The 70,918-nt window shown below is 50.8% G+C and overlaps 1 protein-coding gene across 1 annotated transcript; it reads right to left on the bottom strand.

Annotated features, from left to right (window-relative positions):
- Nucleotides 1-4,150: 4,150 nt before the first annotated feature.
- CASTOR2 (cytosolic arginine sensor for mTORC1 subunit 2) lies at nt 4,151-54,654 on the bottom strand. Its single transcript, XM_053554721.1, has 9 exons — nt 54,291-54,654; nt 21,440-21,510; nt 14,043-14,236; nt 13,748-13,880; nt 12,932-13,055; nt 12,219-12,329; nt 11,685-11,767; nt 9,758-9,852; nt 4,151-9,671 (listed from the first exon to the last, which is right to left on the bottom strand). The coding sequence occupies exons 1-9, from the start codon at nt 54,401-54,403 to the stop codon at nt 9,606-9,608; spliced, it is 990 nt and encodes a 329-aa protein (XP_053410696.1). The 5' UTR covers nt 54,404-54,654; the 3' UTR covers nt 4,151-9,605.
- Nucleotides 54,655-70,918: the final 16,264 nt, after the last annotated feature.

Raw genomic sequence — 70,918 nt, forward strand, 5'->3', positions numbered from 1 at the left:
TCTCAAAACAAACAAAACATAAACCATTCACCCAAATGGCAACCAAGATGCAGAGTGAATAATGATCTTGCCCTTGGACATAGCAACCTGTGTATAAGAAGGTGCATCTTGGATTTGTTTTGAAGCTCAGTTTCTTTCAGCTGGGCTTGGTCTGCCTGGATGGGCTGTTCAGCTATGCCCTCTCGGTCACAAGGGCTCCGGTGGAGCTTCCCTGCCTCAGGCCCTCTCCCCAGGGGTCATGTGTGCTCTCCTTGTCCCCCAACCCCTCCCAGCACTTGAGTGCTGTCAGCTTGGTTGCTGGGCTTTGACACTGTGCTCTTGGGGAAAGCAGTGTTTGCCCAATGCTGGTCTGCTCTCGCTTTAGTGGGCACGTGAATGGCACTTTAGATGCAGTGAGCCTCTTGCTAATTCTGGTGTGTCCTCTAGTCATTCACTGTTCTCACACCCAGACTCTGTTCCTTCATCTGTGTAGAAGTGCCAGGTGGAAGGTGGAGTGTGCCCAGATACCAGTCCCTGGGCTACCATCATCTCCTTGCCCCTGCCGGACGTGCTGCAGGCCACTATGCTGCAGTGATTTCTGGGGGCTTGGGAGGGCTCTCACTAGCATGAAAAACCTCAGTCAGCTAATAAAAGCATGTCATTCCTGTAAGGTTGTCAGCCTCAACAGAAGACTTGTCACGACTGTTCTTGTTTCTTGAGTATATGGTTGGCCCATAGTTTTCATTAATTCAGGAAATACTTACTGTGTTTCATGTGACAAAAGTTGAATCCTGAGAAATATGAAATAAAGAGAACACTCCGGCTTGGCACAGCAGGTTGCAGTCTGCCGAATGCCCACACTTCTCTAGCCGTCTGTCCCGTGCCAACCTGGGGGGGGGGGCCGGGCCCCCTCCTGAACAGCAGCAGGGGGTTGCTCAAACTGTTCTGAGGGCCGTTCTCTGCAGTCCGTGGCCTCAGTGCTCATCCATTGCCCCTGCGTAATCATTCAGCATGACAGGAAGATCCTTTGAATTGGCTTTGGGAACGGCACCCAGCACCGGCACAGCCTGAGGCAGCCACCTGTACCAGGCCTGTCCTGTCTGTGACTGTGAACTTATCCCTGCCCCTAAGGACCCCACACCTGCCTTTCTCCCTGAGATTCAGGCTGCCAACCTTGGCAGCCCCAAGTTAGCTTGAGCTGGAAACAATGTTTGGGATCTGTCAAGCTGTGCTTTTGTCAGATCTGGGGCTACACTGAGGTATGCCCTCAACAGTCAAATTTAAAAGGATAAACCCAGATACCGTTGTCGCTTCAAACCAGGACCGGCTGTCTTGCTTAGGAGACAAACATGAGGTGAAGCTGGGCTAGGTGGTGAAGACCCAGCATAACTGCTGTGGTAGTAGGTAGCAGCTGAGTGCCTAGAGGACAGAGTAGTAGGGCACTTGAAGCCAGGCGCATCAGAAAGGTGCCCCTTTCAAGTCCCTGCCTTGGGGACTAGAACTAAATGTGCTCAGTACACTGGCAGTGACTGGCTGCACAGCTGAGGTGGGACGTACTGAAGACGAAGGCTGGGACTGACGGGCCGCACGCTCCGAGTCCTGCCGTGTGGGTTCACTCAGGCTGCTGCCTCTGATTAGTGTGGCTTCAAAACGGGGAAATCAAGGTGAGGCCTCTGCCCTGCAAGGACACAGTGTTTGTGATAAGGACTTTGGGATTCCATTTGGGCAGAGTCTACCCCTTCACCCTGGGGTTCTCAGCTAATAGAATCATCTGGGGGCTTTAAAAAATATATACCACATTTTGTTTATTCATCAGGTGATGGGCATTTAGGTTGGTTCCACTTCTTGACTATTAATAAATGCTAAGCATTCATGTGTAAATTTTACTTTGGTCCAGCATTTTCTTTTTGGAACATTTGGTAAACGTTTTTGCATGAACATAAGTTTTGAATTGTCATGGCTATATACCTAGGTGTGGAATTGCTGGGTCTTTCATTTAAATTTTGACTTGCAGTGTTAAATCCCCCACACGTTCTGTATGTCAGTAATACAACTTGGGCTGTTCCCAACAGGCTTGTCAGAGGCTGGCTGCCTGAGCCTTTGCATTCCTGCCTCTACATAGGGCCCCCTGAGTGCCTGGTACTTATCAGAGCTAAGTGACTGTGTTCAGAGATGGGCCATGTGTTAGCTGATGGCCTGCTGGATGAGCTCAGGTAGATACCTCTTGGAAAAGCTTCCCAAATGTGATGTCCCACTACCAATTCCTGTGTCACCCTGGCTGTGTTTATGGAAACTTCAGTGGTAAAGAACTGTCAGAATCTGGAACTTACCCACTTGGCTATGTTTCACATGATAAAACCATATTGAAACCAAGAGCAGCTGATTCAGAGTCTTTGTGGAGTCCGGCTCCCCAGGGGTTTGAGAGCCATGCCAAATAGAAGCCAAAGCTGCACCCCGGGAGGAATTATACCCTGCCTGGGAGGGAGGCTCATGAGTGGTTCTGAGGGGCTGGCTGGCAGCCATCAGCTGTCCTCTTCAGCCAGCCTTGGCCCTGCCACTCTGGACTCTGCACTGGGAAGGCTCCAGGACACTGGTACTAGACATTCCATTTTCTAACTTTCAGCCATATTCAGGAACCCAAGATCCTTTATTCTGATGCCAGGCCTGGTCTCTCCTGGACAGAAGACTGAGCTTCAGTCTGTCCCCTCCCTGCCCCATCCCTTTCCTCCCTCCCCCATCTGCTTCATCCCAGCTTCAGTGCCCTCTGCGCCCTCTGAGCCAGTGCCATTCTATCTGCTTGGGTTCCTCTTGTCTCACAGAACTGAACTCATATCCTACTTCTCAGGTCTTCCCCCTCCTGCTGGGTAGCTGGGCAGTCCCTGGTCCGAGCACAGCGCCCCGTGCGGTCTGTCCTAGCACTGCTGCCCTGCGCTGGCTCAGGAAGCAGGTGCAGGGGCTGTGGCAGGTCCCCGGGACCCCAGAGCACGAGGATGTGAGGGAGCAGTGGAAACAAAGGCCAGGCTCTTGAGGGCCTTGTAATGGTTTTGAGTTTGTCCTCATGGCTCCAGTGGGATGTCTGCAGACCCCAGACAGAAAAGCCTTCTCAGCAGCCAGAAAGAACTCTTTGGGGCTCTGAATGGTGGGAAATTATTCAGCCCCATTTTCACTCCCTTCCATCTCTGGGGCCTCTTCCTGTGAGCAGGAGTGAGGTGGGTGGGGATGGAAGCTGGAGGGCTGAGTGCAGGAACAGGTCTTCAGCTCTGCTTACACCAGCCCTTCAACCCTCTGTGGACAAAAGAGCAGGGAGAAGTGTGTCTGAGATCCAGGGCCTGTCAAAGCCCATCTTTTTCGTACTTGGGCAGCCCTAGTGTCCCAACCTACCAAGAGGCCAGGAGCCACCAGCCATAGTGCTTATGGAGGGTTGAGGGCATGGTGCCCTCTCCTCCTCCCAGGATATCTTGTCTAAAGGTATCATCTCTGGGGCTTCTGGCACCTTCCTGCAGCTGTGATGGCCACAGCATGGCTCCAGGCTTGGTGTCTAGCCCGTCTTCCCCTGGCATCTGCAAGGCCCTGTCCAGCTCTGTAGGCCCCTACCTGCCATGCCTGCCTCTGCTGGAGCCTGGGGAAGATCTGGGCGTAGCAGCCAGCCTCCAAGATGGCGATTTTCGCCTCCTCATTTTCACCCCTTTGCGTGAAAAGAGTATGGTAGAGGTATGTTGGGCCCTTGAATTCTTTGCTTTGGGGGAAGCCAGAGGACACCCAAGTAGCCCTGTGAGAAGACCCATGTGGGGAAAGACTGCCAACACCTGGGTCCAACTTAGGAAGTAGCTTCCAGTCCTTGTGTGACTCTGAGCCAGGATTGCTCAACTAAATCACTCCCGAATTCTGCTCACCTCTTCCCAGATCATTCCTGAATGAAACGTGATGCTTAAAAAGTTATTTTAAGCCTCTTAAATTTGGGGGGGAACTTATGCAGCATCAGGTAACTAAAGCAGCCCCTCATGCTCTGGGGGCCATGGCTCAGATTCTGGGTATTGTCCTGCAAGAGCTGTTCTGCCCCCTCCACCCTGGCCTGTGTGCTCCTGACCACAGTGTGCAAGACAGACACAAAAGAGATGTAGCCCCGGATGGACCAGCAAAAACTCAGCCGTCAGCCAACAGCGTTTTTTTCTTCATTTTAATTAACACTTTACAAAGTACAAAATATACTGTCTTTTTTAGGGGGAACATTAGGTACTTTTTTCTTGCCATCATACAGTACGTGAATCTTGAGGGTTTGTGTTTTCAACAAGAAAATAAGCGTGAGGGCCCCAGGAGGTGGGGGCAGGATGGCCAGTTCTCCCCTTCACCCAGACCCTGGGACCAATGAGGTGCCACTGTGACTGCTGGTGACCGGGCCAGAGGGGGCTGTGGGCAGGAGTCCCCTGCCTCTCCAAAGGTGGGCTCTGGGCAGGGCAGAGGCCCTCACAGCCCCACTGTGCACCCACCATCCACTCAGCCCCGTCAGGATAACGGAAATGGTTTTGGCATACAGGGAGGGGAGGGTCTGGGGCTGTTTTGTTGTTTGCCCCCTACTGTGTTGGAGCCAACTCTGCTCACCTCTTCCCAGATCGTTTCTGAATATAGGGAAACTGAGTCAGTGGAAAAGAAAATTCACTGAGCTTGGCCTGTCTTGGGACCTGAATCTGGCCTGCTTTTCACCCCTTCAAACACAGTGGGTCTCCAACTTTGCTGGATGCCCTTCCAGAATGAGCCCTGGTAGGTATGGGGGCGCTGGCCCACACAGCCCCTCCCTGTGAATACTGTCTGTACAGTGGGCAGGCCCAGCCCTTTTGCACTGACTTATGGACTATCAGGCCCCTGCTGGGGATGCCTCTGCCCCTCCAGTCCATGGAGTGAGGCTGTCCTTCCAGGGTAACCCCGCCCTATGCCTGTGTTTGGGGCCTGCCCACCACTCACCTAACCCCCTCTGTATCCATGGCAAGATTGCTACCCCAGACTCAAAATACTGAAAGAGCCAGTCTCATAGCTAAGATTTGGGCTCTGCACATGTGTGCATGCCCACACTAATGTGTGTAACACACGCCCATGCTCACGCACACACACACAAATACGCACAGACCAGCATCCCGACTCCCAGGGCAGGGCTGCCCTGCACTTCCAACTCTCCCCTGCTTCACTTCCCTCATATCAAAAACCACCAATGCTTGCCACTAGACTGCCCATAGACACTAGGCCTAGGCCTCGGCTCTGCCCATGTTCCTGGCGCCCCCATGGTGTGAAGGCCTTGGGCTTTCTACTCCAGGCCACTGGTGCCATCAGCCCTCAGGACCACCGGCTGCCTTGGCCTTCACAGGAGGGCCTGAGGATCAAAGTTGGCCATAGCCTGCTCTGTGGCTTCTTCCCAGTCTGTGGAAAGGGGCACAAGGGACAATTAAGCTTGTCTTTTTGCTCCCTTTAATTTGAAAATGAAAACAAGCAAGCAAGCAAGCTGGGATAAGCTTCGAGATGCCAGAAAAGGTACCTAGCTATACCAGGGCCCAATTCCCCTCATGACAAGTCCTGGCCACTTTCCCCAAGTCTGCCTACCTGCGCCTATGCAGCTCCCCAGGGTTGGTGGCCTCTCTGGGAAGGCAACCCCCACCAGGCCCAACCGTACCATCTGCACCCAGAGCTGAGGTCTTGTTACACTGCTCAAAAGCCCTTACTTAGGGCCCATCAATGCCAACTCCTCTGCTCCTGGCCCTGCTCAAGGGACTGAAGGCCTGGAGGCGTCTTTTGCCCACCCACCCCAACTATTGCTTCACTGCAAAAAGAATCCCTCAGTACCACACCTGGAATGCTCTGTGGTCACCTGGGGGTGCCCCAGAAGTCCCCTCTCTTAGTCCCCACATCCAGATCTATAGGTGCAGAGGGGTGGCTTAGGGTAGCCTTGGGACTCCTAAGGGTCTCCCTGGGAAACATGGCTGGGGGGCTGGTAGTAGGCAGCCAGCTTCACTTCTGAAGATTATCAGGCGAATGGTGCCTTGGGCTTGAATGGGTTCTAGCCCTTCCCACAGCGTCTTCTTTCCTGACTGCCATGGCACCCTCTGTTGCTTGAGGGGACCAAGCATCCTTCTGTTGGACACCAAATTGGTCACTGCAGCCATGCTATCTGCTGGGGTGGCCACAATGGGGATCATTGGGTCAACCAGCTCCTTCCCTTTTCATGTGGGAACAGCCTGGGGCCTGAGGTGGGGAGAAGGCTGCTGGTGGTTTGGGAGGCTCTGGCCCCCTGGGTCTTTGGGGCAGGGGACTAGCAGGATCAAGGCTGCCTCATGCCTGGGCTGGGGATGCGCTGGACAGTGGCTCCCAGGGGCTTCAAAACCTTGTGGAGGAAGGAGGAACAGTCTTCGTGGGGACAGGACTGGGGCTGACAAAGTCGTTTCTTGAGGACTGGGGGGCCCTGTGCTTAGGCAGGGCTCCCATCAGTGGGGAGGGTCAATGGTCCCCCCAGTTCTCACCACTTTGCAGGGTACAGAGGGGAGGGGAGAAGATGTTCAGACTGAGCTTTTCTTACTGGGGAGCCACACAGAGGCAAGGGTACACTCAGAGCCCAGGCAGCATCTCTTGCCACAGCCCTGCCCATGTTCCTGGTGCCCCCACGGTGTGAAGAGCCTGGTTTCCCTCCCGAACATGCTCATCCTCCTCAGACTGCCTGAGGGGACACATGGCCCTAGCCAGGCAGGGAGCCCCATGCACCTGCTGGGATGTGGGCCCTGTGAGAAACACACACCTCTCCAAATGGAACCTGGGCCTGGAAAGATCCACAGCCAGCAGGCCAGAAAAAGGCGGGGGAAGGGACAGGGTAGATGGCCCTGGGAAAACCACTCACATCCCCCCTAAAAAATTGAGGAGACCAAACCAAGACTACGCTATGCACAGAACACCAAGAAAAGAGAAACCAAGCTGCTTCACACAAGCAGGAGGGAATGGGAGAAATAAAGAGCCTTCTGTGGCCAAGGAGTGGGGTCCCCAGGGGAGCGCTCCCACCATGGGGGCTAGAGCAGGGAACACACCTGTGGGGCAGGCCAGGGTGGGAGAGCAGTGCCCTCATCACAGCCTGCCCCTGCACGTGTGCTGTCCTTGTTTAGATGGGGCTGTCCCTGGGAGGAGACCTGGGCAAAGAACCTGAGATTTCTAAGCTTTCAGGTTAAAAAAAAAAAAAATCAGCCGCCTGCATAAAAACTACCACCCAAGGAGAGGGGACCCTGGGTGGGACACGGTGGGCCCGGGTCTTCAGGATGAGGATGCTGATGGGGGTGGGCATTCTTTTAAAAAGAAATTCCAACTACTCTTCCCTCTGAACCGACATCCCCCAAAATAAAACATGGGTGTCCAGGGGTCTTAGCCAGGGAGACAGAGAGCAGACGTCCCAGTACAATCCACACCTTGGCAGACCCTCACACTTGTCCCGGCTGTGTTGCAGGCTCTGTGGCTGCTGGTTTTGTTTTCTCTCCAGTCAGGTCTGAGGGATTCAATCGCCTTCTCTAATAATCGTATTGCCTATATACTTGAATTAAAAAATATATGGTGGCTCAAAACGTGCCTGTGTGCATGGCTGAGTGTTGGGCAGAGGACGCCACGCCCACGCATGTGCACACACAGTGGGGTCTGTGTCCACATACTGCGCACACAGTATATATTAACATATATATTGCTCAAGTATATATGCTATTTACAGTATATATCTCTATCAACATAAAACACAGGTATTTATAGGTGTATACAATAGATACGTCCTAGGTCAGGGAACACACGACTTGGGTCATGGGGCCGACACACTCGCAGGGCCGGGAGGAAAAGCAGAGAAGTGACACCATCAGGGAAGTAACAGAAAGGAAAATCAAGGCCTTCCAAGGACAGAAAGGGGACTCACGGCTTTAACCACTGCCCTTCTCACTTGGCCACCTCCCTTTTGGGACCAGCAAACGATTTACAAGTTTCGTTTTGGAGTTTTGTGCAAAATGAATTAAAAAAGAAAAGTGGGTTCCTAATTAGCATGGCAGGCCCTGAGCATCTGCAAAGATCTTGAAGAAAGCTCCTCCATCTGGTGAACTCTGAGGCTCAGAGGGTCCTCTCCAGCTGGAAAAAGTGGGGAGCCCTTCACTAGGATGAGGAAGCATCCCTCCTCCTCTGACCTTGGGGACAGTGACTCAGTTGCTGCCTGGGAAAGAACCTTAGGAGGCCTGGGTCCTGCTCGCTCTGACAGCACACCCCATGGCGGGGGCCACCAGCACTGAACCCATTTCCCTTGGACAAGACCACTTGGCTGGCCTGCTGCCCACTGTCCACCTCACTCCCTCTGACACCCAGACAGAGTCATGGCTGGTCAGGAGGTCTCATGCCGGGCCCCAAAGGGTTCCGGCATCTTACAACAGACCTCTCCTCCAGTTCCCACTCAGGGCAGGGCTGGGGCCCCTGCTGCAGCCTCCCATTCTCACGCCTGGCCCTGCAGCCATAGCGACACTGAGCCCCTGGGCCCCATAACAGAACTCAAATAGGCCCCATCCCCTGAAAACAGAAACCACTGCCAACAGCGGCCTGGGCGCAAAAACATTAAATAAAAAACTAAAACAAGGTACGATTTTCTCTATTAAGGCTCAGTTAAGCTGCCTCCCAGGTCAAGTACTCATGAATGCCACAGCCCCAGCCAAGGGGTGGGCGGGCAGGCAGGTGAGTGGGGGGCAGGGGAGGAGGAGGATGGCGGGGAGGCCTGTGCTGGTCTAGTCAATTGTTGGGGAGGAGGGGAAATCCCTAAGAGCCCCCAGGCCCAGAGTACTGGTGATGCCCCTGCTGGGGGAAACTGAGGCTGTGCCTGCCCAGGCAGGGTCCAGGGAAAGCAGAAGGGACAGGAGCCGGTGCTCCAGGCTGGTGGGTCTCCTGGGGCCCCTCCTCCCCCAAGGAGTGAGCACTCATCAGGGGGAGATCTGGACAGGGCCCCTCTTGGCAGTCGTGCTGGGCATCGGGCACAAGCCCTGTGGTTGGCAGGCGAGGTGCAAAGTGGCTCAGGTCCTTCCCAGCGCGGGGCTCCACCTGGGTTCTTGTCCGGGCCTCTCCAGCCACTATGACCTGCTGGCCTCCACTCTGAGGGAACCAGCCCTGAGCTGATGGGACCAGAGACCAGCGGCCACAGTACTCAGCCTCCACCCTCATATGGGCCTCTAGGGGCTCCACAAACTCAGCCCTGGTCTGCTAGCCCCCTGGGATGACATGAGGAATGGCATGTCAGGATCTCATAGGCGGGACCAGCTTCCTTTGGCATCTGCCCCGGCTGTAGGCGAGGACGGATGAGAAGATGGGTCAGCTCACATGGTCCCTGGGCCTCAGAAATCATCTTCTAGGGTGTGGTTGGGGGGGAGGAGGTGGGTCCTTCTCTGGAGGATCTGAGGGTTCTGGGAAGGCAGGAGGGCACGGGGAGGCCTTGGCTTGGGCCCCAGGCCTGGAGGGGTTGGCAATCAGGGGTCTCCCAGAGGCCTCTTCCTTGGGGGTCCTCAGGCCAATTTTCCAGTCTGTGGAGAAATACTGCAAGAACAAGCTTCAGGGTGGGGGCCGGGCCCAGGCCTGGCAGCGGCAGGGGCAACTCTCTAGTGTTCCTCTGCCTGACCGACCTTCAGGGCACTGATGACACCGCCGATGTTCTCTTCTGGTACCTGTGGGGGTGGCAAGGACACACCTGCCCATCAGCCCGGGCACTTGCTCCAACCCCGGCTCTGCCCTGGGGCTGGGAGACACTCACCAGTGCATGGTCGAACTTGAAAGTACTGATGTAGTAGGCGGGGATGTCCGCAGCAGCCAAGGGCTCGGAGATCTGGGCCACAATGCCACACTCATCTGGAAAAGGGGAACTGCGCTCAGCCCCGCGTGGCTGGAGTGCCTTCCCTCTGTGGGCAGCATCCACCCCACAATCTTCCCAGAGAATTTCTCCCTTCCTGATCCCAAAGGCTCAGCCTAAAAACCCCACCCCATCCCGGAGTCTCTGTCACTGGCCATCAACAGGTACTCCCTCCTCAGGGTGCCACAGACTTGGCTCTGCCCAACCTCAATCACCCTCTGCCCATTTCTGCACCTCATGTCCCTAATCCATCTTGTGAGTTCTCTGAAGACAGAGCAGGAGGTGGCGGGGATAACAGGATAATGGGTTAGGGCCCCTCTAAGTCTTGCTCTCTTTCCTACCAGATGATCACAGGCAGATCACCTCCTCTGAGCCTCAGGTTTCTCACCAGAGTCCCCACCAGATAACTGGTGTCCTGAAGGCATTCAGCTAGGGCTAGAAAGTGATGACCTTCTCCCTCCACACCTCCACGGCAGGGGTCTGGAAGGCCCTCCTACCCCTTCTTAACCTCAGCTGATTAGGCCACTTCGGGGTTGCCGGGGGCTAGTCTCCCCCATACTACCTGATTTGGAGGTACATTCAAGGCTTCCCCCTACAGGAAGACCTCCAGGATTTGCAGACCACCCTTCTCCCCTACACAATTTCCTGGGTTGTTTCCCTAAAAGCCAGTGTTCTGATTTTGGCAATGATGCATTTCCCAAAAAACCTTCCTTGACCAGGTGAGTAGATGCGGATCTGGCCACCAGCTCCCATAAGATTCTGAAGCCCGAGCTTGAGACTCACTCTGGGCTGTACTCTTCTGTGGGTCACTCCTGTTGTCACCAAGCCCAGCATCCCATCTGACTCCTTACCCACCTGGTTCTGGTCCTGTGCTCTCAGCCCACCCTGGACTTGGGCAGGAGTGGCCTGGCATGTCTCCCAAATTCCTGCTCCTATCTGTTGTGCTGGGGGCTCTGGCTGAACCCACAGGCCTCTGTGTTGGCTGTGCAAGCCTCTCCATTCTATGTGGTGAAGACTGGTTGTGTCCTAAGATCCCTTTAGCTGTGGACGCAACTAACTTCTATAAACACGGGTGTGTGTGTGTGTAGATAAAGGTATATGTAGCAAGGTACCTTTTAAATTGAGAGCTGTGACATCAGTTTAGAGGGCTGGTGATCAGCATTTGTAAAATGACCCAGAGCATGACGCTAAAGCAAGCATGGTCTTGTGACACTCCAGTCTGAGTTGTCTGTGAGTGTGTGTGCCTGCTGGGTCACCATATAAAATCTATTGACTCCAGACCAGGTCAAAAAACACGTGGCACCTGCCAGTCCAGAATCTTTCAGGTTCTCCATGAGTTATTTTTCTTGCAGGCACATTGACAGCTAAACACGCAGCTCTACAACCTTCCACCTCTTGCCTGCTAGTGCAACACTAGTGTTTCTCACACACTCATCTTTTCCGCTGCTGACTTACTGGGGGATGTTTGGTATCTACGTGGGCGTATGTGAAGGAAACAATAAAGTCACCAGTACTCATTACTTTGTGTTCCCCCCTCCACCCCCGTTTTTGTTACAGCCCAACTTTCTAACAATAAGCAATGCATTAGTTTTTGAGTAGGGTGGGGATAAGCATCGTGTGATTGAAGCCCACTCCTCCTGTCCCCTGGAGGTCTGTGTACACTTGTCATGTACTGGTCAAGGGATGGCACACAAGGGGGACCTCAGGCCCCCTAAGCCTGTCACCATCTATATCCCTGAGCAGGAGCAGAGTCACCCAGGATGACGTGTGTGCATGAGTTCGGTGATGCTAGCTCCAGCTGGGGTGGGTGTTGGACCCCACAGGGGCTCACCAAATCCCAGGGGCTGTCCTCCAATCCGCACCATCTTCCAGAGCTCTCCAGATGCACTTGTGAATAGCAAGTTACTAGGAAACCTTTGAAAGGGCAAGAGAAAAGTCCCGTAGGCTGATGTTAATTGTGTGACCTCTTACAGCCCTCGGCAGAACCTTCCCTGCCTGCCATTGGGGTGCTGTGGCACTGGCCAGAGTGAGGGGTGGGTGGGGCAGAGCTCAGGAACCCCAAGGACCATCCCCTCCTGACACCCTGGACCTCTTGCTCTGCAGCCTCATCTTGGAGGACAGGGCTAGGCTGGGGTTTGAAAGAACAGTGCCCCTTGCTAGGCTGTTCAGGAGGTGCGGGGCCTGAGGGACTAACAATGCCAGAAACTTGAACCCCCGCTTTGCTACCACATGCTGGGGAACCCAGACAAACCCTGGGCCTCTCTGAGCCGGGGGACTGGCTCGCCTTTGGTGAAGGGCTAAGCAGGGACAAAGTGGGTGATGTGCCCAACATGGGACACCTCCCGCCCCCCTGGGCCTGGCTCACCTCTGCTGGGTCTGAACGTCCATCACCAGGGAGATGTACCCCTCAATGAGGGAGAAGGAGAAGAAGCGGATGTGGCCGCAATCATCGCCAGCAGCCATTGGGTCCTTCACTCTGGGGGCCAGGAGCATCTGGTGAGGCCGGGGCCCCCACTGCACCCACCTGCCCATCCAGTCTGGCCTGGGGAAGCTGGGCCTAATGTAGTCTCTGACTCTGCCTTGCTGGGGGACCCTGAACCAACTGGCATCTGTCCCTCTATCTGCTCACCAATGGCACGGGGACGCCATATTCACAGAGGCGGGCGCTGCACTTCACAGTTCAGGAAGCCCACTCAGCCTCGATGCCAGCCCCTCCCTGTGTCTGCTTGCATCTCAGGGCACAGGCTGTGGCCACTGCCAGCTTGCTGGACCCTGCCCTCCCTCCCCCCCGCCAGTGTTGGCCTAAACATTACAGAATCTGCTGAGGAAAGACACAAACTGTCATCCATTAAATTAAAAAAACCCTGAGTTCTTGGTGCTTCTGTGGACTGGACCTGCCCTTGGAGCTCAGTGGACAGGGTGGGGGTGGGGGGTGTGTGTGCATTACATCTACACATATGGCTGGACCTCCCCCAAATTTTGGGGATCCCAGGGTAGAATGTGTCCCCACGCGGACTAGGGCTCCCAAGCAGTCATGCCACCCACCCTGTAGCCCCCCACACCGGATGGGGGTCCTACCCGTTGGAGTAGAACATGACATCCATGAGAAGTGTAGCAACAGCAGGCAGTGTGTCAGGGTCCAGGCTGGTGACACAGAACCTGTTGCTTGGACTGGACAGTGGGTGGATGACCGGCCTCTGGACTGCGAGAGCACAAAGACACCAGGCACTGAGGTGGGGACCTGAGCAGCAGTGTGGCTGGGTGCAAGGCCCAGGAGCAGGGCTCAGCGCAGGCCTCCTGAGATTTGGCCCCTATTGCTGCCCAGCCTCTGCCACCTCCTCCAGTGCTCCTGAGTCTCTGGCTTGCCTTCAGGCCCCTGGGCCTTTGCACCAGACAGCTGTACTGGCTGCCTAGAATGCCCTTCCTAGGTCACCACCAGGTTTAGCTGCCACTTGTACCCCAAGCTTTAGCTGGAAAATCCTTTTTCTGGGAGGCCTGCCTTGAGACCTCAGGTGGGATGGGGTGGGGTGACCTGGCCTCTGGCCATCACTGACTATGTGCATGTCCACTACCCTTGCTACACCACAGTAGCACGTCTGCTCAGCACGAGCACCATGTTATGCCTGGCACTTATTCTTATTCCTATTACTATTATTATTGAGACTAGGCTGTGGCATGGTCATAACTCCACTGCAGCCTCAAATTCCTAGGCTTGAGGGGTCCTCTGCTCTGCCTCCCAAAGTGCTAGGACCACAGGTGTGAGCCACTGTGCCCAGGGCCTGGTGCTCTGCTCATGCTCAGCGGACAGAGCTCATACTCTCTGCGAATGGGGCTGGTCTGGGGCAGGACTTCGTAACTTCTTGAGGTTTCCCGTCTAACCCCAGCCCAGCTCACCCATCTTGGGCTTCACGAAGCCATTGGTGATGCCAAGGTTCTCGGCTGCCACAGTCTCGCCATTGACAACCCGTAGGATGGTGAACTCTGATGACAAGGTGTGGGTGACAAAGGGCAGGTCTCTCTCACGCACCTGGAGATGACAAGGGGAGGTGTGAGTGCCAGGCAGTCCCTGGGGCACCAACCTCTGTTCTTGGCCCCCACAGCACAAGAGGGCACTGTGGGGGTGGCCTGTCACAGAGCAGGTATGAGCTTGGTGTGGGGCCATGACGTGGGGTGCGAAGCTGTGGCTCACCAGGATGAAGTCTGTCTGGTACGTGGACAGCATGAACACCGAGATGTTCTGGTCGGCCAGCGGGGCAATGACAGACTTGGCGATCTTGGTCACGCCAATGGGCTGGGAGCTGGAGAAGCCACCACCACCAGACACCACATTCAGGGCCAGCCAGGTGGCATCCGCCACGCTCAGGTGCTCAGAGGAGGGGAGCTCTGGAGGGGGACACAGAAAGCAGCCTCATGATTACTGGGGTCCCAAGTGTCCCCAGAGCAGGGCATACCAGAGAGGTGGAGACTGGGGGACCCCTGCCAGTCCTTCCCTGTTCCCAGCCTCAATTCCCTCATTTATCAACTGGATGGGATTTGCCTTCAAGGTCCCTTCCTGGGAGGACCGTGAAGGGAAGCCTTCAGATGACTATGTGCCATGAAGCTCCAGAGGGCAGGAGCCACATGGGCAAGAGGGTTATTTGTGCTGAGCCTCAGTTTCTTCAGCCATAAACCAATGGCACTGGAACTCAGAAATGTTTTTGCTATTTTTAGTTGTCATAACCCTCTGTGTGCCAGGTGCTGTCACCACCTCCACAGTACCATGTGTGACTGGCCTTCTGGTTTTCAGACCTGCAGAAAGGTAGCCAGGAGAAGATGGGGTGGGGGAAGGGGGGAGCTGGGGTCCCTCTCCCTGCTTCAGTCAGGTCAGTCCAACAGGTGGTCTGAGTTGAGTCTCATGGGATCGGTCTGCCTGCCCTACTTAGAGCCTCAGCCCTGGGCAGAACCCCCTGAGGTTCTTTACTGGCAGGCCTGAGCTGCGAACACAGTCAGCACTGGGGCAGACAGGACCCTTCCGCAGCTTCTAGAAGGGCAAGCTTTGCCAGAGCAGCGAAGCTGGGGCCCATGGTCCTGCTGCTTCTTGCTTAGGACCCCAAATACTGCCTGACACCCTGAGGTGAGGGGATGAAGCTTTGTTTGTGCCCCATCCCCACCTAAAGCCAAGCCTCAGGAGGCCTGGGGGCTGCTCTGGGGAGTGGGGACAAGCCACCAGGAGGCAGCAAGCTTGCCTGTCCCCAGAGGGAACGTGGACCATCGGAAGACGGAAGTGGCTTATCCCTCTCACTGCCCATGGCCCAGGGCCCTAAAAATAACTTCTTGACAGTGTCTTGCCACGTGGCAGGATCCCTGTAGCTCCCTGTGCGAGGTGGCTGCTCCTTTCTTGGGGTCAGGTAGGTGGCTGAATTCCAACTGTGTGACCATAGGCAAAGCCCCTGCCCCTCGGTTTCTAAGCTTTCGAACGTGATAAAATCAGGATAAAATGAGGACTGACTGCGGAAGGCACTTGGATTCGAAGAGACCATTCTCATCTGGTGCTCTGCTCAGGCCCGGGCACATGGCGATTTACACCGTCCTGGGCTGCAGCTTGTTTTGCTTTCAGAAAGGTGCACCTTCTGGCTGATCGCTGGGTAAAATGTATCAAGGGCTTTAAAAATGTGTAACTTCATTGTAAAGAAGTAATTACATGTGGGGCAAAGATTCACGAGCAAGAGCATTCAACACAAGAGATTCAAAATGAAGATCCAGGAGCTACCTGAAAGTCCAAGGATCGGACAGGTTAGAGCCAGGGGTCCTCAAACTGCGGCCCGCAGGCCACATGAGACGGTGTGATTGTATTTGTTCCCATTTTGTTTTTTTACTTCAAAATAAGATATGTGCAGTGTGCATAGGAATTTGTTTATAGTTCTTTTTTTAAACTATAGTCTGGCCCTTCAACGGTCTGAGGGACAGTAAACTGGCCCCCTGTTTAAAAAGTTTGAGGACCCCTAGTAGACAAAACCACACTTCAGCTATGCATAGCCTGATTACTAGGCTTTTGTTTAGAAAACGTTTTCTGGCAGTAAAGTGTATTTTTTGATAAACTCAGTGTGAATATAAAATTTGTTGGTGATGATGGACTCAATGCCTCACTTTGTGGGGGCAGTAAGCAGAGAGGCCCTCATGCCTAGCACACCCTGCTCAGGTATTCAGGGTGTCTCCGTTTCCAATGCTGTGATAAACAATAAATGTACACACAGTGGGAGAGAGGAAACAATTGTCCTCACAGGTTAACAGTCAGGGAGTCTAGTTCCGGGTGAAGGGTATACGGGTGTTCACTGCAGGAGGCTTAACTGTCCTGCAAGTTTGAAAACTGTCAAAACAAGAAGAGTATTGAGGAGCAGCATGCTTTTGAAGGCTACTTGGTATGGGGAAATGAGCATGAAATTATACTGGATGGAATAAAAAGATAACAAGCACGTCCACTACGGCCAGCACTGTACAGTATCCCACACACAGGGGTGAGCGTGCTGAGACCCCCTTGGGGGGACTTTGTTGCGAGACAGCTCTGGAGAGGCCAAGCGGGAGGTGGGTGGGCAGGGAGGAGCTAGGTGTCAGGCATGAGGGTCCTCAAAGCCTACCCCGCCCTTCTGCCTACTGCCCTCCGGCCTCTCCCCATCCTGAGAAATGGAACCCCAGCTATTACTCTGAACAGTGGGGCTGACCTTCCAAATGCAGGTGTGCAATGCCCCCAGTGGTACTCATGGGCAGGGCTGGCTTTAAGGGACAGCAAGCCCCAAGGTTGGGCCTTTAGTTTCAATGAGGACACAAGTTCCTTCTTCAGCCTGGACCTTACCGAGAGGGAACCCCTGCTGGGGGCACACTTTGCCCCCAGATAACTTACACAGCAAATTCCCAGCTCAGAGCCTGGAAGGGGTGTGGAACTCTGGTGTGCACTGCTGGTGGGTACACAAAGTGGACCTGGCTTCTCCTGGGGTGTACTGAGTATATGCACCTTGCGAAACTGAGAGGGACACACAGTGACCTAGGTTAGGGATGAAGATGAGGAGGCTGCGGGCTGCTGAGCAGTTTACCCAGAAGCACATGCAGTGAAGGCAGCAGGGTTTGGAATTGAACCTAGACCTTCCCATTTTAGCCCCAGGGTGAGGGCAAGAGTGACTTCCTCACAAGACCTGGTGGGTCCTGGTCTCTCACCATGCCCTGCCCCACACATGGCCCAGATCACAGTGGCAGGGTCCCTGCAGCTCCCTGTGTGAGGTGGTTGCTCCCTCCTGTGTCCCTGCTGTTCCTGATTTGCAGACACAGGCCCCTCCCCTCTAATTCCACACCTAAGATTCTACCCACTGCGCAAGGCTTCTTATATTATCCTGGGCCTTAAGAACAAATGCCTAATGTTGCATGCAGCCCTTATTAAATGTGTAAAATATCAAATCTGCCTATGCGCAGATCCTCCTGCCACACAGACACCTGCATCCGCCGGAGCCAAGAACCCCTTAGCAACCCTGTGTCAGACAAGGAACGCTGCTGGTTCGTGTTATTTACAATCTGCCCCCTGCCCTCTCAGGCAAGGAACAGTGTGTCATGTACCACTGAACCGTGGCCAGCTGCTGCTTCTCACCGTGAAAGCTGCCTGTGAGCAAGCACCCTGCTGATGTCAAGAGGGCCGAGGAGGCCCTGTGGTGGGAAGTGATGTCTGCAGAGCTGGAAGAAGGGGCGCCAGCTTCATTCTGCATGGCACGGACAGAAGCCTTCTTCCTGGGGGCAGCCTTGCATCGCAGCCCCCATGTCCACCCCACACTTGCATCCCGGTCCTCTGACAGCCTTCCTGGGTCTCACACCCACACTGCCCTCTTTTCTTGTACTGTGCCCTTATTTAGAAATGGCTGGAAGCAAGTTAATAACAGCTTTCTTGAATGTGAAAGGGGTCTTTACCTTTTACGCTTTAGGCCACTACAAGATCCCAAGGTCTCTTGGCAGGGGTGAGCAAAGGGAGACCTCATTGCCCCCTGCTGCAGCCCCAGAGGAAGAGTGCAGGAGACACTCATTACTTAGAAAAATGCACATAGTCTTTTCTTAGGCAGCAACAGATATCCGAGCAGCCTGGGTGCTGACCAGGAAACTCACCCTGGAGGGAGTCAGAGTTAAGGATAGTTAGTGGCTGGCCCCATCCTCTCAGCCCCTGCTCTCTCAGTCTCCTGCCTTCTCTAGACTGAAGCCTGAGCTGCTGGTTTCTCTGTCACCCCGCTCTGCTCCTGCCACTGGGAAAGGCCTGGGGAGAGGACAGGCTGAGGGACTGTGGGTAATTCCCTATCTGAGCCAGCCGAAGGTTTCAGCCTGGGCCTAAGCCCTCATACTGAGCACAGCCTGCTTACTCAGCCCCGGGAAGCCTCACCTTGCTCTCTTCTCCCTCTCCTGCACACACACCCTCGGGGGACTCAACTCGAGTCCAGCCTCAAGGATGACAACCTTCAATGGCTCCTCACTGCCAACAGAATAAGGTCCAAACTTGCCCTGCCTACCTCTTTGGCGTGAACCTCTGTGTTCTCATTTTTTAAGAGGCTGGACCTAGTCCCTGCTTCTGCTCCTATACTTATTCATACAACTCTGCCCTGACATGTGTGCTTGCTTCCCCAGCTTTCTCAGCCATAGGGGCAGAAAAAGTGTCACCTCCTCCAGGAAGCCTTCCATGACTATGTGAGTTTACCAGATGCCTCCTCTTTTCAGGCCCCTAAAAAAGACCATGCTGTGAAAGGGTCCTCATGACCCAAATAAAATATGGGTGGGTGGGTGGAGGACTCCCTATTGTTCAGGAAGGGAGCTCAGGAAAATGTCCTAGGTGAAGTCAGATCTGGAATCTTTCTGGACCCTCCCTCCTCCAGGCAAGCTCTCGAAGGTGTCAGCTAAAACCTTTCAGTGGCTCCTGACTTCCACACCAGTGCATCCCAGCTCTGCTTGTTCCATCTCTTCCTCTTGCCTGTCCTGTCATACTCTAGGTCCCTGGGAATGCCCAGTGAGCATCCCCCTCCCACAGCCCTGGCTGTGCACACATGCAGCCCCCTCTACCTAGAAAGTCCCCTCCCCTAATGATTTCCACCTGGGGGCTCTTTAGTCTTTCAGCTGGGTTCACCTCAAACATTAGAAAGTCCTCCTGGACAACTCCTACCCAGGAGGGCACTGTTCTCTTTTGATACCACAATTCTGGGTCCTGTGTCTTTGTCCTTAGGAACTGCGAGTCCCTCAGGGCAGAGCCTGGGCTCCTGTACCCCAGTGCCCAGAGCCTGGCCCATGGAAACACCCACAGATGACACTAGCCACAAGGCCTTGAGCAGGTTATGTCATACTTCTGTGCCTCGGGACCCTCATCTATAAATGAGGATAGTAAGGGTCATTTTCAGTGCTGAGCACAGCGTATGCAGGTAGAAGTGCAGTGCAGGCGGGGTTGGTGAAATGGGTCGGTCCATGTTGGCCCAGTGAGCTCGGTTCTACACTTACACTTGCTGGTATCTTGCTTCCTATTCGAAGGGCCCCTCCTCCTGTCTCTTGCACTGCAGTGTGTCCTCTGTGACATGTTCTCAAAGCGTCCCATAGCCCCTGGCACAGGACCCACCATAAAGACAATTCCATCACTGATGCTATAATTAGCTGGCAGGCCCTGAGGCTCACAGAGTCTGAGGTGGTCTCTCTCATTCCTGGCGACATCTCCAGGGCCAGCACACAGCAGGTGCTCAGTAAATGTTGCCTCCTGCAATGTCCAGAGGCTCAGAATAACCAGTCACTCAGCTGCAGGACACATCCCTAGTTACTGACAATTCCTGCAAACACAGCTTTATGAGGCCCACAAAACCAGCCCCCCAGCGCCCCTCTCCCATCACTCATGGCATTCTTGCACCTGCTGCCCAGTCTCACCTCGGGAAGCTGACTAAATAGAGTATCTGTTCCTAGGTATCAACTATTCCTAGAGATAAGATATATTAGTAGGTTCCTCTGATCTTTGAAGTGCCATAAACCTCAGTTGCTCTGGGTAAAGGTATACAAATACCCATTAGAAAATAAAAATGTGTTTGGGTTGCCCAAGTGTACAATTTTCATGTGACTTGTGCTTTGTGATTTACGGCAAGAGCCCCTGTCTGTGGCTCCCATCTCTGAAAATACCTGCTGAATGAATGAATGACCAGACGGGTGCCTTCGATGGTGTGGCAGGGCCTCCCTGTAGGGAAGCTGCACACCCCCTTTGCCGTGGAGCAGGAAGCCCTATCCCTGCTCTGGCCACAGTCCCCTCGCCCCCAAATAAAGCAGTGAAGGGGACTACCCCACCAACACAAATCAAGGACCATAACACAATGAATTTCTGACCCCATGATTCCATTTCTCAGACACCATTTCAGGAATCGGTGTGAATAAGAACAAAAAACGTGACGCATTTAAGGAGTTTGTAAACTTATCAATGGAGAGAAATGAAAACAATGTCAATTCTGACTGTAGGGAACTGGGCGGAGCCTACCCCCAGGTCCACCACCAAGGTCCGCCTTAGAGTTTGTAACAATGTATGCTGTTTAAAGTTAAGTGGAAACATTTCTGTAGGTAACATCATCATAAGTAAACGAAAAAGAAGCAACCTGTGCACAGAAAATAGTTGGAAGGAAAAACACCAAAAAGTTGCTGGCTTTGTCTCCAGGGTGGAACTGTAGTTTTTAAAGACTGTCTAACTGGTTGCATCCTCTGTAAGTTTTGAACAAAGTAACTAGTGGTTCAGAGAGAGCTGTGGCTCAGTAGGTGTCAGGCTCCACTGCTTGCGCGCCTGGGCAGATGCCTGCCCTGTCCATCTCATGGACACGGGGAAGACAACACCTTCTCGTAAATTAACGTGTGTCGGTCAGTATGGTACTGGCAGCTTAGGAAACCCTTCATAGACGTTAGCTGTCCCTTTGGAGCAGAACATAAGAATCTTTAACAATAAAACTCAAAGGATCTGGGGTGAGTGTGGGGGAAAAGGGGAGTGACTTTTCAGGTATTGGGTTTGGTATTAACAGGTATTGGGTTTGGGATGGGAAATATTTTACTCTGATAGTTGGTGATGGGTGCATAGCCTTGGGAAATCAAAAACCACGGAACCCGCACCCTTTGAAACAGTAAATTTTGTGATATGTGCATTATATTTCTATTTAAAAAATGGAAAAAAGTAAATAAAAATAAGAAAAGTATCATGATGGGGTGGCACCTGTGGCTCAAGGAGTAGGGTGCCGGTCCCATATGCTGGAGGTGGCGGGTTCAAACCCAGCCCCGGCCAAAAAAAAAAACACACACAAAAAGAAAAGTATCATGATTGAGGCCTCTCCAAATGGGAACAAGGGCTGAGGGTATTTAAAAAGCACCCTGCTCACAGGAGGTGTTCAACAAAATATGCTCCTTCTCCTTGGTTGCTCTGATTCTCAGCTGGGTAAGGCAGTGCCAGGCAGGTGGGGCAGGGTCACCAGAACACACGGAGAGAATGAAACAGTTTTTGCTGACTTTCTAGCTGACAAGCAGGCAGGAGGGCCAGGCCAGCACTGACTTCAGGGGTCCAGCTGAGCCCCACAGGGGAGAAGCACTTACCTAGGAATCCCTCCTCATCAACGATGATGGTGTAATCTTCCGGCGTCTCAGTCAGACTGAAGAACTTGCACCTGGGTGGACAGACAGACACAGGAGAGCTCATTAGTCCTGGCAGGCCCCTGGGGCAGCTGCCCACTGTGATCCAGTGGCAGATGTCTCAGTTTATTCAGAACTCTGATCCCAAGCTGCTGGGTGACCTTAAGGAAGTTGCAAGCCTCTTCTGACATTATCCCCAGTTGACTCAGGAGGTGGCAGAAAGGCACAGAAATGCTGATTGAACCCTCTGTATTTCCCAGTCTTTGGGGATCCCTGATCCAGCCAACGCTTAAGATCCTGCCAGCTCAAGAGTCTTAGAAGATCACACTTTTTCTTAGAGGGAGGATCACAGCTCACTGCAACCTTGAACTCCTGGGCTCAGGTAATCCTTTCACCTCAGCCTCCACAGTAGCTGTGACTACAGGCGCCCACCATATATCTGGCTAATTTTTCTTATTTTGTGTAGAGAAAAGGTCTTGCTCTGTTGCCCAAGCTGGTCTTGAATTCCTGGCCTCAAGCAACGCTCCTGCTTTGGCCTCCCAAAATGCTTAGATTACAAGCATGAGCACCTGTGCCCAGCCAACCTGACCTTAAAGAAAAGGCCTGTGTTAGAGTCCTCAGTGAGGGACTTCTCTTTTCCTGGAAGAGAACAGGGCATTCCACTCCACCAACAGCACACACGTGTCAATTTCCCTCTAGTTCTTTGCTTTTCAAATGACAGCTCTGTCCCTGCCTGTCCCATACCCAATCTGCATGTATTGCCTGAAAATGAAATCTATAATTGCTTTGTGGACAACAGTGATTTAATAAGCAGCAAGCACTTGGTCAGGCCTCGCCCCTTCCTAGGGCCCCTTATGCTTCTGATGGCCCCAATCTCCAGAATGCTGTGAGCAGGTACTCCCTGGGTGGGCTGGGCCTACCCAGCTGTCCTAGAGAGTCCTTTGAAGGCCAGCAGTTATGGCATTTGCTTCTTGTGCCCTCAGCCATGAGGGACACTCCCAAAATAGACCATACAAATTATTCTGGAGGGCATAAACACCAGCAGAAGGCAACAGTGGCCTGTGTGTAAATGCAGTATAAATATGCTGTTGAAGTGACCTGTCTCCTGAGGTTTAGCTACTCTGTGGACCTGCCAGCTGCTGGAAATCCATCTTGAAATGTGTCCTTGGCTCAGGCAGGCCTCGGGGAGGGCGGATCAGCCGAGGGACCTGCCACTATGGCTCTCAGGAATCACTTTTCCCATGTTCTCTACGTCTGAAAGCCCCTCACTGCCTCACCTCTTGAGTCACTCTGAGATCTGTTTTCTCTTCTCTTTACATCTCCACAACGATGAACTCCCGCCTGGAAAATGGAACCGACCTCTCACCTCCCTTCTTCTTAAGGGGTGGACTGTGTCCTTACACCCACCTTCCAAGCCAGAGAAGCTCTGATCAATCAGAATAAACACTGCTGTCCACACATGGCATAGCCTTGACTTTCCCCTCCTTTGGGAGAGGTTAAGGTCTCCACTCCCAACTCTGCTCTCTCTAATGAGTCATGGCTGGGTCCGCACCCAGATGCTGGGCCATGGTGTTTGTAGCCTCTCTGTACTCTGTCTACAAAGATCTGGAGAGAGGACCAAAACCCAGACATTACGCGGTCTGGGGTAAGTACTCTGAGGAAACCTAAAGTGAAGATTATTTCCCTTCTAGATGCCCTCATGGTACTTAAGAATATGACACAAGGACCCCCTGCATAGCCAGGGTTCAGCAAAGGATGCCTGCACATGAAATCCTATGTAGAAGATCAGGGCAGAGGGAGGTGGGAGCTGGCTTTGTGGGCCAGACCCAGAACATGCCATTTCCTACAGGGTCACAATGCCCTGTGTCAGCCAGACCCTGCCAAAGTTGCCTGCTAGCTCACTACAGAGCAAGCCCAGACATTTGCCAACAAAAGCTGGCTCTGAAAGGAACTCAGAGCCTCCACTACCCAAATGACCTGTCCACCCGCACCAGAGAGGCTCTGCAAACAGGTCTCAGAACAGGCTTCCTTCATTCAAGTAGGTTCTCTACCAGCCCACTTGGAACGATGGCACCAGTCTGGAAAGCCAGGGGTATTTCTGTGCCTGAACGATGGCCCGTTCGATTTGCAATGTGGGAGGTTGGCTACATTTTCTGCAGCCTGTCCCAGTGAGGTGGAGGAGGGGCCAGGGTGGTCTGACCTGCCCCTGCTGGCCAACTGCTGGCCGCCTCCCAGATGAGGTTTTTCTGTTGTGGTTCACAGGGACCCATTAAAACACACAGCGAGCGACAGCAGTGCTTTGGGGCTGCCCTTCGCCAGGCTTTCCTTCCCAAAGGAGAACCCAGGCGGATGGTACGTGTCAGTCTTTGTTCTCTTAACTAGTCACACTTTTTTCATCTGTTTCTCCGGGGTCTCCAATAGGTCCCTTGTATTATTTACATTTTATTTCTACTGTCTTTAGCAACTAGAAGCTGCCCTTTCAAGTTTTAGTTAGAAAAAAGTCCTCTAAATTGGGTCTGCAAATTGAAGGGCAATCCTGAACAGGGGTTTCTTCTGTAGTAAAATAGAAAATAAAACGTGCTTCAGGGTCATGAGCAACCAGGAGAATGGGATCAGGCAGTGTGGATGGCGGCATCTGTCAAACTCTAGGCTGCTGTGCAGAGGCAGGACTGCAAAAGGTGGCTGCAGGCAGAAGAAACGCCCCAGGCCCCCTCCGGGGGTGCTTACCCCTAGCAGACAGGAGCACACCTCTGCCTGATGCCTCTTAGTGCTGAAGAACCACTGATTTTGAGGCTCCCTATTCTTGCGCCTGCCCCCCCACCCCCCAGCCCAACTTCCGCAGAAAGGCCAAAGGTCCGTCCCAGGGAGTTTGCACGCCCACCAGCTTCTCAGTCTCCAGCAATGACAATATCTGTCACAGTCCTGAGATTATTCACTTCCAGGTTTGTGTTTGTGCATAAGCCACCTATCCCTGGATGACGAGGCTGCATCTGCCTAGCACAGAGCGTGGGGTGGGCTCTGCAACCAGTGTGGACTGAATCAATGTGTAGTAAGAAGTAAAATCGGTCCCATTTGACAGGTAGGAAAACTGAAGCTCCGTCAGGTTAAAGTGGCTTTTGCCTGGGGTCCACTGGGCCCTGCAGCGCCGCCTCTGTGGTGGGGGCCTCCTGTAGGCAGTGGGGCGGGGGGCTCGTGGCCGAGGCCCATGACTCAGCTTCACCACTTGGAGACATCCACCCTTTATAGACGTGTAACAGGAGACATGACACAAGGATACATAACAGCCTGTTCTCAGTAACAAAACCCTGGCCACAGCCCAGACACCCATCAGCAGGAGAGGACATGAATAATGGCAGAATGTTACCGGCAGGCAACACCAATGGTCTGTGGTGACAGGCAGGGAAACAAACGAGTCTCTGTGACCTGTGACGTAACAACCCTGTGGATGGAAAAACAAGTTCCCACATGCTGTGTATGGCATGGTACCCTTTTTACAGAGTTAAAAGCAGCTACAGTTTAAAAAAACTTACACCTCTAGGGACTCCATAGAGTTGCAACCCAACTATATACAAAGGATGAAAGTTACCCTGGATGGGAAAGGGGAGAGAGAGGGACAAGAGACTTTCTGGTTAAATGCAGGGTACTGTTTGATGGGACTTTGGGTCCGAACACATTATCAATGTGAATTAGAGAAATAAATGAAAGCAGGCCAGGCAAAGGCCCATGAGGGGTGGGATTAGACCCTGAGCTTAGGTCCTCCTGGGCCCAGAGTGAGGACAGCTGCAGTTGTGTCCTGGATGGGGTCGGAATCTGGGATGAATAGGCAGGAATTGACCTGGGGCTACAACCCCCTGCCCCTAGTTCCTGCCTGGCTCATCCAGTTTGAGGTTCACTCAGGCTTCATATATGTATTTTCCCTCTCCAACTTGGTCCCCAGAGCACAGTGCAGCCTTCCTCTGTTCCTCTGATGGTCCTGGGCGTGTGTGTGAGTGAATGCTCTAGGAGCAATGCTTTGGAGCAGGGGCGCCTAGGTTGGAATCCCCGTTTCTGGCACCCAGTTCCATGGCTTTGGACATTTGTGCAGCCCTGAGTCTGTTCCCGGACTTCTGAGGGGGGCACACCACCTGCCCTTGGGGCCAGGGTGGGAAATCAACATCCCCCTTGTAGATAAAAAGTCCCAGGCCCTCTGTGGCCGCTTTATAAACAGCACCCACTTCTTTCTGTCCATTCCACTTTGAGTTTGATGATGCCAGGATATTTCTCCTGACGTAACTGCAAGCTCCTTCGATCTTTTATGTTCCTTATACTGCAGCTGAAAACACACAAGACACACAACCTCTGACCTTTGTAAGAATGCAGACAGCTTTTTGTCAACACACTGAAAAGGACAATGGAAATACTTGACCCTAAAGCAATGCGCTGTCCTGCTAGCTCCCTCAGGCTCCAAGTCTCTGACACTATTAACAGGGAACAACACTCAGCAGAGGACCTGCTATCACGGGACTCTGGGGACAGCCTGGGGTTGTTGTCCCATTGCCTGGCAACTCTGAATGGCCCGGTTCCTGGATCTCTCCCCCATCCTGCGTCCACCACCTGCCCAACTGGGTGTGCTGCTGGCCTGTGGAGCAGGGTGTTCTCAGGGACTCCTGGCTCGTCCCATCCTTAGAAGATCCATGTCTACCACTGTCCTCACCAATGAACTCCAGTTCAAAATCCCCCACGACCTGAGCCCTGCCCATTCTCGCTCACTCTCGCCCTCCGGAATGCTTTTCACCCCAACCTGAACCCCAGATTTCCTAAGATACAGGCCCACTGGTGAGTGCCCCTCTCATGATCCCATCCTTTCTCTCTAGCCTCAGGAAAACAAACTTCCCCTTCCCCGGAATCTGTCTACTGCCTCTCTGGGCAGCCTGTCTCAGACTTGGCTTCTGTGTCATAGCAACAAATAGGCTCAAATTTCTTCCATCCTAAAAAAAGTCTTGCCTAGTCCCCATCTCCTCCTCCTCCTCAGGCCACCACCTTCCCTTCAGCTGCTGTCACTGGGCTGGCCCTCGGCTCCCTAGTGCCTCCTACTCTGCTGGCCAGTGTCTCCTACCACCAACCCTGTAGTCTCTCCCCCATGCCTACTCGACCCTGACCCCAGGCTGGACCCAACAAGCTGGCCAAGGCCTCCCTGGAAACTGGACTCTCCCATACGCTCTCCTGCAATGCCACAGACAGGGACACTCCACTTTCCTTCCTGCAGCAGCTGCCTCCACCACCTCCTGTTCCCTGACACCCCCTCCCCAGGTTCCCACTCCTGTGGGCCTACCCACTGTGGCACGTGCTCTCCTCCTAACAGGATAAAACAGAATTGCATACCAGTTGCTGGACTCTAAAAACCCATAGTTGTTGCCCCCTTGGGCTTGGCCTAGAGCCAACCCCTAGGGCAGGGCCAAGGCCCAGGGCCCAGAAGAGTAGCTGAGTCATCTCCGAGAAGAACATTCCCATCTTCAATGGCTGCGGCTGCCTGGGGTGGACACCCGGCTGACACTGGTAACTCGATCTGTTTACTCTCAGATTCCTAACTCAGGCCCTTGCATGGCCTCTCCCCAGGCATCCAGGGCACCCCGTCACAGCCCTGTCCCAGCCACAGCCCTCAAACCTGAGGGCAGAAGGAGGGAAGGTGGGATGAGGAGGGTCACTTACAGGTAAACTTGCCTAGCACAACGCACTCTGAGATGTCAGATTTAAAAACCAGGGGGAAGAGAACTCCAAGTCTTTTTTATTTTATCTGTGGCAGTTTACCACAGGTTCCCCAGCAAAATCACAAAAGAGGGACCTTCATGGAAGCACCCAGGCAGGGAAGTGGGGCACGAGGAAGCCCAGAATCAAGACTGGAAGGCCATTCTCTGCTGTCTGCTCCAGTAATGGAATCTCAGATACTGGCCCAGCCTCCATTTGCATACCCCTAGGTCTGGGGAACTCATTCCTGAGGCAATTCTTTCTACCCTGGGGTAGCTGATTTGGAGAAGCTCTACCTTCGCTAGTCATCTTCTCTCTCTCTCTTTTTTTTTTTTTTTAAGAGATGGGGTCTCTTGTCACCCAGGCTATGCAGTGGTATAATCACAGATTTCTATAGCTGCGAACCCCTGGGTTCAAGTGATCCTCCCACTTCAGGATCCTGAGTTGCTGGGACTACAGGTGTGTGCCCAGTCTTTTCTTTGTTTTTTTTTTTTTTTTTTAGAAAAAAGGTCCTGCTTGGTTGCCCAGGCTCACCCAGTTGGTCTAATTCTGCCCTTTAGGGACCCATAGACAGTCATCTAAGTAACATGGAGAATGGCTGTGTGTTTAAGCTGGGCAGAAGAATGCCCATTCCCCACAGTGCCAGCTGGAAGACGACTAGAGACACCAACCATCTGTTTGAGCACCAGAAATCCTGCATCCCAAGAAACCCTTCAGTCCCAGGCAAATCAAGAGGGTTAGTCACCCTAGAAGAGATAGTCCCTGAAGATCTACAGTCCGCAAGCCTTCTCTTACAGTCCTCCTGATTAGCATCATGAGAGGAAAGAATTTTAGCACTGAAGGGACCATCTTTTACACCAGGCTCAGAGGAGGGACATCTGCCCGAGGTCACACGGTGATCTTGTACTAGCTAGGACCCTTCCCCTGCAGCCTGGTGACCCTGAGCTGCCCACCCATCTGGGCCAGCTCTCTTCCTGGTGGCAATCTCTGTGTGCTGCTCAGTTTACCACTCTCCCAGCCTGCCCTTCACCATGCCCTTCCACCCACCTCCTGGGAACCTCAGATCCGACCCCTGCTGTCACCTCCTGGGTGTCCTGAGACCTCACCCATATTCTCTCAACTGTGTAGATAACAGTGTTTCTCAAAAGCACAAATCTGATGATCTCATTCTTCAGGTCAAACACCTTCCCTGTCCCTACTACCACCAAAAGGATAAAGCCAAAGACCTCAGCATGAATTACAGGGCTCCATGGTTTAGGCTGTTTCTCTTTAGTCCCTACTCGGCCACAGTTGGGCCCCTCCTATACCCTTCACCTAGGATCCTCCCCACTTTGCTCCCCAACCTCTGGGTCTCGGTGTGGACACTGTCATGGACACCCTCGATGGACACCCTCCTCTGCACCACCGTACCTTCCCTCTGACTGTGGGTGGCTGCTTAGTCAGGTGGTGCATGCAGAGAGCCTGGTTGCTGAGTCACTGTTGAGTTCACCACCCCCTGCCTCAATGCTGGCTGTTGAGTGGGCAGGGACCAAAGCTGCCTTACGCTGTGACCCTGGCCCCCAGCATTGGGTGAGCATTGCAATATTTGGTATTGACTCTTCACTTGCCTTGGACTGCAGTGTGTGGGTAGGGGTGCTTCTACCCTGGGGGTCCACTGGGGGTGGCCAGGAGGGTGGTGTAGTAGGTAGGGGGGCACATCCTTCACTCACTGTGGGACTTGGCCTGCTCCCTGTCCTGGGCTCAGTATCTCCAGCTGCACAGGAAGATGACTGGCATGGCCAAGCCCTCCAGACTCTCCGGGTCACTGTCCCATGCCTCTGTCAAGTCGAATTATGGAGAATGTGACAAAGGCAGCGTCTCCTGAGGCAGGCAGGGCACCTGCACCGGCTGAGGGGCCCATGGGTCCTCACACCTTCTAGCTCACCCACCCTAGGTAAAGGTATGCTGATGGCCAGGTGCATTTTTTATGCACTATGAAGGCAAACCCATGAAAGCTGAAGCAACAACCAATGTGTGACTGGTCAGCCATGTCAAGAAGGACCCAGAAAAAATGTCAATGATGCTTCCCAAACAGGCAGAATCACATACAGGCAAATAGGAACGTGGGAGAGGAGAGGATCCTGGGAGAGGGAGACTTTCTGAATTCCGGCAATGTCATCTTCCGGGTCTTGCTGGGTGCTGGTTCCCTGGTGGGTTCAGCCTGTGATAAGGCACCAAGCTACACAGGTATGATCTGTGCATACCTGTGTGACTGTCACACTTCACTACTAAAGGAGAAAAGCCCTCAGGGTCTAAGGCAGCTGGGAGGAGGCTGCATTTTCCAGTTCTTTCTTCCTGTTTTCTCTTAGGCCATGTCTGGGTCACCATCAAGTACACCTGCTCCGTGGTCTACTGAGAGATGGCCTCAGCCTCAGCTCAAGCTCCAGGGTGGGCCTCAAGGGACCTCAGAAAAGCCAAGGCTTTGAAAAGAAGAGCCAGTATCCCAAGGCTGGCGGGAGAATGAATTCTAGAACATCAGTGTGACAATGCCAAGCACCAGTTCCTTTTTGTTTCTATTTATTTATTTATTTTGAGACAGGGTCTCAGTAGAGTGCCGTGGCGTCACAGCTCAGAGCAACCTCCAACTCTTGGGCTTAAGCAATTCTCTTGCCTCAGACTCCCAAGTAGCTGGGACTACAGGCGCCCGCCACAAAGCCTGGCTATTTTTTTGCTGTTGCACTTGTTTAGCTGGCCTGGGGCGGGTTCGAACCTGTCACCTTCAGTGTATGTGGCTAGCGCCATAACCACTGTGCCTCGGGCACCCAGCCTATTTATTTTTCTATTTTTTTTCCTCCTCTTACCAAGTTGTGATTTGATCTAGCACCAGTTCCTGAAGGTGATCTTCATTATAGGTAAGAAATGTTTTGCTCTTTTTTTTTGAGACAGTATCTTACTCTGTTGTCCCAGGCTAGAGTGCCGCGGCATTATAGCTCACAGCAACCTCAAACTCTTGGGCTCAAGTGATCTCTTGTCTCAGCCTCCCAAGTAGCAGGGACTGACTACAAGTGCCTGCCACAGTGCTTGGCTAATTTTTCTATTTTTAGAGGGCTGACCTCAAACTCCTGAGCTCAAGCAATCCACCTGCCTCAGCCTTCTACAGTGCTAGGATTATAGGTGTGAGCCACTACGCCCAGCTGAGAAATGTTTTTGATGAGATAAAACCTAAGCTTAGATCATGAATCTTTATAGTTTTTTTTTTTAACCCCAAACTCATTTTTTACAATTGTGGCATAACTTACGATAATAAACATACAGATTTTCGGTGACTTTTGGCAAATGTACATCCCCATTTAACCACCACCCTAATCAAGTACACTGGACATTTCCATCACCACAGGGTGGTCTTTGTCCCTTTCCTGACAACCAGAGGCGGCCATTGCTCCCCTTCCCATGGCCATGGACTCAACTGTGAGCTTCATACCCATGAGATCATACACCATGTTTTACTTTGTGTCTGGGTTCTTTTGCCCAAAATGTTGGTTTTGAGATCAATCCATTTTATTTTATGTAGTTTGTAGCTGTTTTGAGTGCTGAATGTATACCTTTATGTATATTTATTACAATATGTTATAATATAGACTTATCCTTTCTCATGTTGGTAGATGTGCAGTTGTTTCTAGACTTGGCTTTTATCAATAAAGCTGCTATGCTCCTTCACACACACCTCAAGTCTGCGCAAGTGCACCTGAGCCCTGCCCCTGCCATTGAAGCAGGTGCTGCAGCTGGTCCTTGGAGCATCCTGTATAGAGGTTGAGTTCTGGTGAGGAAGGGGCTTGGGCAGGACAAGTGCGCACATCACCACCATGAGTTTGGCTAGAGGTACTGTGGGCCTCCTCTGGATGGGATGCCCAGGGAAGGGCTCCGAGGAAGAGTTCCAGGCAGGGGAAGTAGTACACACCAGGGACACCCTGAAGGAGAGGGTCCTCCAACTCAAGGAAATACCCTGTGGCAGTGTGTCTGAATATATAGCAAAGGAATCCCAGTATATCTTCTGCATTTTGCAATGCAATGCTGAGTGAAAAACAAGCAAACCTCAGACTATGGACAGCCAGATACCTTCTCACACATATAAATGGGACGAAACCTGGCTGCAAAAATCATGGGAAAGATACATGTGGGGAGACAGCAATCGCCAGTGTCATGGTCTCTGCTGGAGACACTGTATTCAAACTATAAACACACACAAAATAAAAGCAGGATCAGTAAGTATGTCATGAACTGAGGATTATGAGTAATCAGATTCTGCACACCCGAGTCCATATAAAAGAAGGGTCTGAAATGTTTGAAGGTGGGTGACAGCAGATCTGATCTGTTTTGAGCAGCTCACCTTGGCTGCATGGAGGACAAGTTGTTCTTGTAGCTCACAGAGGAAGGAGCTGTTCAGTCTCTAAACATCCCTCTCTGCTCCTGACCCGGCCCTGTATTCTCTCAGGGTGGGGACCAGGCCCAAAGAGATAAATGAGAGGGGACTTATTAGGGGAACTGGTTCATGCAATTACAGAGGCTGAGAAGTCCCACGACAGACCACTACAAGCTGGAGACCCAGAAACCTGGTATAGTGGCTCGGTCCAAGTCCAAGGCCTCAGAACCCCAGGGGTTGCTGGTGCAAGTCTCAGAGCCCAAAAGCTCTGAGTTCTGATGTCCAAGGATGGGAGAAGAAGGATGTTTCAGTCCAGAAGAGAGTGAGAGCAAATTCACCTTTCCTCTTCCTTTTTTGTTCTATCCAGGCCCTCAGACACACTAGATGGTGCCTGTCCACAATGAGGGTAGGTTTTCCTTAGTCCACTGATTCAAACGCCAATCTCTTCCAGAAACACCCTCACAGATATACCCAGGAATAACATTTTACCTATCTGTATATCACTTACTCCATTCCATTTGACACCTAGAATTAACCACCATAACTCTGTTCACAAAGGGGACACTAGGGAATGCTGGAGCCCATGAGGCTGGCCATGTCACAGCTGACACTTGGGGCAGCCCCAGTGGGAACCTGGAAGGATGACCAAGGGACCAAAAGAAGGTATCCCAGCCATCGCTGCCACATACAAAGTCAGCAGTGCTTGCCAGAGCTCTCCCAGGAATGGGGGGTCAAGACACAGGTATGCTTGTGTTTCCACAGGGGACAGGACCCCCATCAAGGAAGAACCTGGAAATGTCCAGAGCAGGGGTTACAGCTCACAGTCCTGCAAGGGGCAGGCAGCTGAGATACTTGGGTGAAGAGAACCAGGACTAAGACGTGCTTTGCATATTAAATACCTGGAAACAGTCTCCACTTTCACAAAGAAACACGGGGACCCTGTTAGCCTATTTTTCATCTTTGCACTTTGGGAAAAAAACAGTACAGATTTATTTTTCTATGCTTAGGAAACAGGCCAGTACCAGCATGATGACAAATGGGCCTAGTACCTGGTCTTGGTGTGGGGACAACTGGGAGTGGAAGGGAGTGAGGCCACCTGAGATCCCCCAGCTAAAGGGGGGGCAGCTGCCACTTGGCTCCCATAAACTGTTGCCATATGGGCTCTGGGATGCAAGATCTTCCAATTTTTCAAGAAAAGACGGGAAGGCAGATTTTGGTGATCTTTCTCAATGTTTAAATGCTGGTGTAAGTTTTAAAAAAAACATACCAGGTGAGCCAAAGAAAACACGTCTGGCCCACAGACACCTTCGTGGACCCCCAAAGGCTCAGTGTCTTGGGTTTTGGGGGCAGCTAGATTTCCTGGATGGCAAAGAGTAGGCTAGCATGTGTGACCAACTGCTCATAGGGTCAGTGCCAAGAGTACCAAGGGGTCTGAGCTAAGGGCCTACAAGAGTCCTTCAGAGTCCAGAGTCAGAAGCAGGTTAAGCAAGATGCAAACCACACTGAACAGAAGTGGCCGTGACCATCTGCCAGCTCTGGGTGGAATATGAACGATGCAGGCCACTGACCTGGGAGCCTGCTACTCAGACTTGGCTATGACCTGATTCCTCCCAAAATTCTCCTGCATCTAAGCTTATGGGCAGCCCCACTGCAGGGCCTGTCCTGTCTAGCCCTGCTGCATACCTGGGCATGTCCAGCCTCCCTGTTACACTTTCTGAAAGAGCCAGGAAGGAGTGTGAGCCTCACCTCCCTGCTCCCCTCCCAGCAACAGGCCTGCACCTACCGTCCCCAGTCAGAGTGTGTGGCCTGTCATCATGGGATTGTGGCTCCAGTTCTATTAGGCCACTGCCCTGTTCCCCACGGTTGTTGCTTGCTAGGGATGCAGATGGGGTGACGTAGGGTGTAGGGAGGTATGGGTAGTGAAGCAGATAAACAAAGGGCAGTGCTGGGATGCTGAGGGTTACAGGACGGCTTTCTGGAGGTGGTGGTGTCTGAGTAGAAAGCTAAAGAGATAAGATGTGAGTGGCTGGGACTTCAGAATAGAGCCTAGTGCAAGTTCGTGCCAGGGCAGGCCCACCCCACCTCACCCTGCCAACATGATCGCTTCGTCCACAAGCCCATGGTGTGTGTCCCTCTATGTGCCCCCAGCATCTGCCTCCCAGGGATGGCACATGTGGCCATGTGTTACCCCGCTCCACCAAGCCCTGAGCCAGAACAGCCAAAATGAACCTGGCACTCTCTCTCACTAAGCCCAAATAAAGCTCTTGGAGCAGTGCTGCCCCAGAGAGCTCCCTGGGAGGATGGATGCAGTCTGTGTCCACACTGTCCAGCAGGGCAGCCACCAGCCACATGTGGCTTCGAGCACTTGCTGTGTGGCCAGTGTGGCTGAGGAAACAGATCTTTAAATATTAATTTAAATGTAATAACTAAACATGGCTGGAGGCTACTGATAGGTGCAGTTCTATAACTTTTCAACCTATTGCTTACTCCTATCTAGGCACCTACCGCCCCTTAGCCTGTAGCTCCAGTCCTGGCCTGGCCCCTGTGCTGCATTAACCCCTGGCCACCAACAGTGGGACCGACCAGGCACAGCTCCATAATGTGGGGAACATAAGGAGTGAACAGCCACTGGCACAAGGGGGATCTGGGTTTGATGCTCACATTACCTCTGCTTCGCCCTGCTTGCTTAGCCCATAGGAGAAAAATTCCAGCACGTATCCCAAATGCTTTCGGGGAGTTCAGCCTTGGCCAGGAAGACAGGCAGGAAAAGCGTGCTTGTGCCTATGGGATCGTGGCTTATTTGATTGTCTTCCTTCTCCCATTAGCAAGAGGAGCATGTGGAGGCTCAGGACACGATCCCATCAGTGGGAGGAGGAGACTGAATGAGCCCGAAGCCTGTGCCCTTGCTACTAGTCCTCATGGCCAGGTGGTGTGGGGGACACAGAGGACGAAAGCGCCTCACCCTCTGGTCAGCTCGGGCTGCTGTGACCAAGTGCCAGCGACCTGGGGGCCTTAAACTACGGATGCTGGCGTAGCAGGGTGTGTTCAGGTGCAGGTGGCCAGTTTCTTGCTGCGTCTTCACAGGGCCCCTCCCCAGCACTCTGTGTTGAGAGAGCAAGGAGCTCTCTGGTGTGTCTTCTCATAAGGACACTAGTCCTAGTACATTAGGGCCTGCCCTTATGTCCTCACTTCCCTTCAATTACCCGCCCCAGAGCCCTATCTCCAAATACAGCCAGCCTGGAGATGAGGACCCCAACATGTGAACTTTGAGGGGACACGAACACTTAGTCTGTAATGCCCTGAACAGGTTTAGGCCCCGACGGGAAGTGACACTCAGGAAGCAATTGGATAAGACCAAAGACTACGGATGAAGGGCTGAAATGAACATGAGTGGGACAAAATGCACTGACAGTTGGTAACCTGAATGGAAGAGGAGGAAGCATCTAATGGAAGGGGAGAGGTCGAGGCTCAGGGGGCTCCTGGACAGGAAGGACCCTGCACAGTCACAGGCGTGGAGCTGAGAGAGCACATGGGTGGCAAGGGGACAAGGAGAGCCCATGCCATCCCTGCTGACAGGTACGTTTTCACAGATCAAGGCCCAGCTGTCCAGACACAGCCATTAGTGAGCACCATCCTTGAGCTGGCTAGCAGCCTGGCTCAGAGCAGTCTCCCTGCACCCCAGGAATGTTGTGTGCCTTAACAAGTCCCTTCCTTTTGGACTCAGTCCCAAATCCATGAAATTCAAAAGGTCCAGCCTGGAGTGCTCAAGTACCAGGGATTGAACATGCTACCCTGCTTGATCAGGAAAGGCAATGCTTATCCCCAAAAGTGCTATCCAAGACCTCAGGGCTGGGCCAAGAGAGGTGGACATGACCTTCTCCAGGCCTCCGGCCCTGCCCTTTTTCACCCTGCTGCAGGGAGCTGCCCATCTGACCCTTCCCTTCAAGTGCACTGGAGACTGGGCCTCACTGCCCATGCGCTGCCCGAGGTCAGGAAAGGGTCATTCCACCGCAGGGCTCTGCTCATTAACTGGACTGAGTCGCCAGCCTTTGCTCCTTCCAAAGTGCTTGGACCACTGGCCTGGAGGGTGTGTGTGTGTGTCAAGCTATGGCTGAAGCCCTCCTGCAAACTCCCAGGCCAAACTGTCAAGTTACCCACACTCCCCAAATAATGGCGACATTGACTGCCTGAGCTTGGGACTTGGGCCTAAAGTCAACACAGACATGTCCAATGTTGCTAAAACTGAGGCTGAGAGAATGAGGGCGGTGGGGGCTTTGGAGAAAAAGGGATAAAGTAATCATTACATACAAATGTAAAAACACAACTCCTGCAAATTGAAGTTGGTTTTAAGTTCACTACTAATACCCCCTTTTGGCCGTGGGCTGCTTCCTCATGTGACTGGCCAGAATCCCAGAGGCCTGGCCCACGACAGTGCCATCCTTCTCCCTCTTTGCACCCCCCCCCGAAGGTGGGTGATCGCAGAGGTAAACATTGGTGGTTAACAGTGATCAGCCTCTTCCCAGAGCCCTCTCAGGGCCTAAGGGGCCAGAGATGTCTACTTGCCTCCTGGGGTAGGAGGTGTTTTAGGCATCTGGCACACTTCACTTCTGGGCCAGCTGCAAATGACACACTCCTGGTGGCCTGCGGGCCCGAGGGAGGTCACTGCTTGGACCCACCCCACAGGCCAGCAGGTCTCAGGGCCTGGGAAGGGGCAGGCCCTGGTGGGGGGATCCAGCTCTGAGGCCAGGCAGACAGCTTCTGTCCTCATCTACATGTGGAGGGGATAGACGGGCGCTGGCCACAGAGATGAGCAAACACCCAGGTAGGAAAGCAAGTAAGAAGAGGACAGGCCAACTAGGGGTTGCTGCTATGGAGACAAAAGATTTTAAGATCCTCCAGCCCAGTGTGGGGGCTGCCAGCTGGTGGGGGAGATCAGAGGAATGGGGACAAACAGCTCCCGAATAAGAGGACATCAAACACCCCAGGGTGTGAGAGAGCCTGCATTCACATACATACACACACAAAGGTGGCCTTTTCACCACCAGGCTGTCCGATGACATGCTCGTTAACAGCACGGGACCCCGAGGGGATGGTAAGCTAGCAGCCCTCTAACAAGGCAACCTTTGAGGATGTTACCCGGTATATACACTCTGACTCAGATTTGGCCTTTAGGCCACTCCTAAAGGAGAATATACTCCCAGACATGCAAGAGGAGGTCTGTGCACCAAGTTATGCATTGGAGCATTAACTGCAAACACCACCAAAAAGGGCCAGGAACAAACGCCCACCCGGGGGAGACAGGTTGGGATATCACAGTCTTGTTCTCTGTTCTGTGGAAAACGGCGCAGCAGCTGAAATGAATGTCAGCTGAAAAGGTTAAGGGGCAGAACACAAGGAGCAAGCACAGCTTAGTTATCAGTTACATGAAGGGAAAAAAGAGGGAAAATAGCACAAATTTGTGTGTGTTAACAGAAAACATCACCAAGAATTCCCAGGAATCTGGCCATCTGTGGGGACAGGAACTGAGTGGATGAAGGGTGGGGGGCAGGAGTGTCTACTGGCATGTCTGTGGACCTTTGGCATCTTGAACCACGTGAATTTATTATCTATTCAACAATTTAAAATGGAAAAAAAAGAAACAAAACAAAAAAAGAGGCAAGGAGGCCTTCCTGTAGGAGGCAGCAGGCCCGGGTGAATGTCGAAGGCAGGAGAACAGGGTAAGAAATGGGCACGCTGACAATGAGAAAGGGGTGGTGCCGTGGGGAACAGTGGTGTGGCATCGGGTCTGACCTCAGCCTCACCCTTTACCTGAACCGTGACCACAGCAGCCACCATCTTGTCCTCCTTCCAGCCCCAACTCTGGGCTCCAGCATATGGGTCATGTGGGCCAAGTCTCTAAGCTTTTGCCTATGCTGTTCCTTCTTTTCAGAAGCCTCTTCCTGGGTGGCGCCCGTACCTCCGTGAGTAACGCAGGCCATAGACACCCAGGCTGGCTGGTTCAAACCCAGCCCAGGCCAGCTAGATAACAATGACAACTGCTGGCAGGTTTGAACCTGTCCCGGGCCTGCCAAACAACAATGACAACTGCAACAAAAAAATAGCCAGATGTGGCGGGCACCTGTAGTCCCAGCTACTTGGGAGGCTGAGGCAAGAGAACTGCTTAAGCCTTAGAGTTTGAGGTTGCTGTGAGCTGTGATACCACAGGTCTCTATCCAGGGTGACATAGTGAGATTCTGTCTCAAAAAAAAAAAAAAAAAAAAAAAAGTCTCTTCCTTAGCTTGATGCTTCAAGTCCGGCTCAACGCCACTCGTGTCTCTTCCCTTGAGTCTCCAGGGATTTCCTCCCATCACACTGTGGGGTCATTAAGTATTTGCTGAGATGCCCAAACTGTCAACTCCGTCTATGCAGCAGTACTTGGTGCAGGGTGGGCACCAAGATACATTTGTGAACTAGTAGATTAGGAGGGAGTCTCAGGGGCCAAGGGCAACCAGACAGAAAGTCCAGCTTCTACCTTCCCCAGACACCACATAGGGGCCTGATTTCCCATTGCGAGTGATGGTCAAGTCCTTGGGAACCAGAGGTACAGGATCTGCAGGCCACACACTTGCCTGAATTGCTCCTTCAGCCCTTCCTTGATTTGTCCCCACCCTCTGCAGGAGAAGGGACGAGGCTGCCCCCATGTCTGTGGGTATTCAGAGGTCCTGGCTCTTGAGAACAAGCACTCTTTGGGGCCTTAACATGGGGAAGTTGCTACGGGTTTTGACTGTTCACAGGACGTTTAGGAGCAACCTGGCATGCACAGGGCAGGGCCTGCAGTACAGGTGGCTGCTGCAGGCAGTCTTCCAACTCCCACCTCCTCTCAGACTGCACCTCAGGAAAGGGGTGCAAGGGAATGGTGACCAGAAGCACCCAGGCGGTATCTAAGTGTGATGGACAGAACTCTGGGGGTTCTGGATTCAGGAACCTGCCAAAACACTGAGACTTTCAAGATGTAAAGATGGCACCCATGTCTTGGTCAGCATTTGCTGACAAGTAAAAGAAACCTGAAACTGGCTCAAAGTTGTCAATCTGGAACAGTCCCCTGTGGCAAAAGCAGTGCTAAGGTTGGTCTGTTAGTGATGCCACTGAACCCTCAGGCCATGGTTAGGAAGATCCTGCTACCATGTCCCTCAGCAGAGGGCAAAGTCAGGGTGGTAATGTGGCATCCCCACAGTCACCCAGCTGGCGAGGGCAGAGGTGGGGCAAGGACTAAGGCTGACCTGACAGCCCCTGACAATGGCTCTTGAAAGGGGCACAACTTTTGCTTCTGCCCTGAGAAGGGGCTACAACCCCTGTCCCTCAGTGCCTCCTGGGCCACCCTGCACGGTGTGAGGAGCATGGCCGTTGGGAGCGGCTCTTTGGATGGCTGAGGCCAGCTTCTTCACTTACTAAGTTATATGGCCTTGGCTTCCACCCCTGTAAATGTGGGAAGTGACACCCCCCTCAGCTGGTGAACATCCATACACATGGCATTGGGCCTGAGTAAATATACACCATCCTCACCAGCACCTTCGTCAATGGCAGTGAAAGGACCGGGAAGGGAGGTGGGGGCGCTGGGGGCCCTGAGGCCTTTCTTCCAGGAATCCACATCAGAGGACATCCTCCCAAAGTGGGGGAGATGGCAGCCATCAAATTGTTCTGGACCAGCCAGTATTTCAGCTCTCCTCAGTCGCTGTGGCAGGTGGACCCGATGAGAATCACAGCTGGAGGTGATGTGGCCCAGGGGCCCACCCCCAGCCTCCACACCTCCAGGAGGCAAAGACATCCCACTTCTGGCCTGATAATGGTACAAACCTCACCCCACCTCCTGGGAGAGCCTGGGCTAAACTCATCATCACCAGGGTCTCTGGAGGAAGCTACATGTCTGCCTTGGAGCATAGGATGCTTCAGTCTCCCTGCCCCAGAAACTGAGTGAGAACCCCATTGGGTAGCACCTGTTGTATTCGGGGTCTGAGTTCAGCCTTATCTCTCTTAATCTTCAGATGAGGACTGGAGGCTTAGAAAGTCTAGTCACCTGCCCAGGGACACCACAGTAGGAATGGGTAAGGGGCCTGTTCTTGCCCCAGCAGGTGCCTGGAGGGGCCCATTCAAGTCTTGTCAAGAGTGCCTCTAGGGCAGTGGTTCTCAACCTTCCTAATGCTGTGGCCCTTTAATACAGTTCCTGTGGGTTGCGACCCCGAGAGCATGCAACTCCCAGCCAGCCCTGGTCTGGGCACTCTGCTGAGGGCCTTATCAGCAAGATCTCACTCAATCCTGGGGCAGCCCCATGGCTTGGGTGTCACCACCATCTCCGGTTTTGTTGGAAAATGATAAGTTTAACCACAGTGATTTGGACTGAGGGGCTCAGGAGGGAAATGGCCAGAGGGAAGCTGCAGGAATTGCGGAACTGAAGAAAGTCTGCAGGGTAGTGACACAAGAGCAGCTTAGAAGGGAAATGTGTTTTTTCTTGAGGTGCTCTCTCTACCCGGGCTACTCACTAGAGGCCTGGCTCCAGGAACCCATAAAGTGGCCTTGTCATTTCTAGGTGACCCTGAGCCTGTGGCTGGTCCAGAAAGGTCACTGAGCTGGGGTCAGTGTCCAGCCCAGTGAGTGCATCTAAGGTAGTTCACCAGTATCTATCCTTAGAACTGGACCTCCTTGCAGACAAGGGGGTGGCTCGGACAGTTTACCTAGAGGTCCAGAGACAAATTGCAGGAGGGAAGGGAAGCGGAGGAGTAAGTCAGAGACCCAGGTCCTGGATGGTGGGAGTGGGAGAGGGGGCTTTCTCCATTCCCCTGGGTTGACCCCAGCCTCACCTCTGAGATCACTCCTAAGGAGGGCAGTGTCCAAGGACCCCTCTCCCCCTGCCCTGGCATCAGTGTTCCAGATCCCAGTGCAGGCTCCAAATTCTATCCCCTGAGAAGAAGGTGTAGGGTTTCTTCCCACTTGGTGGGCTCATTCTGCATCACACCACAAGCTGGAGAGACATAGCTCTAGGGAGGGGGCTGGGCCTTCTCTGGGCACTGTCTGGAGGCCTTTGAGTTCACATTTAAACTCTGCCCCAGAAAGCATGCTACGGATAACCTGTGCTCACTCTGAAGGCCCTGCAGGGACCCCTGGGGATGAGCTTGGACTTAAAACGACTCTGCACCATCACTGCTCCTGCCTTATAGAGGGGGACTGCAGGGCTCAGGGACAGGGAGTGGCCTGGCCGGGGCAGCACAGCTTGCACACGGCAGCACCATCTGGGGCAAGGGTAGAAGAGAGCTTGTCCTAGTCAGAGAAGAGGGCAAGGGCTCCACAGGGGTAGGGGATGGCAAGAACCAAGTAGGAAATAAGACAAGGGAGGTGACAGAGGCTGAGATGGGAGGGCAGCCCTGAGGGGACCACACTCAGGGCTTGGACTTGATCCCCAGCAGCTGACACACGGGCAGGATGGGATTTGATTTATATGCAGATACAAGTTGTCCTGTCCTCAGGGAGCACCTGTGACCCTCTTCTTGGGGCCTCAGGGTCAGGGTGCAAGAGGTGGCAGTGAGGGTGGTGAGGATGGGGAGATCAGAGAAAGGCTGGGGGTCAAGTGAGCAGCTGATGGAGATGGGTGGGATATGGGTGCTACTTAGCAGGTAGGGAACTTGGAGGAGGATGACAGCAGTCTGGTAGGAAGATGGCAAGCACCACATGGGACACAGGGGACACCCAGGATATCCAAGCAACCATCAGGCAGGGCTGCCTTGTGGTGCAGAGAAGGGACCCCAAGACTTTGCTCAGAGAGATCACACCTTATTAAGGGCACAACGGCTCTTTGTTCCAAGAAGTTGCTCTTCCTGCCTGCCTAGCCCCGAAGTTCTCCAGTCTGTGTGCTATAGATTTCCGCCCCTCCACTAGCCTCTAGTTAGTCCATAACCACCCAAATAGCCTCCCCTCCTCAGATAAAAAACCCCAGAATTTGGCTTTCCATCCTGCAGCCATCAGCCCTTTGGATGAGTTGTAAGCAGAAGAGCCATCAGTGCTGCAGGAGCAGAACCGACCACCACCACCTTGCCACTTGCACCCAGTGTAGGGCACTTTTCTCAAGAAATATCTGTTGAATTATACAAATAACCATTTCACTAACTGTTGGACACCTAAGTAAGTCCTTGACATGAGATTCCCCATTTAATTCTCACTACCCAGAGAAATGGGTATTATTGTTCCTACTTTAAAGATGAGGACCCTGAACCTCTTTGGAGGCTCTTGAAAAGTTGCCCAAGGTCACATAGCTGGTAAGTGGTTGAAATTTGGATTGAAAACAAGTTTTCCTGACTGTTAAGTGCACATCCCCTGAGAAATGACCCTTAGCATAAGCTCTTCCACCTCAAGCTATAGCAGGGAGTGGAATAGGGCACAAACAGGCAGGAGATGGGAGTAGGGGTGCTGGGCTAAACCCCAAATTGTTTTTGTCCACTGTGTGACTTTGGGCAAGTCACCGCAGCTGCCAGCTCAAGGGCCTGGTGCAGAAACCACCTCTGTCCTACAGAGCTGTCCCAGGGTGTAGAGGGCTCTCAAGAAAGATCTGCTGAGGATAAACTTTGTTCTAAATCTATCCTATCAGTCACTGCATCTGCAGACTTTTGAGCTCTGAAGGAAAAAGACTGAACTTTGGGAATAAATTTCTACCTGCTCAAGAAGGGAGTGAATCCTGGGGGGTGGGGTGGGACAGGAATCAGAAGAAAGCAGGTCTGGCACAGAGGCCACGTGAGTGTCCAGGAAGCCAGCTGTTCAGGGAAAACTAATTAACTCTACCTTGAAAATAAGCACCTACCTGCTGGCCCCGGGTGCAGAGCCTGTGCAAGACAGGAAGGCTGTCCCCTCCGAAACCTCTCCAGCAGAGCTGTTCATCCCCTGGCACCTTTTAAATCACTTGGGGGCCCCTCTCTGCATCTTAAGAACATGGAAGCTGGAGCCTGAAGCTGCAGGTTCAAATCCCTCCTCCTCAGGAATGTGGGATGATGCAGCTGCCATTTGACAGGTACATACCCAAGTATAATACACATACCCAGGAGAAATGCAAACAGATGTCCTCACAACAACTCCTACATGGCTGTTCCTAACAGTATCATTCATAATAGATCCAAAGTGGAAATAATCCAAATGTCCATTAGTGGATGAATAAACAATTGTTGTGTGGTATATCCACACAATGAGAATATTACTCAGCCAAAAGGAGGAATGAAGGGCTGATCCATGCTGCACATGCATGAACCCGAAAACATTATGCTAAGTAAAAGCAGTCAGACACAAGGACCATGCATTAGATGAGTCCTCTATATAAAATGTAGCAAATGGGCAAACCCAAGAGACAGGAAGTAGATCCTTTCCCAGGGGCTGGGGCTGGGGCTGGGACGGGAAATGGAAAGGACTGTTTGCTTAATGGCTTTTCTTTTTCAGCGATGAAGATTTTCTGGAATTAGGTAGTGGCTATGGTTGTACAACTCTGTAGGGATGCCAGAAGTCACTGAATTATAAACTTTAAAAGAGTGAATTGTACAGCATGTAAATTATATCTTGATAGAGCTACTATCAAAAAAAAATCTTCATTCTTCACTCACTGGTTTTTGTGATCTTGGGCAGGTTCCTGGAATGTCAGTGCCTTAGTTTCCTCATCTATAAAATGGGGCCAGTTATTGTACCTACCGATAAGGGTGGTGTGAAGGTAACATGAGTCAACGCACAACAAGGCCTGAGTGGCTGCCCTCAGCTCTCCACACTTCCCCAGCTCCGAACCTTGTGTTTTTAAACTGTGGTAAAATAGACATAAAATTTGCCACTGCTGCCATTTTTATGTGTACAGTTCAGTGGCACTAAATACATTCGCACTCTTGTGCAACCATCATCAGGTCTCTCCATCTTGCACAACAGAAGTTCTGTCCCAGTAAGAAAAAACTCCCCACCCTCCATCCCCCAACCCTTGGCAGCAACTTTCATTCTACTTTCTGTCTCTGTGAATCTGACTACTCTGGGGACCTCCTATGAGTGGAATCAAATAGCATTTATCCTTTTGTGATTGCATTGTTTCTCTGAGCATGACGTCCTCAAGGTTCATCCACATTGTAGCACAGGTCAGAATTTCCTTTCCTGTTAAGGGTGAATAATATTCCATTATAATGTAAACTATGCCATAGTTTATCCCTTCACTCACCGATGGACATTTGAGTTGTTTCCACTTTTTGGCTATTGTGAATAATGCCAAGAATGTGGGTGTGCAAGTATCGCTTGGAGTCCTTGCTTTCAACTGCTTTGGGTAGATACTCAGAAGTGGAAGGACCTGCCTCATCACATGGCAATTCTAGTTTTAATTCTTTTTGAGGACCTGCCCTACTGTTTTCTGTAGCAGCTGTACTATTTTATGTGTACATGCCTATCAACAGTGCACAAGGGTTCCAATTTCTCCATATCCTTGCCAACGCTTGTTTTCTGTTTTTTAATTTTTTTTACAGTAGCCATCCTAATGGGAGAGAGAGGTGCCCCTCTGCACTGGCAGTCTCCCCCCTCAGCCCCAGTCTTTGTGCCTGTCATCTGACCTCAGCTTAGATGTTACCTCAATGATCTGACCCTCAAAAATGGACCACTGCTCCTACCCATCTCTCTCCTCTTACTTTCCTGTATTTGTGACTTCATACCACTTCACTGCTCTCTGATTATCTTCTCATTTTTTTTTTTGTAGAGACAAGAGTCTCACTTTATGGCCCTCAGTAGAGTGCCATGGCATCACACAGCTCACAGCAACCTCCAACTCCTGGGCTTAAGCGATTCTCTTGCCTCAGCCTCCCGAGTAGCTGGGATTACAGGCGCCCGCCACAACGCCCGGCTATTTTTTGGTTGCAGTTCAGCCGGGGCCGGGTTTGAACCCGCCACCCTCAGTATATGGGGCCTGTGCCCTACCGACTGAGCCACAGGCGCCTATCTTCTCATTTTTTAATATTCCTTCTTCTCTAATAAGATGGTAAGCCCCATGAGCTCAGGAACTCTGACTTGGTCCCTCCCAGGACCCCCAAGAGGAGGACAGGGTCTCATCAGATAAAAATGTCAGGGCCACGATTTAAAAACCTCAATCTGTCCCAAAGTTCATGTTAGTCTTGAAGCTATGGACCACAGCAAATCGCAGGTGACCCATGCAGCACCAAGAGGGTGGTTACTTGACAATGTGAAAAACTGTACAAACAGTGTCACGTGGAACTGTAGGGTGCAGAGGCAAACAGCCCTTATACCTCTACAGACTGGGAAGCATCACTGTCTTAGAGAATAACTGGTGTAAATGAAGACTCTAAGTTTCAAAAATTTAACTTTTTTTGAGAGATAGAGTCTTGCTCTGTCACCCCTGCTAGAGTGGTAGTGGCATGATCATAGCTCACTGTGATCTCAAACTCCTGGTCTCAGCTGGGACTATAGGCGTAAGCCGCCACACATGGTATTTACCCTTTTGTGCCTGGTTTATTTCACTTAGCATGATATCCTTATCCATGGCATAATTTTTCTACTTTTTCTCATTTTTAGAGATGGGGTTTGGCTCTTGCTCAGGCTGGTTCCACATTGATGAGCTCAAGGGATCCTCTTGCCTCAGCCTCCCAGAGTGCTAGGATTATAAGGATGAGCCACCATGCCTGGCAAAGTTTTGTGATTTTTAATTGTGGTAAAATACGCATAATATTTACCATCTTAACCATTTTTTTGGTCACTTTGTCACCCTTGGTTGAGTGCTATGGCGTCACAGCTCACAGCAACCTCAAACTCTTGGGCTCAAGTGATCCTCTTGCTTCAGTCTCCCAAGTAGCATCTTAACCATTTTCAAGTTCAGTGGAATTAAGTACATTTACATTGTTGAGCAATGATTGCCACCATCCATCTCCAAAACTCTCTTGATTTTACAAAACTGAAACTCCATACCCATTAAACAGTAACTCCCCAAACTTTGGTAGCCCCTATTCCCTGTCTTTATGAATCTGGCTACTCCAGGTACCTCATATAAATGGGATCACATGGTATTTACCCTTTTATGCCTGGTTTACTTCACTTAGCATCATGTCCTTATCCATGGGATAGCATTCCTTCCTTTTTTCCTCATTAATATTCCTGTATATGGATATATCACATTTTGTTTATCCATTCATCCACGATGGACACTTGGGTTGCTTCCACCTTCTGTGAATAATGCTGCTGTGAATGTGGGTACACAATGGAGACCTCAGGTTTGCAAGTACAGCTCTATTGCAGAATATGTCCAATGTATTATATTTAGAGTAAGGATGAGCACCAGGATCTAGAAGTGAGCTCCCGGGTGGCACCTGTGGCTCAAGGATTAGGGCGCTGGTCCCATATGCCAGAGGTGGCAGGTTCTAAACCTAGCCCCGGCCAAAAACAAAAAAAAAAAAAAAATAGAAGTGAGCTCCCCCTTAGAAGTCTTAATTGAGCATACTTACAACAAACTGAGTGGCCAGAATTGTCGACTGCTTTAGGTAAACTGCCCACTGCGGCAGACCTCAGCGGGCCTTGGACAGCCCGAATCCAACTGTGCCAGCACTGATGGAACAAGGGTGGTGTCCTATTCAGGGCTGGTTCCTGTTACTAGACGTCTGCTATAAGAAAAACCTTCCAGCCATATGCTGGCTCAGAAGAGACCAATTAAACCTTTTTCAGTGGACTTTCTTGATCCCTGGGAGGTAAGTCAGGGCTGAGGAACACTTGTCCTGAGGTGTGGATGTACACTTGAGGGTGAGAACAGAAGAGGACCAGCCCTCCTCACCTGCACTCTGAGGTATGAGCAATTCCAGGAAGCCATTCACTCTGCACTAGGGCGGGTTCCTAGAGGAGGTGGTACTGGAGGTAACCCCAAAGAGAGTCTGTGTTAGGTTCAGGGACTCTTGAGAGCTCTCTGGCTGGACTAAACGTAGAGTGCTCATATTCTCTGGTTTGCCCTGTTGTCTGGGGTATTTTTAGTATTCCCTGCTATTCTCAAAAATGTCCCCATTTGGGTGATAAATGACACTTCATTGTTATTGCTGTATAACAAATTACTCCAAATCTTAGTAGACTGACAGAACAATGAACTTTTATTACCTGTTATAGATCCTATGGTTAGGAATCTGAGTGTGGCTCAACTAGGCAGTTCTGGTTTTGGCTCTCTTGTGAGGTTGCAGTCAAGGTGTCAGTTGGGCTGCAATCCACTGGAAGCCTCTCCTGGGGCGACTGGGAGGCTTTAGTTCCTCGCACGTGGACCTCTCCCCAGGGCTACCTGGGCATCCTTGTGCCTTGTCGGCTGGCTTCCCACAGAGCGAGGGACCCGAGAGAGCACCCATAAGCCAGCAGCTATCTTTTTATGACCTATCCTCAGAAGTCTTGCACTATCACTTCTGCTACTTTCTAGTGACTTAGAAGAAAGTCACTAAGCCATTTAAAGGGGAAAGGAAAGGGTAGGTCTAGCTTTTGAAGGGAAGAGCATCAGAATTCAAGATATTTTACAACTACCATGGTTATCCTAAAACAGGGCATGTGTGGATGAGGGAGGGGAAAGCCAGAGAGGATAGAAGTGTCAGGTCAAGGAACAGAGTCAGGCAAGGAATATGAATGGAGTAGGGGGCAGTCCGAGGATTCTGAGCAAGGCAGAGATGTGGCCCAGTATTTGGAAGGAATGCACACAATCTACCCCAGCTCACACTTTCAACTGGTGACTGCTCGTCCACTCTACCCAGCCTTGCATTTGGGCCTCTCACCCCAACCTTTGGTGGAAAAGACACAGAATACACATCTTTTCTTCCCATTTGACAGACGCTCATTTTGTTTTCCACTGGGCCCTGCGCAGAGCAGGTAACATGCTGTAGGGCTTCTGCATGAACAGAACATACCAGTCTGCACCAAACTCGGGCAGTGGCTTGTCAATTAAGTGTACGACCTCTGGAAATGACAATTGCTTGTCCCCTGCAGACACATTTCTCTTTCCAGGCTCTAGGCCTTTGCTCAGGCTGTTCCTCCTGCCCAAACAGACCTGGCTGTGCTAACCATTCAGGCTGCCCTGCAGGCAGAAGGCTGTCTGGATAGTTTCAGGGAGAGATGAGGAGGACGACCCAGGGCAAAGGTGATGGGTATGGTGAGGGGGCGTGTACCATGCTGAGCAGTTGGATGTTGGGCAGGCCAAGGACAACCCTCTGCCTTCCACACTAATGTTTGGGAGCTGGCCAGCCCCTTCTCCAGGGCAGCAGGCCACGGCTGCTCTGAGTGGTGAAGGAAATGGCACTGGGCTCATCCTGTGCCCTCCTGACATTTATCTGTGCCCATCCACTCCTCCCTGCTCACCTTTCTTTATTCCCGGCACCTCTTGACATTTTCTCATCGCATCCATCTTGGTACCACCTCCTCCAGGGAGCCTTCCGGCGCTCTGCAATCCTGGAGCAAGAGGTCGTACACTTAAATGACATGTGTCCTCAGCTAAATTCTCTGAGGACAGTGAGAGAATCTCCACTTTCTAGAATCTGCGATTATGTGTGTGTGTACAAAATCTCCTAACACTGGGCTTTTCAAGCTCTGCTGTCATAGAGTGCTGGCCAGCTCAGCCCAGACCTTCTTGGTTAAGGCTTATTGGACCTTATAGTGGACCAAGCACTCTTCTGAGTGCTTGATATGGTTTATCTCATCAAGTCCTCACAACAACCTAGGCTGTAGGTGTGATCAGCATTCTTATTTTATAGGTAAGAAACTAACAGCACAAAGAGGTCAAGCAACTTGCCCAAGGGTCATACTGCCAGGATGTAACAGTGCTGGGATCCCACCCAAGTCATGCCAGGGCTCCAATTCCCCTGCTAGCCTCGACTGCAATCAAACAGTGACCTCAGCCCAATGCACTCAGGGCAATGATGAGGACTGCATGGGCTTTTTACAATTTTAAGCTTTTCTCCCATAAATGCCTCCTAAGTCTTTAGTGCTCACTATGGCTTGCTGGTAGGCCAAAAGGAACCCAAGACCTGCAGGTGGCAGATCTGGCCTAGGCAGGCAGCAGGGGGTTTGTGTGGGCACATGCTTTCTGCACATTCACCTGCATGCTTTTTTTGCCAATCAAATGAGATGGGCTCTAGGATGGAATTTAAAGATAAAAGCATTTCAGGGGCACTAAAAAGGGGGGGGGAGGGGAGAGGGTGCTGCAGCCTTCTGTCACTTCCAAACATTTTGGGTTAAATCCCCCACCTCTTCCAGCAACACCTCTGCCAAATGGCTCCTGGTGACAGGGAGTCCAAACCAGTCTGCTTGAATGCCTGGCTCAGTGGTTATCATCCTATAGCCAGACTTTCTGGGTTCAAATCCCAGCTCTGCCACTTCTGTGTGTCCTTGGGTACTCTGGCTTCTCAGTTTCTTCATCTGTCAAATGAGGAAAATAATATCCCTACTTTTAGGACTGTCATAAGGACTAAATGAACTAGTATATGGTGGTGTTTAAAATTGTACCTGGGGCTGGGTGCGGTGGCTCATGCCTGTAATCTTAGCACTCTGGGAGGCTGAGGCAGGTGGATTGCTTGAGCTCACAAGTTCAAGACCAGCCTGAGCAAAAGTGAGACCCCATCTCTACTAAAATAGAAAAAACTGAGGCAAGAAGACCTCTAGCCCAAGAGTTGGAGGTTGCTGTGAGCTATGACACCATAGCACTCTACCCAGGGGAACAGCTTAGGACTCTGTCTCAAAAAAAAACGCACCAGGAATGTACTAAATGCTTTGTAAGTGTAAACCATTACCACTATTACCATTGCTGTTATTGCTGTATACTTCTTCATTGTTCCCAGTTTTGCCTTACAGGGTTGTAGAGAACAAATCCAAATTCTAAAAGAGCCTTATTACACATGGGGAGGTAAGTAGGTCCCTTGTTCAGGCTGAACATCTCCCTTCAACTATTTCCTTGGAATCCAAAGCCCTCCCAACCTCCGCTGGACTCCCAGGCTTGGGCCAGGCCAGGCAGCCTTGGCCCTAATAGTGAGGTTGCTCCTACCCAGTCCAGTGGGGTTGGGGAAAGCTAGGGAGAGGGGGAGCATCATGACTTACCTACATGTGAGGTCACGCACTTGTCTGTGCACAGCAACCTCCTCACACCTGAGTCAGCTTCCAGGCCTGCTCTAGGCAGGTCAGCCATGGGACTGGAAGCTCTGCCACACCACACACACATGGCCAGCCACCACCCACAGCCACTGGGTCGTGTCCATCATCCCGTGGCCAGAAGCCTCCAGGTGGCAGGCCCCACCTTCAGTAGTGAATCCTGATTGGTCCATGATGGTCTCATTCCCTATGCTGGTGAGAGGCCGAGACATGTTCATGTGATGCAGTTCTGGCCAATGAGAGGAGGAGGTCTGTTTTTTCAGGGATACCCCAGAAATAGCAGCCCTTTATCTGGCTGGGTTTCCTTCTGTGATGCCCAGGGCTCCCCCAGCCATCACACTGGAAGCGACCGTGTCAAGCCTTAGGTGGCCAAATGACCTCATCAACCCTTTAAGTCACTCAGCCCTGTAGCAGCCCAACTCATAGCCTCTTATCACTTCACACAAGTATAAACTTCTTATTGTTTCAGCCATAGCTTTTTGTTATTTGTGGCTCAAAACATCCTTGCTGATAGCTTATGGTTACATTTCATCTTCTTGAGGTTAAGCCCATTCCAGCAGAAGGGTCTGAGCCCAGTTGTGCATGCAGGGGAGTGAAAATGGAATCTGAAAGTATGTACAGGCAGAGAAAGTAGAAAGGGCAAGGGGTATCACTCCAGGAAGAGGGAACAAAGGCCTAAAGGCTGAAGACACCACAGAGCGTGGCTGGCAGAGATAGGCAGGTGGGCCACAAAGGGTTTACCATGAAATATGGGACCACAAGGCAGAGGTGGAACTCTGGGGACTTTGAACTAGCTCTGTGCTAATGAATGCACTTAACTGGCCCTCTGACCCTCTACTCCAGCCACACCCAGATGCTACTCTGAATGTCTTGGGCAGAGGCCTGCTCAGCAGAGTGGGGGCAGGGTCTCCAGGCTGTTCCTCTGCCAGGTGTGATTCTCCCTGCCATGTTTCTTCCAGCCCTCAGGGCACTCATAAGAGACTCTGGCAAAAATTTGGCTGAAATCTGGGTCACTCTGTGCATGGGTTGGAAATCCATCAGACAGGCAGTTACTAAGTGCCTACAAAGCAGAGTGTTAAGCACAGCGCAGACAAGGCCTGGTTCAAATCCCAATTCTGTTTCTTCCAGTGGTGCAACCTTGAGTGAGCCATTTTACTTCTCCAAGTCTAGTGTCTTCACCTCTTTGTAATATATGGCTGAATCAATAGCAGCTCTTATTACTGGTACCATAGTGACAGTGTTGGCAGGGAAGGATGGATAAAATAACACACAAAAACTTCCTGAGATGAAGGTCTATAATCCAGACGAGAGGAAAAGACAAGTAAGCAACATGTTGTTATGGGCCAAAGTTTAGAACTGATGGAGAAGGAGAGGGAGCATCTGAGATATGCCCCAATGGCCCAAAGGAAGGAGGAAGTCTCCATGGGTGCTATCAGGGCCAAGGCTTCCTAGAAGAGAAAAGGCCCACCAAGGCTGGTGGGAGGGAATACAGAAAGGCCACAGTTCCAATCTGCGCTCCTAAATCTCTCAGAACAGTGTGCTGCAAACAGAGGAGGGGACATATCTGTTCAATGTGGGCATCATTTGCAACCTGCCATAGACAGCAAAAACTCTGAGGTTGACTAGTAAAGATGCAGACTCAAATCCCACTCTTAATGTGTGACCTTCAGCAAGTCTCTTAGCCTTTGAGCTCCAGGTTCCTCATTTGCAAAACAGGTATAAATACCTAATTCATAGAACATACCCAGAGGGTAGGACCCATTTTCCACCTAATTCCTACTTCAAAGAGCCTGGCAGCCTCCTTACTACTCTGCTAGACACCCCTTCCCTGACCCTACCCTGCTGCACTGGGATCCCTGGGGCAGGGCATCTCAGCATCTCCTGGACCCAGCTGTACCCCCCACACAGAGAGGGTGTCTACTGATGCCATTCCCTTCCCACACCTCCACTCCAGGTAGACCTGAGAGTGAGGAAGGGACTAAATCTGCTGGGGGTTTGGGAAGGTTTCAGGAGACTGAATAGGAATGTACTGGGGGCCAGGGCAGAGAGTATTCCAGGCTGAGCTCGAAAAGGTGCAGGTGCAAAAGCACAGATGTGTGAAGGGAACAATAAAGTAACTTGTGGGTCACTAGAAGATTTGCCAGAGGAGTGACTAAAGATGAGATTCAGGATCCAGATCCTGTAAGGCCTTGAATGCCAAGCCAAGGGTTTGACTCTACAGAGAGAGTGTGAAAAAAAAAAAATTGAATAGGTGACACAAAGACCCCTGGGCAATTCTGTGCTAGTTTGGGTAAAATTTACATTTGGGGGAGGGGTGACAAGGCTACAGGTCACCACCTGGGGGCGGGTATTACAGGAAGTATCCAGGAGGACCACAAGTTCCACCTGGATGGCTTACTGAAAATAGCTTACATAATGTATCTGTACCCACTGCCCCTCACAACTGCTAAAGCTGATTTCCCACTGTCATCCCATGCCACACTCACAGCAGATGTGCATACACCAGTGGACCAAAGGGTGCTATTTTCATTTTACAGGCAAAGTGACAGCCAGAGGAGAGGGACCTCACCTCAGCCACTCAGGCAGAGGGGGCTAGTCATAATCCGCAGGCACTGTCTGGGCTCAGAGTGTGCTTAGAGCAGCAGGTCCTCAAACATTTGACGAATGTACTCAACACCTTCTGGAGCCAGACCCTGGAGACATGGAGATGACCTTTGATCTCTGAATCATCTTGAGACTGGATGGGTCACCTGGGCCTTGGACAAGCTGGCTCTCAAGAGACGGAGAAGAGGGACCCAATGAGGGGCAGGTTTTCCTGTGTTCAGACAGGCCAGCAGGGGCTCATCCCCGGGACCATGCCTACCTATAAGCCCTCCAAACTAGACCGTGGGGTGGGAGCTGGAAGGCCAGCCCTTCCAGAAAGGGAAAGGGCAGACAGAGCCTGCCCTTTGCTGCCTAAGAAGCCCCCAAATGCCCTCTCCTTCTACCACCTAGGCCCCTGCACAGCCGCAGCCTGAGTCATCATTCCCATTTGTATGGTGGCTGAGAAATCAGCCAGGGGGCTGCCCAGGGCCCAGGGCCAAGGGTTGGAAAAACAAGTCTGTTCTGTTACCTCCAGCCTTGGAACCTCAAAACTGGCTAGGAAGTGGGGGATGGGGGAGGCAGAGGGCAGGTAGATACAAGATCAGAAGGTGTCAACAGCGAGAGGGGGCTTTGTGTGTTTGGGGGGGGATGTTCAGAATCTGAGCTGTTGGCTTTTGTTTTCAAATAGTCTGTTTAATAATTACCTTTTGCAATCAAAGCAGCAATTGGGCTCTGCAAAGGCAAGGATTTCAAACCTCCAAACCCCACCAAGCAGCCCAGAGAAGAAAGTAAACAAGATGCCTCTGGCAGATCTGGCTCCATCTCGCAAACAATAGCTGGACTGAGCTCACCACTGAGACACACACATCAAAGTGAGATTTCCAAGCAAGAACTTTAACAAGCAGATATCAGGCTCAGATTGAATTATTTCCTTGCATCCCTTGAGCTCAGCACCAAAGTGGGTAGCCTAAAGGGGGTAGGGGGATGCTGTAATTTTAACGTTAACCTTGACTAGTAATGTATTCATTCATTTTGCAGTGAGGGAGAACCATCACTGCCCCAAACCATCAACAACTTCAGCCCTTTCAGCAGTCACAATGGTGGGCAAGCAAAGGACTTAAGTTGCAGCAGCTAGCCGGCACTCACTCTGCTGGGCTCCAGATCCTTAAGCACAACAAAAACCCTACTCCAACCACCTACTGGGGCTCACAAAATCAAACCCTTACCTGGCAGGGGGAAAATCCAAGTCCCCCGCCCCCACTTTACCTCCCAAGGCCTTCAACTATTTTTCCCCCTGCAGCATCCAAGCCCAGCCTCAAGGCAGATCCATAAACACGCCAGCTCCTCCCCTTTTACGGTTCGGCAAAACAGCCTCCCCCCACCCTTCCAGGACCCCAAGGAGAAAGGATCACCGCGACCCTCGCCCGCAGCCCCTCCTCGGCCCTTGCCCACCCCTCCCCCCGCGCCATCCGCAACCCTCGCAGGCACCTTGAGATAAACACCCTTTAATGATTTTACGATTTTCTGCTCAGGGTAGCGGCGCTCAGCAGAATCCCTCCCCCCGCCGTGGCCAAGGGGGCCGGCCCAACCGAGGGATTGGGGGATGGGGGCGTTAGTTTGTTTTTTCCACGACCGCGTCCCCACACCTGTTTTTCATTCATTCATTCGTTCGTTCATTCATTCACAGATTCATCACCGCAGCTGCCCTGGCCCTCCGGATCTCCGGGAGGGGGCTGAGGCCAGGAACCACAGGGCTGGGGGATGAATCAAGGTGTGTGTGGGGGGGTCAGGGTGGAACGACCTCGGGGGGGTGGTGGCCGGGTGGGCTTTGTCAGAGGCGGGCGAGCGGTCCGGGCCGGGGGCGGGGCGGGGGCGCTCCGGGGGCCAGAAGTTGTTTTCCGAGGCGCGGCGGCGAGGACAGCCGCCCGGGGTGCGCCTCTTTGTCTCTCCCCGGCCGGCGCCGCGTCCCCGCGCGCTCACCTGGTCTTGGAGGACAGGAAGGCAAGTTTGATCAGGCCGTAGGTGAAGAGCGGGATACTCTCCTTGGCGACGCTGGCAACTTGCAGCCGGTGCTCCAGGATGTGGAGTTCCATCGTCCGCCCGCGATCCTCGGAGGCTCATCGGCGGGGGGCGAGCCGCGGCCCCCGCCCCCTCCGCGCCCAGCCGGCTCCGAGCCGCCGCGGGCAACCGGCCCGGGGACCGGGAGCTCGGCTCCGGGCGGGGAGCGGCGGCCGGGCCGGGCCGGACAAAGGGGAGGCCAGCCAAGTTGCGAGCGGCCGCGGGCGGGCGAGGCAGAGGCGCCGGCGGAGAAGCGGAGCTGCCGGGCGGTGGAGCGGCGGCGCGCGGCGCCGGGAGCCGAGAGCAGCTGGTGCTCGCTGTAACAAACAACTTGCCACTCAAGCGCCGGCCAGCTGCGCATGCGCACCCGCGCGGCCTGTCGGGACTTGTAGTTCCCGGGTCGCCGCCTGCGCGGTCGGGGACTAGGCGGCCGCTCCACGGGCACCCTGGGGGTTCTGGCGTGCGGGAGCCGAGGTCCGGGTGCCACAGGGAAGGTCGAGAGCGAGCAGGCGAGCGGGACGCCCTGGGGCCCGGCCCGAGCCTGGGTGCACGTTCTGCCACTCGAGCAGGGGACTAGGCGTTTGGGGTGCCCAGCGAGTAACCCGGACAACTCCAGAGCCAGAGGCCCGAGTCTGGGAGGGGAGAGATTTAGAGAAATCTGTAATTACGGTGCAGACGAGCCAGACCGAAAGAGGTGCTCGGGACAGACAGGGCAGGGGGCCACCTGGAGGAGGGGGCCTCCGGGCTGGGTTCCGAGGGACCGACAGGAACGCGCAAGCAGGGACCGGGGGCGCGCGGGGGCCCCGTCTGCGGCCTCCTAGCCGGAGGAACCTCAGGTCTAGGAGCGCAGGAGCGTGAAAGCCCCGGGGGTGCCGTGTTTGGCTTTGTTGCTGCGGAAAATGTGAGCGAGGAGAGGCGAGAGAGCAGGCAGGTGCGGGGGATTCCAGTCGGGAGGGTTGTGTGTGCAGAGCTGGCGAGGTAGCCGTTTATCCCACAAGAAAGCGGGCGACGGGGATTGCTAGGGCCGGACTGGGGGGAAATCTGAAATATACCCGAAGCGTTTCCAGCCAAGCCCGGGGCCAATGTGCGGCGACTGCAAAGTTTCCTCCCCTGAACGACGGTCTGGTTTTGATATTTTCCAGGTTAAAGTTAACGTGCTTTGCCCTTTGGCAGAGTAACGTGGAGACGTGATGGGTCTACGTTACTACGATGGAGGCTGGGAACTCTCTTTTTCAGGGAAATTTTGGCTGAGTTCTCTCAGCTCTCCTCTGTTAGGTAGAAACGTACTAGGCTCCTTTATTGTGGGAAAGGAGAGCCTGGAATCCGGTAGATCCATGCCTATCCCCCTTTAGCCTTATTTTCTCTAAATAATTTATTCTCCTAGTAAAGAAAAGATTTACTTAAAAAAAAAAAAAGAAAAGATTTACTTTTTTTGGTTTGTTTTAAATCTGTCTCCCCCTCTAGAATCTCAACTCCACGAACGCATTTTTTTTTTAATCTGCTATATCCCCAGTGTCAGCAATAGTGTCTGGGTAATGAGAGACTCCCATGCCATATTTGTCTAATGCATTAATGCATTCATCCATGCCTTTAGAATCTAGCTATCTAGAAAGTCCAAATAGAAATGCATTGAGGCACCAGACAGGTAACACGATGTGAGTTGAGTATTATCAGGCAGTTGGAAATGGTACAGGAGAAGGGCCTAAAATTCAATTTTTAAACGAAACAAGACAACTCCCCCCCCCAAAAAAAAACCCAACTACAGCAAAACAACACGTGAAACAAAACAAGGTTAAAGGCAGGATTTGGCTGACTTTGCTCTGGATGGCCAGGTGGATGGGGAAATCAATTTAGCAGGAAATGATAAACATTAAAAAAGAGTTAAATAGAGTAGAAAATGATACAAGGCACAGGTAGCCTACTATTACTTTTCTATGCCTCAGGAAACTTTTGGTCACTGTGTACCTGGGTGCAGACATGTCTTTGTCTATGCATGCATGTTCTAAATCTTGATAAAGTATTTTTTTACTATGCGTTTTGGTCAAAAGCATTTAAAAATACTATGATCTTTCTATTGAGTCAAGCCAGGTCATCATACAGTTTGCAAATGTAGACCATGTTGGTTTGACTTGCAGAATTGTTTTCACTGAGTTGTGTTTGGTGCTTAAGACTGTGGTGACACTAACTACTGAGAATAATGTTGAGGTTTTAAGGACATTGACCTCCAGAGCACCAAATATTGAGGATGGTTTCATACTGGGATTGGAGTCAGGGCAAGCGCGGCACTTTGGGCATTGAAGGTAAGGAAACATTTACTCTCAAGGTCACACTAGCACTGGGGTGGGGGCACTGTCCCAGGAGAATTCCTCGACTCTGCACCTTTCTGGTCTTTCTCTGGTTCCTCTGGGTTTTCGACTTTGGTTTCTTCTCTGCCCAACCCTAAGTTGAGTGGAGCCCCACCTGGTATTTCCTCCTGTGGTATATTGTTAGTCTGATGAGTGCAATGAATCATGTCTCCTGGTAAGTCCTCCCACATGGACTGTAGGTTTGGCCAATGAGGTTAATTAGGAAACTTGCTTGCTAAGTCTTGTGCATTGGAACTTGTCCTGTTGGGATGCTGCCCTGAGACCATGATGCTATAAAGAAGCCTGGATGGAAGACCACATGGAGTGGCCCAGCTGGAACAGCCGTGCCCAGCCTCCTGCCAACAGATTGTACCAACTACCAGATACGTGAATGAGGTCATCTTGGGCTTTGCAGCTGAATGCAGCCATGTGAATGAGTCCAGGTAAAACCAAAGGTGGAACTACCCAAGTAACTTATAGAAAGGTGACAAATAATAAGTTATTCTTTTTAGCTGTTAAGATTTGTAGTGGTTTATTCAGCAGCAGGTAGTTGATATAGCCTCTAAACCACCATCTTCTCTCACTCTATTAGTATCCTCAGAACTCTCTGGCTTCTAATATGTCGATGGCCCCTAAATTGTTATTTCCAACTCAGAAATTGTTGCTGAGGCTGTAATTCACATATCTGACTTCCTGGTGGTTAGATAAATTTTCACAGGCTTGGCTAACCCAGTCTGTTCAAATCTTACATCATCACATCTAACCTACCTCAGAACTCCTCCACTTCTCCTGTAATCCCTGTCTTCATTAACAACACCATCCCTAATTGCTTAAGTTGCAAACCTTGTATAGCACATTGTATTTTCCAAGATAACCACAACAAGATTTTCCATTCTACATGCTCTTCTTACAACATGACCTTGACAATCATCCCATTAAGATGTAGGTCTCTGCTCTCTTCCCTTGAATTGGAGTGAGGCTGTAACTGCAGAGAAAATGACACCATGTGATTTCTGAAACCAGGTCATAAAGGGCAGTACTCTTTCCACCTGGTCCTCTTGGGATGTTCACTCTTGCAACTCATCTGCTCTGCTGTGAGGAAGCATGGCGCACGTCGAAAGGCCACCTAGAGGCATTTGCATTAGTTTCCTAGGGCTGCCATGACTGAATGGCTTAAACAATGAAAATGTATCGTCTCACAATTCTGGAGGCTAGAAGCCGAAGATGAAGGCGTTGGGAGGGCTGATTTCTTCTGAAGATGGCTTGGCTTGTCAATGTGGTCCTCTCCCTTTGTCTTTACAGGACTTTCCTTCAGATATGTGAATTACAGCTTCATCTCCACTTCTTCTGAAGACCCTTGCCATATTGGAGTAGGGTCTACCCTAATGACCTTTTAACTTAATTAGCTCTTTACAAATTCTATCTCCAAATACAGTCATATTCTGAAGTACTAGGGGGAGTTGGAGTTATACAACATGCAAATTTTGGGGAGCAGGCATAATTTGGCCCATACCAGTATTCCAGCCAACAGGCCCAGCTAAGCTTCCAGTGGACAACCAGTATCAGCCACCAGACCTGTAGTGATGAAGCCTTCATCTTACTTCAAAAGCATGAGAGACGCTGAGAAGGAACTGCCCAGCTGAGCTGAACAAACCTCCAGAACTGGGAGAGATAATCATGAAACTTGTTTTAAGCCATTGCATTTTGGGCTGCTTTGTTCAGCAGCAATAGATAATTGGAACACTCTGCTGGGAAGTTTGTGGTAGGGAGGGGATGGGTAGAAGGGGAAGTGGACCAGGGGCTCATCTCAGATTCCTACCTCTTGCGTCCTGTGCCCCCTCCCTACATCTAATCAATCACCACATGTTAGTGCCTTTGTAGCTTACATACGTCTGTACACCAGCCTCTCTCCATCCCACCTATCATGTTCCACGTCAGTATACAATTATCCTGTCCTAGGTGGTTTTAGTGGCCTCTTAAGTCTGGCTGCATCCCCCTGGTGTTGCCGAGATGACTGTTCTACCCCATGGCCCTACTGCACAGCTTCTCTGCTTTAACAACCTTTTAGGCCAAGAGAGGAAACCTCAGCTCTCTCAAGAGATCCAACCCTAGATCCTCCAAGGTTGGAGGGAAGGGTATAAAAAAGGGAAGGGATATCCCTGCTTCCTGACCCACACTCTCCAATATGGTAGCCATTAACCAACCAAACGTGGCTAAAACAGAAGTTTTAATTTTACTTCATTGAAATTTAACTTTCAAAACTAATAGGCAATACCATGATTGAAAAATGTCTAAGGATGTTTGTAAGAGAGAGAGCCAGTGTCTTGGTTTTCCTGGGACCAAGTAGGTTTTCAGTATGTGGGTCTTTAAGTTTTATTTGTTTATTTGAGTGGTCGGGTCTTGCTCTGTCACCTAGGCTAGAGAGTTCACTGGCATAATGAAAGCTCACTGCAGCCTAGAACTGTACTCAGGGGATCTTCCTTGCCTTAGCCTCCTGAGTAGCTGTGACTACAGGCATATGCCACCATGCTTGGATAATTGTCAAAAATTTTTTTAGAGATGAGATCTTGCTATGTTGCCCAGGCTGGTCTCAAACTCCTGACCTCAAGCAATCTTCCTGCCTAGGCCTCCCAAAGTGCGAGGATTATAGGCATGAGCTACCGTGCCAGGGGAGACTTTCAGTTTTAAAACCAGAGCAGTAAACTAAAATGAACTGGTCACATCACTTTGAAATAACTTAGTTATGTAAATCTATGAAATCTAAAGACAGATCAAGTACTGTGGATGAAAATTAAACATGTAAAATGTACCCTGGATGTCAAATACTTGGTAAGGTATAGAAAAAAGAATGTAAAGTATTTCATTAATAATTTTAGCATACTGATTTCATGTTGAAATGATAATATTTTGGATACTGGTTAAATATTATTAAAATTAATTTTACCTGTTTCATTTTATGTTTTTGTTGTTTGTTTGTTTGAGCCAGGGGGTCACCCTGTGTTACCCAGGCTGGTCTCAAACTCCTGGGCCCTAGTAATCTTCCCCATGCAGCCTCCCGAGTAGCTGGGACTATAGGCTCATACCACTGCACCCAGCTTCTTTTTACACTTTCAAAGTCAAAATACGTATGTCTGGCTTTATATTTTTATTGAACAGCACTTCCATAGAACAGTGATTCTTCAACTGTGGTCTGTGTCAGAATTACTGAGGGCACTCATTGATTTGTCAGCTGTTCAGGCCTCAGTCACCCACTGTGGCAAGGTAGCATGTAGAACTGTGGTCTATAGCAAGCCCCTTTCCACATAAGTTTGGAGTCTCTGGACTCAGGAAAGCAACATGAAAAGAAAGGGAATTCTTGGTGGCGCCTGTAGCTCAGTGAGTAGGGCATGGGCCACATACACCCAGGCTGGCGGGTTTGAACCCGTCCCGGGCCAGCTAAACAACAATGACAACTGCAACAGAAAAATAGCCAGGCATTGTGGTGGGCACCTGTAGTCCCAGCTACTTGGGAGCCTGAGGCAAGAGAATTGCTTAAGCCCAAGAGTTGGATGTTGCTGTGGGCTGTGATGCCACGGCCCTCTACTGAGGGTGACATAGTGAGACTCTGTCTCAAAAAAAAAAAAAAAAAGAGAATTCTCACTCTGCCTGGCTAAAGTCCTGGGTGCACTTTACTTCTGAGATCCTAATTTAAGAACTCACCACCTCCTTCAGAGAAGGTTTTGTCTACTTGACACAGGGCACAACTTTTCCTCCAAGACCAAAGTGCTCAACCTGGCTGATTTTGATTTACAGGCAGTCCTCGAGTTACAAACATCCAACTTACATACAACTCACACTTAACAAAAGGAGGCTGTTACTATAGTTCAACAGTTCTCAACTTGTGGGTCGTGACCCACAGGAACTGTATTAAAGGGCTGTGGCATTAGGAAGGTTGAGAACCACTGCTATAGTTGGTTTAGGGTAGGGGTCAGGCATTCTTTCTTCCAAGTCTGCACATGAGTACAAATGTGCAGCAGGGTTGAAAACTGTCCCCACACTAGGCCTAATACCAACGTTCTCAAATCGAGTCCCCAGCATCAGCATTACCTGAGCACTTGTGAGAAATGCAAATTCTCAGGTCCCATCCTAGACCTGCTGAATCAGGAATCTCCAGGTGTCTCTTTGAGAAGGTGGAGAATGAATACAGGTGATGCTGAAGTGCGGTGGAGAGCCACTGCCTTAAGAGCAGGGTGACGTGAGTGCATGATTCAACACAGCAGGTCCCAGAGATATGCACAAATAATGAAGGGGCAGGTCATTTATTTTATAGGCTACCCTCAGTCCGTACTTGGTTTGACCTGGTGGCTACCTGTCCAAGGCAGCCCCCAGACATTCCACAGCCTCCCCGTGGCTCAGGTGCAGCCATATCAGACCTGTGATATGTGAGCAATGTGGGTGGATGGATGGGCTTTCAAGGAAGGCAGCGGGGATTTGATCTGGTAACTACCATTGTGTGACACAAAGCCCACACTTAGAGTAAAATGACAACTACTATATTAGCTCATGAATTCTGTGGGTTGTGAATTCAGGGCACAGGGGATTGTTTGTCTTTGCTCCATATCTGGCCTTCACCTGGGAAGACTTGAATGCTGGGCATTCCTTGGATGCCTGGGGGCTGGAATCATCTGAAGTCTTCCTTACTCCATATCTGGAGCCTGGTCAGGCTGAGTCAGCATTATGCATCCAAGTCTCTCTCCAAGGAGCCTGGACTTTTCACAGCAAGGTGGCTAGCTTCCCAGAGAGGGCATTGCAGGGAGAGTCCAGAGATCCAAGTTTCCGTGACAGCTACACACCACATGGCCTTTTATGTCCTAATCTCAGAAATCACAGGGGCGCCACTCGTGTGATGATCTCTTGGTCAAAACAGGCACAATCCCTGTTTGAGTCAAGGGGACGGGTCATAGATTCTACCTCTTGATGGAGGAGTGACAAAGTGACCTTGTAGAAGAGCATGGTGAATGGAGTTCTTGCAGCCATTGTGGTGTACACCTGGCTAATTAAAAAAAAAAAAATCTCTTTTAGAGATGAGTATCTTGCTATGTTGTCCAGGCTGGTCTCAAACACGTTGGCCTCCCAAAGTGTTGGGATTATAGACATAGGCTGCCACACCCAGCCAATATTTTAAAAATACATTCCTCTTCTATATAAACTGACCAGAACAAATTCTGTTGAATGCAACTAAGACTCATAGCCAATTCATACTTGGCATTCAAAGCTTGCCATGGTCTGGTCTCAGTTCATACCACAGGCCCAGCCTCATACTTTACCCAGCGGTGAAAATGCCTCCCTCCTTCCTCCACACCCTCTCTGGCCTCTGGCTGCCTCACACAGCCTGACAGACCCATCTTCATTTTACCTCTGGCATCACCTCCCCTGGGAAGTCTTCCATGATCTGTCTGGCAGTCCGGATCGCCTGCCCCTCCTCTGTGTGTCCATGGTTCTGCGGGGCTGGGCTGTGTACTTGCTAAGAATGCAGTTTCTCACGTCAGAACATTTGTGTTCTGACTCTGCCTCCTTCCAGCTGTGTGTTTTGGGACAAATTGTTTCATCTCTATGGATGTTGTTTTCCCCCTATATAGAATAGGATAATGGAGTTCCTCCCTCTTGGTTTGCATGAGCATGGAAGATAATGCTAGAAAGCACACGGGACACATAGTAGGCCTACAGTATATGTTAGCTGTGGCCATTTCTATAGCCACCTCCATGAGCCCTTAGCTGGGCATTCATTCATTGCTTTCAGGTTAAACTTATCTGATTCTATGGGGGGCCGCCATTTCACCTCTAGCTAGTTAGCTCCAGGAGGGCAGAGGCCACTTTTTCATCTTTCTATTCTCAGAGTTGACCTAAAAATAGGTGTTTGCTCAGTGGCCTAAATGGGTTGCTCACTCCGTGTCTTGCAGTTCCCACCACATGGATCCAGGTGAGAAGCTCCTCCCAGAGCCATATGCCACAGAGGTTTTGCTGCCTCCAAAGATCTGGGATGTTTTCTTCTTATGGACAAGCAGGACAATATTTCTACAGAGGTCTGTTTTTCCAGGGAGCAGGGTAGTGCTGTGTATGAGGTGAGGCGCCAGCCCCTGCAGCCAATTGGCCTGGGTTTCAACCCTAGCTATGTTGCTTACAAGCTGAGTGAACCTTAGCCACTTTATTCCCACTCGGTGCCTGGTTTCCTTCTCTGCCAGTTTGGCCTGATGCACAGGACTGGCTACAAAATTTGCAGGGTCTGATGCAAAGTGAAACTTGAGGGCTCTTGTTTAAAAGTTCTTGAGGATTTCAAAATGGCTGCAGTAGAGCATTAAGCCAAGTGTGTAAGCTGCACAGGTCACATGCCCTCGAGGCTGCCTCTGCTGGCACAGGACACTCTTGGTGGGAGCTGGTTTCTGCCTGTGTGGCTCAGTTCTGTGTCCCCAGGGCCTAGAATTGTAGATATGGAACAGTCTTCAGAAAATGTTTATTGAATTAATGAATGGAGGCTGGGAGAAGTAGTAACTGCTGCGGTTGGGGTGGGGCAGTTCCCTCACCTCTGCCACTCTCCTCTCTGGGACTCAGTTTATCCATCTGTGAAATGGAAGGGGTGCCAGGATGACCTTGAACCCGCCTTCCTGGTCTGTAGTTTCATGCCATCATTTCTCAAAACAAATTTGAGACTGAGCTCTTCTTTTGGGATTTGCCTTTAAAAGTAACTTTCTCCTGGGCGGCACCTATGGCTCAGCGGGTAAGGCGCCGGCCCCATATACCGAGGGTGGCGGGTTCAAACCCGGCCCCGGCCAAACTGCAACCAAAAAATAGCCGGGTGTTGTGGCGGGCGCCTGTAGTCCCGGCTACTCGGGAGGCTGAGGTGAGAGAATCGCTTAAGCCCAGGAGTTGGAGGTTGCTGTGAGCCGTGTGAGGCCACGGCACTCTACCGAGGGCCATAAAGTGAGACTCTGTCTCTACAAAAAAAATTAAAAAAAAAAAAAAAGTAACTTTCTCCTGACTTTTCCTTACTCATGGCTTGGATATACAAAATAGATAAACAGAATGTTCTGTAAAGTCTGTGGTGTGGCCTAGTAGAGAGAACTCAGGACTGAGTCAAGTCAGTGCATCTCGATTTAGTGTCTTTGGGCAAATCACATGACCCTTTAGGACTCAGTTTCCACATCTGTGAAATGGGGATAGCAATGCCATTCCATGGAGCTATTGGGGGATTCACAGGCATGGCACTGGCAGGAGCCCATGGTAATCATGTGGCACCAGATTGTGTGGCCACTTGGTTAAACACATGTGGTGTGATTGTGTGTCCATGAGACTCCTTTCATGTATGACTGTCTTGTGCTGGCTCCAAAGGTGCTCTTGGAGGCAAATTCTGAGAGGCCAGGGCAAAGGGGCCTTGTCGGGGACTCAGAGAGAATGACCAAGATTGACATTCTGTATCGTCCAGAAACAAGTAAAGACATACATGAGGTCAGACAAGTAAGTTTGTGAACTCATCCTAGAAAAAGTGCTATATTCCTCATTTCTGAATATCATTACAGTCACCTTTGAAGTACTGGGCATCTGGTGACTGATGACAGCTCTGATGGCCACTCCAGAAAAAGAGTTCCAAAATTGCTTTGAAGGGTGGACTAGGCTCTGGCATTGGTGCACAGCTCCCCAAGGGGAATACCTCAAAGGTGACTGTAGTGACATTCAGCAATGAGGTGTGTAGCACTTTTTCTAGGATGAGTTTGCAAACGTAATTGTTCAACTTTGTATGTGGTCTGAAGACCATATGCCAGGGTGACAGGCATATGGTCTTAGAGAAGGCATAGAGAAGGCATAGAGAAGAAGAGATGGCCTGAGGTGGGGGCATTTGAGCTGAGACCCTTTGCAAAGAGCTCACCCACCCTGCCAAGGTCTGGAAGAAGAGTCTCCAGGTGAAGGAATGGTGAACACCAGGGCTTAGAGGTGGGCAATGGGCTACTTACTGAGGCAATGAGTTCCTCCTGTTTGGGAGGATGTCACAGAAGCTGAAAGGTGGCCAGGGAGTATAGAGGGGTCTCCAGTGGGAGGTTAGATTAGAGAAGGTGGGGACTAGAGTCCCTTTGTGGGGAATCCCTAAAGCCTGGGGTTGGACTTTGCCTGGAGCCTGAAGATCCCCAACATACCCAGCGTCCTAGGGAGAGATGAGTGCTAGGTGTAGAGACCGTGGCTGCTCAGGTGAAGGTAGAAAACAGAAGAGAGAAAGGAGAGGGTCAGGAGAACTCTATTTGCCTAAGGGGTGTCTTTTTCTGGGGCTCAGATTCTTTCTGGAGCCTTCTCTAGTCCCTAGATGAGCTGACTTTGAATCTCCTCCCTTGAGTTTGACAATCAACACCCAGGGCCATGGGAGCCACTGAGGATTCTTGAGCAGGGGAGGAGCCAGTTCGAATGGGTACCCCATTGGCCCATTCTGAGAAATCCCAGGCTACATCCACCTCCCATCCTTACACTTTCCCATAGGGCTACAAAAAGAACAGATTTCTCTGATTCTTTGCTAGAAATTCCCCCCATCCCACCCCTACCCCCCGCACCTCCACAAGAAAGGATTACTGGTTCCCAAAGTGCAGTGGCCTAGATTAGTGTAAACAGGCACAGCTTAATCCACACTGGCCATTATCCTGCTCTCCGGGACAAGGCCTTCTTTCCTCTGTGCTCCCAGACCTGCCCAGCCTTGCCAGGAGCCCCCATGACCAGCTGCCAGCCTCTCTGTGCAAAGCCACACACTTAGACACAGATGCCAGGCATCACTTGGCCCCACTGCAGCAGAGAGTGTGGGGTGTGAAAAACAAGCTGACATTTGCATCCTAGAGAGCCAGGCCTGGTCTGAATCTGGCCTCTATCCCTATCTGTGCTATGCAGTCACATCTGCTTTCTCTGCTTTGGTAAAATGGGCATCTAGGCGTCTTTTGCACAGGGCCTGTGTACATGATGAATGAATGAACAGTGGACAAAGCAGTTCTTTAGCAGTCTGACCTTATTGGTGAGCCCTTTCTGTGGCTTCTACTTCCTGGTTGTGAAGGAGGAAAAGAAAAAGATGAATGTGTTCAGAACAAACCTCTCCTCAGTGCCCATGGGTGCACTGCCACACCTGATCTTCTGGAGAGGTGGGGATTCTTAGGCCCTTTATGTAGAAGGGAAGACTGAGGCTAGGGGAGGTTAGGAGGAAAGGAACATGTGGATGATGCAGAGATTTTCTTGGGTCTTTTTGACTCTCCTGAGGCCCCGCTCCAGGATGAGCAGGCAGAGAGGTACTTAGGGAGCACCCATTGGTTGGATCAGAGAGGAACACCGGGCACCATGGTGACAGTGGGAGCCCCAGGCCCTTTCTCGTGCAATCCCTGGGCAAGGATAGGGCAGGACAGGAGAGGCCACCAAGTCTTTCCCTTTGTCCTTTCTCTCCATCTTGCCTCTCCTTCTGCTGCCTTCTCTTCCCTCTTTGCTCTTCAGCTTATACGGTTTTAGTGTTTTTTCTTTCATTTGGTTTCTTTTTTTTTTTGTAGAGACAGAGTCTCACTCTATGGCCCTCTGTAGAGTGCTGTGGCCTCACACAGCTCACAGCAACCTCCAACTCCTGGGCTTAAGCGATTCTCTTGCCTCAGCCTCCCGAGTAGCTGGGACCACAGGCACCCGCCACAATGCCCGGCTATTTTTTGGTTGCAGTTTGGTCGGGGCCGGGTTTGAACCCGCCACCCTCGGCAGATGGGGCCGGCGCCCTACTCACTGAGCCACAGGCGCCGCCCTGGTTTCTTTTCTTTTCCCTCCCTCCATCCCTCCCTTTTTTCCTTCCTTCTCTTCTGCTCTCCTCTCCTTCCTTCCTTTCTCTCTTTTTCTCTTTCTTTCTGACAGGGTCTCACTCTGTTGCCCAAGCTAGTGTCAGCCTAGATCATAGCAACCTCAAACTCCTGGGCTCAAGCCATCCTCCTGAGTAGCTAGGACTACAGGCACCTGCCATGATGCCTGGCTAATTTTTCTATTTTTAGTAGTGATGGGGCCTTCCTCTTGCTCAGGCTAGTCTTGAATACCTGATGTCGTGGGATCATCCTGCCTCAGCCTCCCAGAGCGCTAGGATTACAGGTGTGAGCCACCACACTAGGCCTCTTTTTGGTCTTAATTCATGGCTAAGGACCAGCCTGCACAGCTTCTAAGAACCAAAGGTTGACCGAGTGGAAGACAGGAGCTGTGGAGCCTCCATATCCCTGATCCTCATACCCATGCCTCAGTTTCCCCATCTGTAGACTGAGGTTACTATAATATAGGGATTTGGGGTGATGTGTGTAGGTGCTGAGTACAGACCTGGCTGACGGAAGTGACCAACAGAAGGGAATTGTTGCTGTTTTTATTTTGCCTTGTTTCTAAGGCTACTAGAGCTCTTTAATATTTTTGGGACTAATTCTGGAGAGAGTCAGGGTCTGAAATTCTGAAGGTGAGATTTTGGGTAGATTATACCTCAATTTCACGATCACTAAAATGCAAGTCTCTGGATGGGCTGACCTCCCAGAGAGGTGACGAGGTGTTGGTCACTGAAGTCACCAGGACAGGAAACTATGAATCCCATGGTATTATACATGGCTAAGTTTGGGTTGTAAACCCAGGGAGGGCAGGGCTGGGGCCATGGGTAGCCTTCCCCAAAGTGAAGTTCCTTTAAGGTTTGTAGAGTGATTTGTGATGCATATGTGGTGACTGACAACTGGGGGTGTCTTGGGACTCAAGAATGATCTCAGATCCAAAGCAGCTCCTGAGTTCATTCTTGACAGGTTATAGCAGAGTGTGCTGCACCAAGGGCATCTTTTTAAAAGGACGTGGCAAAGATGATTTTCTCTTTTGGGAATGAATCTGGTCTCTTTAAATCCTTTGTAAAGATGCTGAAACATCTGTAATAGATGCTGCCGGGATCACTCATGAGATGTAAGCCACATCTACGTGAAAAGGGCAATTTATCAGAGAATGTTCCTTCCTAGGGACTAAGAACATTTTAGAACATGATTGCAGTTAATGCTCCAGCCTTACTAAAGTATTTAGTATCCACTCTCAAATGAGATAATGAAGCCCTTTAATTTACTGTTCAACTCCCAAACAGAGTGAATGGGTTAGGCTTCATCCACAACCTAGGCCTCAAGAGATAGAAGGCTGGAACCAGGCTCAGGAGGCTGCCTTGTACCTGGCGTGTTGCTGATGACCTTCTAGGCTCTTGGGTCCCTCCAGTAAACTGACTTGTGGGGGCAACCACTGGTCCTCTAGATTTGACTGAACATTATTAAATTTTTGGACACCTTCCTTCCTTTTTATTGCCTATCTTGAATGGCAATCTCAGTAATTTTTTGAGAGGGAAACCGAAGTTTAGAGGAGTTGAGTCCACACTCCTGAGAGCACATAGCTAGGAAATGAAAGACTGAGATTGGACTCAGGCCTGTCTGGACTGCCTCCATCCTGGAAGCTGCTTCCTACACTTCAGGAGGCTGATTATATTGGAACAACTGGATATCCATATTAAGAAAAAAAATCCATGAACACCTATACTTCATACTTATACAAGAATTATCTCAAAATGGATCACAGATCTAAATGCAAACCTTAGAAATAAATTCCAGAAGAAAGTATAGGAGAAGAATCTTTGTACCCTTAGGATAGGCAAAAGTTTCTTGCATATAGCTTCTATATCCATGAGCTATAAACAACAACAAAAAAAGTATGCTAAAATTAGATTCTGTGAATTTTCTTTTTTTTTTTTTGTGATTTTTGGCCGGGGCTGGGTTTGAACCCGCCACCTCCGGCACATGGGACCGGTGCCCTACTCCTTGAGCCACAGGCGCTGCCCATTCTGTGAATTTTCAAACATCTGACTTTCAAAGGACATTCTTATGAAAATGGAAAGATAAACCACAGACTGGGAGAAAAATATTTGCATAACACATAGATGATGAAGGACTTATATCCAGAATGTAAGGAATTCTAAAAACTCAATAGTCAGAAAACAACTCAATTAAAAATGGCCAAAAGATTTGAATACAACTTGCAACCAAGAAGCTATGTGTGTGGCAAATAAACATATGAAAGGATGCTAAGTATCATTAGCTTATTAGAGAAATGCAAATGAAAACCACAGTGAGATATCACTAGACTCCCATTACGGTGACTTAACACACAAGCAAACAAACAAACAAACTTGGCAATATCAAGTGCTAGTGACCATGCGGAACTCTCACACAATTGTACAGACAATATAAAAGACAGCTTGGCTGTTTCTTATACAAGTGAACATACACTTATCACATGACTCCTTCCAGGCGTTCACCAGGAGAAATGAAAATTTGTATTCACGCAAAAATCAGTTCAGAAATACTTACAGCAAGTTTATTCATAATTACTTCAAACTAGAAACAACTCGAATGGACTAGTGAATGGATAAACTGGTGCATACATACAATGGATTAATATTCAGTGATTAAAAAAAACCCAATTGCACTCAATAACATGAATGAATTTCAAACACATTATGCTAAGTGGAAGAAGACAGATTCAAAAGGCTACATACTGCGTAATAACAGGAGTTGTGGAAGGTGGAAAATTGATTACTTAGAGGCACTGAAGAATTTTGGGGGATGAGGAAACTGTTCTCTATCTTGTGATGATGACTATACAATCATATGCATTTGCCCCAAATCACAGAACTATACCATAAGACAAGTAAATTTTGCTGTATGCAAACTAGAACTCAGTAAACAGAGCCTCCCCCCCAAAAAAGAAAGAACCAAAAAACATTTTACTTAACTGGTATCATATTATATATTTCCTTCTGCAACCTGCTTTTTTTGCTTACCATTAATGATTTTTGAGATTTATCCAAGTTGATACTATGTAGATTAAAATGATACATGTAGCTCTTGTTCATTTATTCTAACTGGTACATCTTATTCCATTATACATTGTACCTAAATTTGTTCGTTCATTCTCCCCTTGGTGAACACTTACTTTGTATCTTTTTTTCCCTTCTGTTTTAAACATTGCTGTAATGAACATTCCTGTATTATGTATCATGTATTTCTCTGTAGGATATTTATTTAGAACAGTAAATGAAATAGTTGGGGCAAAAGGTGTGAGCATCTTTGCTTTACTCTCCAAGAGCTTATACCAACTAATACTGTACCAACCTATGCAAGAATTTCATTTCTCTACATTCTCATCAACAATTGGGATTTTTAGACTTTAACTTTTGCTTAGCAGATGAAGGTAAAACGGTATCTTATTGCTGTTTTATTTTGCAATTTCTCTGATTACCGGCATGATTGTTCATCTATCCATATGTTTGTTGGTCATTTGAAGTTATTTTTTTCCCCCTGTGAATTGCCTGTTCATATTTTTTGCTTGCTCCCCCCTCCATTGTGTTATATTTATTTTCTTTTTGATTTGTATGAGTTTTTTTTTTTTTTTTTAAACTGCTTTTGAATTACAATTTCTTGCATGGGTAGCCAATCTCTTCTCCCAGTCTGTGGGTTGCTTTTAATTATTCGTATGGTATCTCATTGTAGAAATTCATTTCTCTTTTTCTTTTCTTTTTTTGTAGAGACAGAGTCTCACTTTATCCCCCTTGGTAGAGTGCCGTGGCGTCACACAGCTCACAGCAACCTCCAACTCCTGGGCTTAGGCGATTCTCTTGCCTCAGCCTCCCGAGTAGCTGGGACTACAGGCGCCCGCCACAACGCCCGGCTATTTTTTGGTTGCAGTTTGGCCGGGGCTGGGCTTGAACCTGCCACCCTCGGTATATGGGGCCGGCGCCTTACCGACTGAGCCACAGGCGCCGCCCGTTTCTCTTTTTCTTTTTGTTTTTTGAGACGGGGATCTTGTGTTGTTCAGGGCGGTCTCTAATTCCTGATCTCAAGCGATCCTTCCGCATTAGCCTCTGAAGTAGTTGGGGTTATACATATATGCTACCATGCTTGGACTGAAATACGTAGTTTTAATGTGATTGAATTAATTAGTCTTTTTTTTTTCCTTTATAGTGTGTGCTTTATGTCCTTTCTAAGAAATTCTTCCCTACTTTAAAGTCATAAAATATATTTTCCTGTAAACCTTTAAGAATTGCTTTTCAGGGCGGCGCCTGTGGCTCAGTGAGTAGGGCGCCGGCCCCATATACCGAGGGTGGTGGGTTCAAACCCAGCCCCCGCCAAA

This window comes from Nycticebus coucang, chromosome 12 (assembly GCF_027406575.1).
Source record: "Nycticebus coucang isolate mNycCou1 chromosome 12, mNycCou1.pri, whole genome shotgun sequence".
NCBI lineage: Eukaryota > Metazoa > Chordata > Mammalia > Primates > Lorisidae > Nycticebus > Nycticebus coucang.

What these genes read in the sequence shown, in the direction of transcription:
- CASTOR2 (XM_053554721.1), bottom strand. Translation starts at nt 54,403, where the DNA reads ATGGAACTCCACATCCTGGAGCACCGGCTGCAAGTTGCCAGCGTCGCC. An exon ending in TTCCTGTCCTCCAAGACCAG is followed by an intron (nt 21,511 to 54,290) that starts GTGAGCGCGCGG and finishes CTGTCCACCCAG; the next exon opens with GTGCAAGTTCTTCAGTCTGA. An exon ending in AGGACAGCCCCTGGGATTTG is followed by an intron (nt 9,853 to 11,684) that starts GTGAGCCCCTGT and finishes CCCCTTTTCCAG; the next exon opens with ATGAGTGTGGCATTGTGGCC.